The sequence below is a fragment of the Poecilia reticulata genome, chromosome 2, assembly GCF_904066995.2.
Source record: "Poecilia reticulata chromosome 2, P_reticulata-male-v2, whole genome shotgun sequence".
Lineage (NCBI taxonomy): Eukaryota > Metazoa > Chordata > Actinopteri > Cyprinodontiformes > Poeciliidae > Poecilia > Poecilia reticulata.
Window position 1 is genome coordinate 4,114,675 of NC_088831.1, and position 65,788 is coordinate 4,180,462.

The 65,788-nt window shown below is 42.8% G+C and overlaps 5 protein-coding genes across 10 annotated transcripts; 4 read left to right on the forward strand and 1 right to left on the reverse strand.

Moving 5' to 3' along the window:
* The first annotated feature begins 11,162 nt into the window (after nucleotides 1-11,162).
* Nucleotides 11,163-18,357, forward strand: mrps9 (mitochondrial ribosomal protein S9). The gene is made up of 11 exons (XM_008424020.3): nucleotides 11,163-11,316; nucleotides 11,622-11,789; nucleotides 13,926-13,988; nucleotides 14,815-14,845; nucleotides 14,926-15,005; nucleotides 16,163-16,248; nucleotides 16,325-16,400; nucleotides 16,467-16,635; nucleotides 17,430-17,538; nucleotides 17,902-18,071; nucleotides 18,145-18,357. The coding sequence occupies exons 1-11, from the start codon at nucleotides 11,218-11,220 to the stop codon at nucleotides 18,234-18,236; spliced, it is 1,143 nt and encodes a 380-aa protein (XP_008422242.2). The 5' UTR covers nucleotides 11,163-11,217; the 3' UTR covers nucleotides 18,237-18,357.
* Nucleotides 18,358-19,218: 861 nt separating this feature from the next.
* On the forward strand, nucleotides 19,219-31,324 carry LOC103473641 (SLAIN motif-containing protein 1-like). 2 transcript variants are annotated; one of them, XM_008424033.3, is made up of 9 exons: nucleotides 19,224-19,823; nucleotides 21,916-22,052; nucleotides 23,801-23,914; nucleotides 24,378-24,500; nucleotides 25,283-25,426; nucleotides 27,739-28,110; nucleotides 28,676-28,831; nucleotides 28,908-29,190; nucleotides 30,353-31,324. In XM_008424033.3, exons 1-9 carry the CDS (start codon nucleotides 19,459-19,461, stop codon nucleotides 30,426-30,428), a joined length of 1,770 nt encoding a protein of 589 aa, XP_008422255.1. In that variant the 5' UTR covers nucleotides 19,224-19,458; the 3' UTR covers nucleotides 30,429-31,324. The 2 variants fall into 2 exon arrangements, with proteins under 2 accessions (XP_008422263.1, XP_008422255.1); XM_008424041.3 differs by lacking the exons at nucleotides 23,801-23,914; nucleotides 24,378-24,500 and having other exon boundaries at nucleotides 19,219-19,823.
* Nucleotides 31,325-32,489: 1,165 nt separating this feature from the next.
* On the forward strand, nucleotides 32,490-40,225 carry fam171b (family with sequence similarity 171 member B). Of its 3 annotated transcripts, none has more exons than XM_008424069.3 (8): nucleotides 32,490-33,049; nucleotides 33,338-33,571; nucleotides 34,161-34,253; nucleotides 34,336-34,494; nucleotides 34,567-34,737; nucleotides 34,816-34,932; nucleotides 35,413-35,536; nucleotides 35,638-40,225. In XM_008424069.3, the coding sequence occupies exons 1-8, from the start codon at nucleotides 32,866-32,868 to the stop codon at nucleotides 36,944-36,946; spliced, it is 2,391 nt and encodes a 796-aa protein (XP_008422291.1). In that variant the 5' UTR covers nucleotides 32,490-32,865; the 3' UTR covers nucleotides 36,947-40,225. The 3 variants fall into 3 exon arrangements, with proteins under 3 accessions (XP_008422291.1, XP_008422283.1, XP_008422274.1); XM_008424061.3 differs by having other exon boundaries at nucleotides 33,341-33,571; nucleotides 35,635-40,225; XM_008424052.3 differs by having other exon boundaries at nucleotides 32,491-33,049; nucleotides 35,635-40,225.
* A 48-nt stretch (nucleotides 40,226-40,273) lies between these two features.
* zswim2 (zinc finger, SWIM-type containing 2) lies at nucleotides 40,274-44,981 on the reverse strand. 2 transcript variants are annotated; one of them, XM_008424091.3, is made up of 10 exons: nucleotides 44,809-44,981; nucleotides 43,771-43,927; nucleotides 43,615-43,691; nucleotides 43,133-43,173; nucleotides 42,853-43,063; nucleotides 42,508-42,759; nucleotides 41,468-41,552; nucleotides 41,313-41,380; nucleotides 41,190-41,244; nucleotides 40,274-40,735 (listed from the first exon to the last, which is right to left on the reverse strand). In XM_008424091.3, exons 1-10 carry the CDS (start codon nucleotides 44,958-44,960, stop codon nucleotides 40,307-40,309), a joined length of 1,527 nt encoding a protein of 508 aa, XP_008422313.2. In that variant the 5' UTR covers nucleotides 44,961-44,981; the 3' UTR covers nucleotides 40,274-40,306. The 2 variants fall into 2 exon arrangements, with proteins under 2 accessions (XP_008422313.2, XP_008422304.2); XM_008424082.3 differs by having other exon boundaries at nucleotides 41,085-41,244; nucleotides 44,809-44,975.
* Nucleotides 44,982-49,277: 4,296 nt separating this feature from the next.
* On the forward strand, nucleotides 49,278-59,572 carry calcrlb (calcitonin receptor-like b). 2 transcript variants are annotated; one of them, XR_014090767.1, is made up of 14 exons: nucleotides 49,278-49,428; nucleotides 51,821-51,886; nucleotides 52,623-52,761; nucleotides 52,910-53,017; nucleotides 53,763-53,872; nucleotides 53,946-54,040; nucleotides 54,124-54,241; nucleotides 54,336-54,489; nucleotides 54,574-54,634; nucleotides 54,720-54,786; nucleotides 55,602-55,820; nucleotides 55,926-55,967; nucleotides 57,755-58,559; nucleotides 58,986-59,572. XR_014090767.1 is itself a non-coding variant. In XM_008424103.3 (13 exons), exons 2-13 carry the CDS (start codon nucleotides 51,836-51,838, stop codon nucleotides 57,983-57,985), a joined length of 1,395 nt encoding a protein of 464 aa, XP_008422325.1. In that variant the 5' UTR covers nucleotides 49,278-49,428; nucleotides 51,821-51,835; the 3' UTR covers nucleotides 57,986-59,572. The 2 variants fall into 2 exon arrangements, 1 of the variants encoding a protein (XP_008422325.1); XM_008424103.3 differs by having other exon boundaries at nucleotides 57,755-59,572.
* Nucleotides 59,573-65,788: the final 6,216 nt, after the last annotated feature.

Sequence of the window (65,788 nt, forward strand, 5' to 3'; positions counted from 1 at the left end):
CACTTAATCTCTGTAGGGTTCAGTGTAACAGGAAATAATTATAGTGATAAATAGTTCATGCTGGCATCATTCTTTACCATTTCTAGATGTGTCCTTAGTTTGGGATAATTCCGGAGGCTGCTAGCCGACCTTTGACCTTCCCAGTCTGGGTTCTGATTTAAAAAGAGTTTTGGTTTGTGTTTATTACTTGAGACTTAGAAAAACCGAGGACCTTGAAAATGTGACTTTTAAGGGCCAAGATGCGAAATGTCTGGAATAGGACCCTCCAAAATGACTCGAAAATCATCCAGTGTTGGTCTCACCTGGGTTTCAGTTAAACAGGTAAAATATTATTAGCAGCAAGTCTGATAATGATCAAAGATGGCTGAGATTCTTTCGCCTTCACTCGTGTTCAACTGGAATAGAATTGGCTCATCATTCTGGGTAAAAATACAGTAAAAATCCACTTTTAACAAATATTTTTATCTTTGCAGTAACTGCTCTGTAAAAAAACAAAACAAAAAACAACTAATGTGATTATAAATCCACACTGATGTGTTTAAAGAGTAAAGCTGGGTTGTTTTTGTAGCTCTGAGCTCTTCAGGAATAAAAACCGACGAGTTCAGCAAACAAGGAAAGAAGACGGAGAAAGCACGGCCGGGCCATCTCACTCTGTGTCTGATTAACCCAGAAGCAGCGGCCCGGCGTGGGCCCAGTTGGGCTCACAGGAGCTGGTGGGGTAACCATTGCTAGGCTGCGGGTTTAATACGTGACTGATGAACGGCTGCAGGGCTGCTGGGTTACACATTCGTTAGAGGAAAAGTCCTGAGTTTGTTTTGGATCAGGTCGGCGGCTGATCTTATCGTGAGTTCTGGTGGGTCCAACCAGCACCGACCCGAGGGATTCACGGCTCTCCAGGCTAGTCTCAACCAGAGTTGGGAAGTAACTCAATTACATCTACTTGAATGACTTTTTTGGTGGAAAAAAAGGAGTATTTTTACTTCGCTGCTATTTTTACTTTTCTTGAGTAGTTTTATTGTGACGTATCGCTGCTCTTACTGGAGGAACATTTCTGGATTCTCTTCCCACTGAATTCAAACCAAACATGTTTTAACCAAAAGTTCACCAGACAGACACACATGCAGTTTTTGTTAGTTTTATTTAAAAAAATTATTGAAAGAAACTGATTTTGAAAAATTTTCTTTTGCCTGATTTTGTTATATTTTATTACTTGTATTAGTTATTGACATTTTAGTCCATAAAATACCAACATTTCTACTTCACTTTATATTTTAGTCTGTCTGAAGATGTAATTTTTACATATTAAATGATTGATAATTTGATAAATTTTTTGGTACTTGAGTAGACTCTTTACCAAATACTTGTTTTACTCTTACTTGAGTATATTCCTGGATGGATAGTTTTTACTTTGAAGAAAAATATGTTGAAGTAGAGCTACTGTTACTTGAATATAATTTTTAGGATCTTTACCAATCTCTGGTCACAACATGATGCTTTACTGCAGGATGTCTCTTTAGGAACTGACTTCATGTTCTTAAAATTAATTAATTTTATTTTAATCTAGGTTGGCCAATAAGTACATTTTATGCTTTTATAATAGAAAAAGTAAAATAAAAACAGAACTTACAATTTTTTATCTTAACATAATAAATGAATGAAACAGTGCTCAATTTAGGACAACTACGATGGATTTTTACTTAAATATTTCAGTGTGTGGAGCCAGAAATGAGATGATTTTTAGCAGACAGGGAAATATGATACACCTCATATCAGACATGTAATTATCCCAGAGTTTTCACTCACTTTAAAATCGAAAACGCTAATCGCTTTCATTACAGACGTGAAACTAGAAAGCAAGACAGAAAGGTAGACAGGAGACTCCTTTTGTTTTCATCCAGCCTGAGTGAGAACCTTATTGTGTTTTCTGAACCACGCAGTCCCTCCGAATGACCACTGACATCCCCACAACATGACACCGCCACCATCACGTTCCCCAGCATTTCAGGGTTGTCACGGCGAATTCGGATCGGACTTCCTGTTTTTGAAGCTTGCGACCGGAGCGGGAAAACGGCGGCATCAGCTGAACTCGGAGGCAGGCTCTCGCTCTCTGACACGGCTCCAGCCGCTTCCCACTTTAAGAGCTTTGCTTGGTGAAATAAAAGTAATTAATTGGTGTTATACACGAAGGACATAATTATCATTTCCAGCAACTGGCACATATTTAATTACCAGTAATTGTTCCCTGAGCTTTGCTGGGAGACAGTTCTGATATATTATCCCCTAATCCTGCACTTGATCCTCAGTCAGTTAGGGAGATGTGTGTGTGTGTGTGTGTGTGTGTGTGTGTGTGTGTGTGTGTGTGTGTGTGTGTGTGTGTGTGTGTGTGTGTGTGTGTGTGTGTGCGCGTGCGTGCATGTCAAAGAGCAGCCGTGTAAACAGCACACATCGCTCTGCTGGCCTTCCTCGGGATGCAGAGCCCCCCTCCAAAGCCCCCATCCCTTCCTGAGGTGTTAATGCCTGCCAGATTTGGAGGAAAGTAATTTGAGATCATTTCGCAACAAAAAAAAGGGCCGCAGATACTGATTAACTCGGCCGCTAGTCTCAGTCCCACTTAAAAAAAAAGGAGCTAAATTTACTCCCTAGTGCTTTAACAGAGGGTGGGAGATGGGGTGGAGGGGGTGGGGGGGCTTGAACATGAGAACAGGGTTTAATAAGTAAACAGGAGAAGCAGAGAACAGTGCTTGTGATCAGGGCTTATTTGGCCAGCCTAACCCCGGTACGCGCTACTAGCTGATTAGCCCTGCCGATTGTAGCTTGTAATTGCAGTGGCCTGACCCCCTCTAGGCAAATATTAGATTTTAGTGGTTTAACCTTTCCAGTCGTCAGAGCAGACTAAATTGCCCGGCCAGATGTTAAAGAGCCCAGCGGTAGTCCCGCCGCCCTTCTTGATCAGCAGATTGGAGTTTTTTCTTTTTCTAATATTGTCTCCGTTTCCTCTGGCCTTTTTCAAGCTGATTTCGCGCAGCGGTTTCCCGTCCACCGATCCTTATCCCCTCCTTCTGATGATACGGCTTATTTCAGATCGGCCCAGTCACGCTCGTTATGAGGGGGGAGGTGGGGGGTACACACATGATCAATGAGGAGATCAATGGCAGATATTAACATGGCAATCAGCCCTTCGCTTCAATCGCTCCAGCAATTTGTCAGCTGGTGAAGTGCCTCACGTCCACTGGAGGAGACCCTTCAGTCTCGTTGCATGCACAGTCAAGTAGTCGAGTAATCTAGGCATAAATTTAAGTTCTTTTGAAGTTTTTAGAGGTTTTCTTTCTCTTCTTAAACAACCGGATCAAAGTTAAACAGTCCACAACAGAAACCATGGACCTTCAGGAAGCTCAACACTGGAGAAGTCCTGTTGCATCAACTTTTAGAGCCTTTTACCCTGATCTTTTGTTTTCATCCATAACCCGAAGGTGGCATTGCTTTTCCTCTGCAGATTAGCTTACAGGAAGTGACATCATTCATGGATTAGGAAGGGATTTATTACTGCGCAGGTCTGCACCCGTACATCCATGTCATACTTCATGTTATAATTCAGCTTCATGTAAACAGTACATTGAAAAGATGTAGAAAAGAAAAATGTCACCTTCCACCAGGAGCACTGGTGTCCGTTTCTAGGTAACCTTAGCTTCAGCTTCAGTGGAAAGTTGAAGGTCTTTGTAGAGTTTATGCTAACCCCTCCATGTGGACCAGTGAAGACACAGAGGATACCAGCCCAGGTACCTGAATTCAATACCACCAGACCAGGCACTGGGTTGGAAACCTGACTTCAACGTGTTCAATCTGCTGTTTCCCAGGAGCTTATGGGGTTTTAGTGACATTACAACATGTTATAAATAGTAATCCGATCCTGGGATCAGTGATGAGGTATTCAGTGTTCTGCTGGGTCCGGATACTGTCATCACTTACTCACTTCACTATATTGTTTCTTTTTAAGAACCTCCTACTGTCTGGGAATCAGCCAACAACTCACCAGTTGAGTCAGGATGTAGATTATGGCTTTAATTTCTTCTTCTGCTTCCTGATATCTTTGCACGGTGACATCCTTACAATTGTTTTTAGCCTCCTTGTAGTCTAAAATGAGGAAATGTCAAGAAATCCTACTGGAACAGTGGAACTGGTTACATTTAATTATATCCACCAGAACTGATGTTTGATCTTAGGAATGCTGGATTGCGGTGTGAGTATGTAGTCCAGGGTGTGAACACTGAAGCCACAATGTTCTTGCTGCTTTTTTTTTTTTAAGTTTTCTCTCTTTGCAACACCGGCATCCTTATGAAACTTTCTGACGGATCAAATTTCTCCCCAAAGGCTTCAGATCCAACATAGAAAAAAATATATGAAAAAATCCCTCCAGCGTGTAAATGTTCCTCCACCGCAGAGAGCCACCCCACTGGGCCCTGTTCGGGTTCGGCCTCCTCAAACCAGTAGGTGTCCGTGCAGTTAAAATCTGAGACTGCCTCAGACACCGGCGGACAAGCGAGGAAAAACTACAAGCAAGCCAAATTCTGCGGCTTTCTGCGAAGCCCTTTAATTTACGATCTTATTTGTGGGGCCGACCTCAGGCCGTGATTACAGCAGTCTTCCAGCCCAGTTCCCATGGGTGGTTCGTGCTTCACACATAGAGAGCTTTATGGGAAACGCACTGCGACAAAACAGGCCAAGGAGGTGAAGACTTTCTGAAGTTCGCGCGAGGTCATTTCCAGAGACCTGGCCTTTCTCCCCCATCATGTAGTCTGGACGGTCTTCCTCTGCGACGCGCCGGCAGCTGCGTCTCCAGGCTCACCCTCTAATAGTAATAGTTTCCTTCCTTTCAGCCTCTCACCTGAAAAAAAGAGTCGCACGAAGGGAAAAAAAAAGAGAGAATAGTCATCTTTTCATCCCAGAGGTGGACTGAAAAGCCTCCAGTCTGAGCAGAAACTCAATCCTGCCTCCTGCCTCCGTCTGAAGGGACAGAAAGGAAGACGGGAGGAGTGGGGGGGACAGCCAAAGTGGTTCCATGTGAGACGTGTTGGGAGACGTCTGGGAAAGACAGGAATCAACACCAACATCTGACTTTCTTATGCCAGTCTCTACAGTCCAGCACTTTGCTTTGGATGGCCATGAAACTGGACAAAAAGGCCTTTTCCTGACACACTTTTGTGATTTATGCCATCTGACGAAGAGTCAAAAAGCAAGGAAACTCCAGTAAATGTGGAGATTTGAGTAATTCCTCATATGAAAAACAATGATCTGAACTTGTGGCCAACATTCGCCTATCCCTGTTTTTCTTCTTTACCTTCATTCGCCTCGTTGCGACTGTAACAAGGCCTCTCAAATATTAGATTCTCAAAGAACTTTTGGTGCCGGTGGCTCCGTGAGAAGTCCTTAGAGGAGAAGGATGCTAATACCTGCAGACATCTCTGGTCACCGCCCAATCTGTTGCACGCTCCGCTCATTTCACGCCATGCCAGGAGCGCTTTGTAATTATCCTGATATTGATGAAGGCTGATTCCAGCAGGTAATCGCTGGCAGCTCAGCTGTTTTTACGCTCCTCAGCAAAACGTCTCTATTCATTACCACTGGCAAATTAATTTCCACTCAATGGCCATACTTGTTGGTAATCAGCGTGTGTGTGAGTGTGTGTGAATAAGAATGGGATGAAGTTATTCCTGACAGAAAGCAAAGCGTGGCGTTTAAGTTGGTTTGCCTCACACTGAGCAGATGTTGATTTGAAGCAACAGACTGCTGCTGCAGGTTGGAGGATCGGGGAGGCCGCAGTGACCCCCACTGTCCACAGGGGTCAGGGGTCACAGCTAAACTCCGTGAATACTCGAGACGCTCGTTAAAGAAGGACTGTTTGTTTCATCATCAAGTTTATTAGCGTAGAATAGTAGCAAGCCAGGTCAACGTGATTTCACACCATAAAAACATAAAGCAACAAATAAATTACATTACAGCAGCAAAATGAAGGGAAGTAATGAAAACTTGTCCATGTTCAGGTTTGGTTCTGGATGCAGAGCAGACCAGAACCAGAAGACCTGAGAGTTCTGGAAGGTTCTACCAGGGAGCCAGTGGAAGGACTTTAGATTCAAATTCAAAAATACTTTATTGGTCCCAAAGGGAAATTAAATAACAAGAAGGAATTGTTATCCAAACATTGTTGCGATGTGCTCCATCTTCCTGGTTTCAGTGAGAACAGAAACATTCTGGATCTAAGTAGTTCAAACACCAAATATACCATAATACGCATTGAAGCTGCAGCATGTAACTTTTATTAAGAAATATATTTTTCTACATATTTGATGAAACTGCCACCATGTTGTGAGAGCCAGGATGTGGGTCTTGGCACCGTCAATCACAAGCTTGTATGCTGCTGCTCATCCTCCCTTCTACCGACCCTCTTACTCTCTGCTACCACTTTAGCTTTTCCCCAATCAGCAGAACTTGTTGTGAATGCTGGACTAGTTAGCATGGCCACAGATGACGGCGGATAAACTGTTTACCTGTAACGGTAATTTGTTTCTAGCAGCAAAACATGATGTTGACTGACAGCATAAGACCCTCCTCATGGCTCTGGTTGGTTGTTTTTGGTGTCAGAGTGGGGCTTTTCTTCAGATAGCAATAGTAGCTCATGAAGGAGGTGGAGGAGATCGATCTAATGACAAACTGTCATGACATGGTGACAGATTTAATAAATATGTAAAAAAGAAATATTTCTTAGTAAACACAATGGAAATCAGCTAGCCCTACCTCAGAAGCTAACGTCTTCAGTGTTTCTTATCCCAGATTATTCAGCCAATCAGCTACAAGGAAAAATAAATGGTGCTCTTAGATTGGCTGCTTTACAAATACCAGCCAATAGCATGTTGAGTAGCATTAATATGTCAGCTGCCCAAGCATTTTTTTGGAATATTTTAGAAATGAGCTACAAAAAAATTTGTGAATAATTTAACATTTTTTCACAGAAAAAAACCACAAATAAAGACACTTGATTAACTATTAAATAGTGGTGGTGGCATCATGCTGTAGGGGTGATGTGCACACATGTTGAGGTGGGAGGAGGGGGGTGATTTATGGAAGAGATAAAAATGGATTTACAAAAAAAGAGGGGGAAAAAAAGCTAAGAAAGCTAAAATCCTAGCACCACCACTGTTTGTCGATAATGAGTTTTATTATTCTGGAAAATGAAACAAACTAGGGTGAAAAGCAGTGACTTTTGACTTCTACTTGTATCTCTCTATACCTCCCAGAGGTAGAAAACCTCTGAACTATCCTACACACCACGTACTGATCAGTGAGCACCACAGGATGTACGTTCATCATAGGAAGGATGAAGTTAAGCAGGTTAAATGTCTGATTTATGGTTCAAATGACCACTTTAAGTTAAATCCAGTTTTGTTGTGTTGTAGGGTATTGTAGCTCTCCAACAGCACAGCTCTGAGTGTAAATAAATATGTTTAAAAGACTAAATGAGCTTGAGGAAAGTGGCCCTTTGAGTCCCCATGTTTGTGGAGCAGCCATAATGGATTCTTTAGAGCCGTGAACGGTTTATAGGCATGACAGCCATGTTTCGGCACGATGGGCTTATCCCTACGCATGGCGCTAAGGATATTAGGGAATCAGCGTAAAGCAGCATGGAAATGATGACTGGAGCAAAGCCTCGACTCGCTGGTATTAGGAGCTTTCAATTCTCCAGCACTCGGGGAGGAGAGTCGGAGGGGAAGGGAGCAGACCTGGCAAAGCTCCACGCCGTGATATCCTCCATTATTTCTCGCTCCATCGCTGTTTCAGACGTACAAATAAGAGGATGCCTCTCAATCTGGGGATCAGGCATATTGAGGGGAGGTCAATGTCACCTATTGTTGTGTTTCTCTAGTCCTGGAATCTCTGCTGTCCATATGGAAATCTGCTGAGACGGCTGGATGGGAGCCATTGCCGTAGCACTTCATGCAACGCTTCAGTCACACAAGAATGAAAATACACACACAGGGTTCATACCTGTTTACCGCTTCCGGTTAACAGTGCGCTGTTGACATATTTACAAAGTCAAAACAGATAAATGCTGCTGCTGCCGGGTTTACCTGTGTCCACAAAACATCTCCACCCAATTCACCCACGGAGCCTCTCCTGTCAGGGAAGGGCCACAACAGAAGAATGATTAATGTTCCACCTCTCACCCCCCACTGTGAATTAGAGACCACGGGTCGAAACTATTTTTCTTGGCGAGCAGGCTCGCGCTTGTGGCGAAAAAACGGGAGAAACACAGTTTATCATCGGCCCGACGACAGCCCTCCTCGGGGCAAATTAACCACGCGGCCGTATCGACTGGCACGGGCCGGGAGTTGGTGCCCCTTCACTTTGATTAATCTCCCTGTTTTCCCGTTCCAACTCTATCAAAGTAATCTAAGTGAAGACACACAACATTGATCTGTAAGCACAGCATACTACTGTACTCAAAACATACACACACAACATGGAAGAGGAGCCATCCTCTAAAAACAAACTGCTGCTGCTTCTGCTGAGAAAAACCAGTGTCCAAACCTCAGGAACCAGACAGAGGCTACGTGAAGGAATAGAAGGGCTTTAACATTTTGGCTTTGTGAAATAATTTTCTACTTAGATGTCTGGCTAGGCAGCAGTCAGACTGATCATAATTGACAGAATTAGAGAAAAATTCTCACTAGGTAGTCTAGTAAACACTCAACATGCTAGTTATTCAACGTAAAAGCTTCCAAAGCTAGCAGCTAATCAAGCTAACAACTGGTTAAGCTGTAACTGCCTAAACTTAGTTTAGTTAATTACCTATCGACCTGACAAATTAAAGGTAAATGCTAGTCAAGACAGTAGTTACTTAGACCAGCAGCATATAAAGTGAACAATCTGCTAAGCAACAACTGCTTATCCTAAAAGCTAATGGTTAACAGTAGCCAGTAGCCTTAAAAACTGCTAATTACAGTTCTTAAACAGAAGAACTGCTTAAGCTGCTACCTAAATTAACTGTTATTTCTAACAGCTACACACATGTTAGCAACTACATAAACTAATTACTTAATGTGTCGTCTGCCACTGAAGCTATTGGCTACTTAGTCTAACAGCTAATCAAGTTATAAGCTGCATCCTAAGTGCATAAAGGAGCGTTATTGTAAGTCCTTCCTCGCTATTAGACTTTACCTCCCTTCATTTACTTGCAGCGTTCATTCCTCCTGGAGGTGGATGTATGTAGCAACAGTCCTTTCCTTGCAATGTGCGGTCGTGTTCTGCTGAACTCTCTTTATTGATAATGACATTTAATTGTGGTTAGACAAACTTTTTATGTGATTTTAAGCAAAGCAAGGGAACAACAACAACTTGACGGAGTAAGTTTACACAAATTTCAGGCCGTAAAGTTCGGGTGATGTGGCAGTTTGTTTCCTTCTAAGAAATCTGCACAGAATATGTTAATCCATCTCTTCATGGATGGAACCGCATATGCAAAACAAATTATTTTTAGCTGTTCCAATGTGTCTGGCAGACCCCGCCTGAGTCTTTTCTTTGTGTCATTTCTGATCAGTCATACTGATCACTTCCTTTTAAATCCTTCTGTGATGACACTTGCAATACATTCCCTTTTGGGGGGTTTTGAGTCTGTGGCTTTACTTTGAAGACAGATGGTGTTCTCTAGTGGACAGTAATGTTTTTAGCGTCCATATGCTCCAGTTACGGTTTTCCTTTCCTGAAACTTTCTCCCACTAAAGTTGTACATTTAACAGGTGGTTGCAAACAAGGTTACATTTTGATGGGTTTTTTATTATTTACAGCCTTAATGAGGAACACAAAGAAGGCTTTTAGAGTTCTTTGTTTCTTACCATTCAGCTGAACCATGTGTTCCGCATGTTTTTCATTCTGAGATGTGATGCGGAGTGTTGCCTTTCAGATTTAAGAAGTGGCAGCTGTCTTTGGGAACAACTGCACTGACTTTGACTCAACAAATCCCATTTTTATTTGTCTTGTTTTTGTCACTGCAGGCAGATTTCTGGCTCTGTCATGTGGTTTGGATTGTGAAGTTCTTTTCTTTTCTTTTTTTTGCGTGCGTGTGTGTGCATGAAAGTTTTGTCATGATACCCGTTCTTTACTTTAAAGTTGCAGAAACCAACAAAGTAGTTGCATGTGTTGGGCTGCTTGCATCAGAAACAGCTCAGACTTAAACAAATTGGTGTCCCTGTTTTGCAGATCCGAGCCATCTCGGCCAGATTTAGCCCTGGACTAAACCCAGAACCAAGCCCGTCGCAAAAGGTTTTCTGGTGAAGTCATTATGTTGTAGAGTTGGAAGAATGCTTGGGCTTGCTGTGATGTTGAAAATAAAATCTACAACCATCACCATGAGGGACCGAAAGGGTTCAGATCAAAACTGACTGGCAGTCATTGAGAATTAGAATTAGAATTTGAACCATCTTGTTCCAATTAGCAGACTTGCATGCATGATGCTGCCACCACTTGGTTCTGCTCTTCTTTCTATGCCGTGTTACTTTTTTGGTGTTAGAATTTACTGGAACAGCTGGATTTTATTCCAGGTTCATTGGATTTCCTGATTATTGGCTGTTATAAACTAGACTGAATGCTTCAATCAGAAAGTGCTTCATCCAAATATTAGTTTAAGGTGTAGTTAACACCTTAAACTAAGTTTTTATTAATTTAACATCCGTTCCCCATATGGATTTGATTGTTCTCCAGTTATGTCACATCAAATGGCATAAAGGTTTTGAAACAACTGATCATGATTTAAACGTTTTTTGGTATCAAGATATCCTGTTTGACCTTGTGTGTCAACCTAAGTAATGTTACTTTAAATTTAAAAACTCATCAGTGTCATAAATCCTCTTTTTTATATGTAAAAAATGTTTTAAATATTTAAAATATTTTTGTATGTATGATTTTATTTGTGGACTGTATTAATTCATTTACTTGTCCTGGAGTTTTGTGTTTTTAAATGGAATTTTATTATTTGTATTTTAGAATAAAACCGAAATAAATGAATAATTTTGTACAATAATAGTTTAGTTTTATTTAAATTAATCAAATAGTCATAAGAAATAAATAAGTTAATACAACAATATTTAGCTGTATTTAAATTTTAAGAAAATCATATGCAGTGGTGACGTACACCAACTTCCGCCGCTGACGCGTTTGTCGTCACCAAAGATGGCGGCGAACTGTGCTCGTGTTGTCGGTTCGTTATTGGGGAAAAGTGTAAATTTCGCCTCGTCTACAAGGCCAGTGACGCTGCAATTCTGCCGACGGGTAAACAAGCACCAACAGTCCGTTAATTTGTTCTCTTTGCATTAAAAGTCATTTATTTAAATGATAAAAACATGGACGTCCTTGTGTTAGCATGCTGTTGTCATCCGAGACTAGCTTAACGAATCGTTGAAATAGCAAACATGTTGACATCACAGGTTATCTAAGCAAAGTGTGGTGACGAGCTGAGGTTTGTTTGACTTCTGAACCTGTCGGGTCCAGTTCGGCTGCGGTTTTATGCTCAACAGATGTTTAGCCATGCCAGGCTAATGCTAATGAATGACAGTAGCGCTGCTGTTTCCCTGCAGATATGCGGGACTCCCGTCCTCCTCAGGAAGAACCTGAGGCCCACAGTCCCGGAGACGTTCACCGCAGAGTTCATTCAGAAGCAGGTGGAGGAGTTTGAGATCGGGAAGCGGCACCTTGCCAACATGATGGGAGAGGATCCCGAGAACTTCACTCAGGAGGACGTAGACGTGAGTTTGGTCACTATGGAAACAGTCACACCTTTGGAGTTGAGAAGCAGATGAACATCTGACTGTGAAGCAGGCCAACAGATGTCCCTGGAAATGAATGAAAGAAAGAATAGCTCCGACTGTTGTTTATTATTGTCTTCAAGGTCAGAAGTCTACATACAGAATGATTGGTGTGTTAGGGATGCCCCAATTTATTGGCCAGCCGATTTATCAACGCTGATTTTCTTAATTTGGGAGATGTGTGATTGGTCGATAATTACATGTGAAGTCGATCTTATCCCCTTATCTTATCTACCTCAGCAAAACTACTGGTTCCAGCCATATATAATTAGAATTATACTATTTATTTGTAAATAAACCCTGGCAACACTTCCTGCCAAGGTTTATTGTTCTCCTCAACGCTGTGGGAGGTCAGAGGTCATGATTGGTCCAGAAGAGTATCCTGGTTCTTTTAGAACCTGATCATCTGGATTTTATATGTTTATCATTTCTACATGAAGCACTGACTCCCTGGTTCATGTCGAGTGTCTTTATTTTTTTTTTCTGAAAATATTGATTTCTGATCTTAACAGATCTTCCAACACTTTGATCCCAGATGAGCAGACAGTTGGACTTTGTGTTTCTCCTCTTCTTCCCAGCCGTAACGGTGTTTCACGTTTAACTGTCATCCTTGGCAGAAGGCGGGCATGGCTGCCTCCATCTGATGCCCGTACCCTGCTCCTCCATCCCCCCACCCCCCTGTTTGTTTGGCTAAATTTCCACACATTTATCCCAATTTTCCGCGTGTCTGTGGCTCCGTCCCTCGCCAGTAACCAATAGAGCTGTCTGTGGAGGTGTGAAAAGCAAAGCGACAGCCAGCGCTCCGGACCTGGAGTCGGGACGCTTCAGGCGTGACGGAGAGGAAGAGCCGGGGAATTCATCGAGATGTTCCCATGCTGGAGGGACGGCTCCTCGGATCTCTAGTCAGGACGTCTGGTCCCCGAAGGCATCATCGTCACCTGGTGGATGTCTTTCTGAGAACCTGATGTTGATGTGAAGCTAATAAATGAAACCTCCTCACGTTGGTGGAGTTGTTTCATGAAAAACTCTTTAGACAGAACAATTGGGGGAAACCAGCAGCTGAGACGTCATTCTTAAATGCTCAGAAACTGCATTAAAAAAAAAACATTTTTCAGTCAGTTTTTGTTTATGGATGATGTTTGATCAGTAATGCTGAATTAAATGTGTTAATCAGGTGGAACCGGGGGGCTTGACGGGTTCTTCACAGCCTCTCTAGTAGTTTTTCTTGTTGTTTTCCATGTGAGGCAGTGAACGCCCCATGGTTTAGCGACAGTCATTCGAACTGCTCCTCTTCAGTTTGCAGCTTCCCCTTCAGACTCGCATCACAACTAGTCTTCAGGAGAAATCAGAGTTTAGTGATTTTGGAAACATCTACATCATCAATAGCTGTTTGGCGCAGTTTAACAAACCTTTTGTTTTATTCAGAACTCCAAAATCTTTTTTCCCCCCCTTCATTTAAAATGCTGCATTTCTCCCTGCTCCCGCAGTTAGAATTGAATGTCTTGTATCTCTGCTTTTAGTTTTGATTTTCTTCTGAGCCTCTTTTGTCCTTCTGGAGCTGTCTTTCTGTCATCTGTAACCTCCATGTTCCCCATGTGGCTGAGTTTCACTCCGATCTGAACAGCTTCCCCTCTGGCACTCCGTCGCTGCTCCTCCCGGATCTCTCCCGCGTTTTGTCGGATCTCAAGGGAGGCGCAGGTGTGTCCTCATCTGTTCCCCGCCGTTTTTCACAGTTTTCCCCCAACCCCATCTAGCTGCTCTTTGTCGTCGTGACAACCTTAAAGGACCTGCTGCTTCACTAATCGAGCTGACAGGACCGGGGTGGTGATGCTGGCTAACAGCAGGCGTGCGGTGAACTCGCGGTGAACCCATCGGACATTCACCCTGTCCGCCGAGAGCCTTTTCTCCTTCGGCTTCACGCTAACGGATCCGGCTCGCCTCTCCGTGAACCCGCCAGCAGCTCGTGCCTCTTCTTCTGTCACGCTTGGCGACCCGTGTTCTCTGGACGTGCTGCCCGTCAGCGCCCTCACTGTTTAGTTATTCATCTTTGTTCTTTGCTTTCTTTCTCCCCCACAGAGGAGCATCGCCTACCTCTTCCCCTCTGGCCTGTTTGAGAAGAGAGCTCGGCCCCTCATGAAGGTAAGGTTTCACTTTTATCCAACTTTTATCAGTTCACCACTAACTGCAGCGTTTCACCCACAAACCTCAACATGCAGTCGATCATTACACTTATTTCTCTTTACATTTCTCTCCTAACCTGGTTAATCCAGCCTCTTTAGGCCTTCATTCTTGTTGTATTGAGAACACAATCGAATAAAACTTTCATCACTAAGAATGATGTTAGAAGCGTCTCTAATCCCCTTTCTGGAAAATAGTTAACAGCTTTCTGTCAGTTAACCACATAATTCTGTGGTTCTAATTCTAACTCTGTTTGGTTACATTGAGTTTTGTTCCACCTCGTGATACTTATGTATATTTTATTCAGAATTAATAAAGGAAAAACATGAAAACAAAACGGCATTAAAAGTAATTCTGTTCAGACGAAGCAAAGAAAAGAACAGACTACAGTCTTAACAAGGGCCGCCTCTTTTTGGGGGGCGGGGCTTGTGCTGGTGGGCATGAAGAGAATGGGGAGAGTGTTCTCTATTACAAGTGAAATCTATCGAAGAATTAGATCTAGAAATATTGAAGATAAACCCATTTTATCGCCACTACTCTGTTTTTTTTATCATCACAATTTATCCAATAAGCTTTCATATCTGGGTAGTAACTGTGTACATTTACTTTAACAACATTTTGGGAAAAAATACTTTCAAGGAGTAGCTTTATTACTTTTAACTTCACTGGATGAAGAACGAACATATTTTCAGACGATTATAAAAATCATAATGTGGTCATATGAAATTTGTCTTCTGGATGAATGCACACTGCTTCATGTTTTGCTGGGGTTTTTTTCCATCTGCAGCATCCCGTTGAGATCTTTCCAAAGCAGAGAGGTTGGTGACGCCTCCACAGATCTGTTAGTATCTTGACATCATCAAACTGTCAGCTGATCTTTGTTTCCCTGCCTGTGAAGCGGTGCAGTGGGGACCAGATGGACGGCCTTTCCACTTCCTGTTCTACACTGGCAAACAGGCCTACTATTCCCTCATGCATGTAAGTGCAGTGTCTGAGTCAGGCTCTGTCCCATCATGCGTCCATTTTTTATTTCATGTCAAAGCCACACAAAACAACAGACAAAAAATGTCGACTGAGCTTTTTAAAGTCTACAAATCTGAGCAAGGTTGCTAGCATTAGTATTGCTACATGGACTGAATTTATATAGTGCTTTTCCAATCATTTTTGACCACTCAAAGCGCTTTACACTAGAGTCACACTCACCCATGTGCATTAAAAAATGCCCCCCTTTATACACCGATAGGCAGGAGGAAGATGGAATCGAACCTACAACCTTCCGATCGCAAGGCGATCACTTGACCCACACAACCACAGTCACCGCATGCTAGAATGTAGGCTATCATTAAAACCACTAATGTTAGCATCTGTTAGCTAACATTAGTTTAGCAGCTACTTTCATAATATGATACACTTAATAGTACTGAAGTGACACATTGGAAGGTAACGTGGTATTCTTAGTATAACGAAAACAAGTATTTTTCATATTTTTACCATCTAAATCTCACTGAGAAATCTGGCTTAGCCAAACACAAGAGGTAACATAACAGCTTTGTTATACATAATGTTCACTTATAAGCTAAAGCTTACCTGCAAGCTAATTTTAGCTAACATGCAAAGGTTAGTGTATATATTAGCTTTAATTAGTGTTTTGCTAGCTAATCTGACCATGTTAGATGACACACGTTTGTATTAGCAATTGCCAATGCCATTTTAGAAAACTATCTGTTTGTAAATTAGTAAATGCTAGCTTTATTACTAGCTCAATGTATTTAAAAAGCTAGCTTATTAGCTAAATTTATTTTTAAAAAAACATTACTGCAGTAGCTGTTAGCTGATTTTTGCTAAGTTGCTATTTCTAGTATATTACATAACTAATGCTAGACTATGTTACTAATATGCTAAAGCTATGTTGATATAAATTACTATTATCATTGTAGAAAGCATAAATCTGTGCTAGAATGGTTACATAAACAGAGATTATGGGCCTTCAATTCAATTGAAAAATACTTTATTAAAATTAAAGGAAAATGTAATATTTTTAGATACGTCGGGTAAATTGAGTCAACCCGGGTCGGGTCGTGTTCAGGCCCAGCGGAATGAGAGTTAACCGTTGCTCTGGTTGCTCTGCCTTCCAGGATCTGTACTGCAGAGTTCTGAAGGTGGAGAAGCACCAGGACCAGCTGAGAGCCGAAGGACTGTTCCCGACTGAGCCCAAGCAGATGTTGGTTTTGAAACCTGTCCTCTCTTAGATTAGAGCCGTCTCTGTCAAAAACCAACCCACTTCCTGTCTCTTGCAGCGCTCTGGGAACCAGCAGGTGGCTGACCAAGGAGGAGGTGGAGGCGCTGCTGGTGGAGCCCATCTCTGGTCAAGACGTAAGGGCAGCCACAGTGATCTGACCTCGGCCTGACCCTGACTGATCCACTGTTTGTCCTCCTCAGTACGAGCACTTCATCCAGCTGATGGAGCGCCTGCTGGCCATGCCCTGCTGCAGCCTGGAGCAGCAGTTCGTCATGAACCACCGCCAGCAGCTGGAGGCCCAGTCCATGTATCAGGTGGTGCCGCCGCTGCAGAAGGATGACGCCGGGGTGGACTTCAGCACCGCAGAGGGTGGGAAGACTTTAGACTGGCAACGGTTGACAAATACTAACCCCAACATTTCACTCGTTAAATTCATTTTTACCATATGTAGAATGTTTCCAACTTTTATGCGCGTCTTGTGGTGGCAGCATGTTTATCAGCTCAGCTGGTCCTTATTGGTTCTTTTCAATTCAATTCATCAATTCATAGTTGAATTGTAGCTGTTTTTAGAAACCCGAGACAGTTCTGGATGCTGAGTAGCTGGAAGGGTTACTGTTCTTTTGTTATTTAATTTAGGACACTTATCATTCATAACCATGGCAACAAGGTATTTTTTTCCAACTGGGAACAGCTGATTAGCATCTCAGAAGCTCATTTAATACATGAACTTTGACCCCAAAATTCTGGGAGTTGAAAATGAGGTTTCATGGATGCAGAGGCAGAAGGAAAGAGTCTCTTCCATCCTTCACTATGGAGATCATATCCCAACGTCTCTCTGCTCAGCTGTCGCCAAAGACAGAGGGCTAGAAAGGAGCAAAGGAGGTGGATCAGCAGAGCTTATGATGTCATCAGAACATGTTTCTGTAGAATATCATTTTTGTTGCCTGGATACTGAGCTGTTGGCATGTCAGGACGGCCCAGTGCAATTTAAGATCCTTCCTGTCTGCAGCATCACCTTCGTCGACGACTCTCGTGATACGTGGACGATCTGAGTTATGACATTTGATTTCCCTCTCGGGTGAATCAAGTATTAATGAATCAAACTGCGAGGAGCTGTAGCCGTCTAGAGGAGGAGAGTTAAACTGATCCGTGTTTCCTTCCAGGCAGGAGGAAATCGTCCAGGGGATCAGTGGTGGTTCGTGACTGCGGCGCAGGACGCGTCAACGTCAACGGCCAAGACTACCTGCACTACTTCCCTGTGCTGCAGGACAGGTGGGCCTCCTCTCACTGCGTTTCCCTTTAAATGGAGAGCGGGACGTTTTTTTGTCCTCCACAGCCTGAAGGAATGGAAGGCAGCCTTCCTTTATCTGCTGCTAGTCACTTAATTACACAGCTGACTGAGTGTGTGAGAGTGTGTGCTGCTAGCCGTTGTCACGCCGACTGTAATTGGAGTGCGGGGGTGACAACCAACTCTGTCAGCATCTGGGTTCATTCAGGCCGAGACGCCACCCAGAACCGGGTTGTGCTGAGTCAGAACCTGCTCTGATCGGAGCGGGACCAGGCAGTAAATGAGCTCAGCTAACTGTCCCCCCCTTGTTACTCCCACCCCCGTCTCTCCTATCTGCCCCGGCTCAGGGAGCAGCTGATGTTCCCGCTGCAGTTCTGCGGCCTGCTGGGCCGTTTCGACCTGGACTGCTCCGTGAGCGGCGGCGGCAGGTCCAGCCAGGCGGGGGCGCTGCGGCTCGCCATCTCCCGGGCGCTGCTTAGCTTCCTGTCGCAGAGCGAAGGAGAGGCCATGAGGCAAGGTGAGCACAGCCTGCAGCATCATCTGCTGAGGAACAAATTCTCTCGCTTCAGCTTGTTGTTGTCTCCCTGCAGCTGGCCTGCTGACTCCTGACCCCCGGGTTAGAGAGAGGAAGAAGCCCGGACAGGAGGGAGCGCGGCGCAAGTTCACCTGGAAGAAACGCTGAGGATCCTCCTTCCCAGCTGCTGCAGTGACATTATCTGTCCTCTAGATGGAGACAGGCTGTAAAATATGAACATTTCTCCTGTTATGATGAAATAAATTAAAGATTTTCTTATAAAAACAAAGCGTACTTGTCATCTAATGTTGCTTTCATAAATGTATCTTATTTTCTTCTGAGTTTTTTAACTCAAAGCTTGTTACATGGCAAAAGAATAATTGATTTAAATGTAAAACATTTAAATAATTTGAAGATGTTCTCAAACTCTTTTCAGCCATTTGATAGAACTTGGTAAGCCTACATTACCCATAGTGCAACACTGGGAATTAGTTGTTCCAACAAAGGTTTCATTGATTTATAAATGGCCACCAGGTGATTTTAAAAACATGTTCTTTAAACAATTTATTATTTATATTGATTTAAATCACCACAACTGATGAGTCAAAGTGTTTTTGTTTCAGAGGGACATGAGCTCTGCTGGGAGGACAGGACAACTGGTGTTCTCCACTGGTCTGGACAAAGACGACCAGAGACCAGATGCTGGCACGGTGGTGGCAGCATCATTCTGCAGGCCGCTTTGGAGGAGGGGAGGAGGTAAATCCAGGAAAATTCTTGAAGAAAACGCCTGAGACTGGAGTGGAGGTTCCCCCCTTCCAGCAGGGCAATTACCCTGAACTTCCATCCAGAGATCTGAGTGAGGCGCGGTGTCACCACAGCGACACTAGATGGCGCTGGATATCCAGAAATGTCTCAGCGGGGCGCCGGCTAATTATAGCACACGATCCTGATTTAACAATTGGGTCATCAATTAAATAAGTTATTTACTAGTAAATCCGTTAAGCAGTAGATTATCTGGTGTTGGGGAAGTTAAATGAGATGGTTTAGTAGAAAGTTTGGTAGAACTAGTTTAGTTTTAGTTCTTGGAAGCGTTTATAAACGAATAAGTCTGGTTTTAGCCCTGAATTAGGACTGACAGGTGCAGCATCCACCTGTAATCCGCTTCTTTGTTCAGGGAGGTGGAGGCTGGGGTGTGTGGGTGTGTTGGCTGGAGAGGTGGAGTCTCTAAGTCTCCAGACAGGCGCACTAGACAGATTAGTCTCCTCCAGCCGCTAAACCAGGACTCAAATCAGCTGCGGAGCGCAGACGGAGCGCCACGCCGGTTCCTGAGCGGGTTCGCCGGGGGGGGAGGTCTGGAAGGCGGCGCAGGCAGAACCTGGATTCAGGTCCGATGGAGGCAGCCGTGCTGGGCCCCGCCGTCATGACGGACGTGGACTGCGGCAGCCTGAACGCCGAGCTGGAGGTGAAGAAGCTGCAGCAGCTGGTGCGGAAGCTGGAGCGGCAGAACGAGCAGCTGCGGAGCCGGGCCGGGGGCTGCCTGTCCGGGGGCTTCCAGCCCCTCCAAGGCCCGCTGCTTCAGCCGTCCCTAAGCTCGCTTTCTCCTCCGGATGAACCGCTAGATCATTTCCACCCGTACGGAGGGGAGGAGGACGAAGAAGAGGAGGAAGAGGATGCGTCGGAACCGTCGGTTCTGGATGAGTTGGAGCTTCTGGACCTGGAGTCTCTGAGCTGCTCAGAGGGGTCTGATGAAACCTGGTCAGTGTCGGCTCTTTGTTCACTAATATGACCATTTGTTGCTCTTCAGCCCTTCAGCAGAAGAGGCTGCTCCTCTTCCTCCTCGCTGCTCTACAGCTTTGAGGTATTTTTCCAGATTCGCATCCTGGAAGTTGAGTTCTAGCGGACCACCAGAACCAACAGGCTGTATCAGAGTCTCACTGGGCCCATTCAGGCTCTAGGATGATTGCATGTTGGCTCCATGGTTCCTCCAACTGGGGACAGTTGAACCTACGTTTCATTTTAGCTCAATTAAAGGCTTTTATGCACAAATGATTTGTCTAAGGTCACCCACAGGTTCTCAGTGTTAACATAGGTAAGGACTTTGAGTAGGCCACTCAAAGGCCACCTTGTTTTCAGCTTTCACAGTTAAACTGTGTATGGTGCTTTGGTTCTGTTTATGTAATTCAGAACTCTTCAGGTCTGACTGATCACAGCAAGTTCAGCTGCTGACATTGAACTACAAACTGATTAATAATCCTGATTTGTTGCTATTTAAGAACTTGTCACCTACTTCATGTAAGACATAAAATGATTGTTTGATGATTACTGTTTATTGCTAATAAAACCTGAAATTCTCACAAAATTTATAATGCGACCAACATTCTCACAAAGCTGTCCGGGGGGTAAGCCAAATCATAAATGGATAATTGAGTAGAAGGAACAATTGTGACTGGGAGCTACTAGTAGTAGGAATGTAACTGTATGGACAATTTGCATCATGCTCATCGTGTTTGCAACCAAATTATAAATATAAAAATACCTGCCTCATATTCACAGTCAAATATTTTAGTTCACATCATGAAATGACTGAACATTACCAAGAACTTTGGGGATTTTAGTCTGGAAAACTGGCTGTTTTTCTAATGAATTCTGTTTAGAAATCCTGAGACGATCAAAGCTGTGCAATGAACTCTGGGTTATGATTTGCAAGTTTCAGTTTAAGCAGCAGTTCTCCTCTGAAGCTGTGACAAAGTTGGCTTGATTTGTGCCACAGGAAGTACTCAAAATGAGGAAGAAGTAGTTAGAGCAGCAGCTTCTTTATTTATTTTTAAACTTTGGTCTAAAGACCTGGAGGAAACGATCAATGAAAGTTGGTTTTCTACGATTGTGGACTTTCTTGTTCTCTTAAACTCCTTTAGGAAGTTTCCCAGTCAACAGGGAAATCCATTCCTGTTGATTCTCCCGTATGAATGTTTCTAGTCTTTGGTTCAAATGAAATGATTAAATGAAACCAAACGATTGTTCTCATTAGAATTACACCAATGTCTTGAGCCGAGAGGAACAAAAACCAAGTTCCCTATTATAGGTGGAACATCCTTGTGTATCCATCAGAGAACATGTCCCCAATATTCAGTAGACAGATTGACTCAAAACATAGTCCAAAAAAGAACTTGGTGATCAGCCAAGTCCCAGTTTCATCCATGTGATGGACAAAACAAGTTGTAATTTATGTGTTTTTGACCCGACAGTCACCGACTGGAGCCAGTCGAAGGAAGTTCTTCAGTAGTTTTTCCAACTGTTCCCAGTGAAAGCTGGACTGTAGCGACTGATTTTGTTTATTTGGAGGCTATCTTAAGGTGTAGTTGCAAAGAGGAGGCTGTTTGGTTGGACCGCCTCATCTTGGCTTTTTCTATTGGTGTCTTAAGGTCAGAGGAATCAGATGGTTGGTGTTGGACTATTCTGTGTAGAAATGTTGCTGCTCTCGACGTCGGATCACAATCCATTCGGTGAAACGGGATTCTGGATGGTAGCAACTGTTGCTAAACCCTCCTGACCCTCTGCTGTTCAATTCTAACTTGTCTTCACTAGGAGATAAAGTCCAACATCATTGATCAATGACAACAGTTGGCCAACATCGGTCAACATTTAGTGATCATGAAGACCTCTCCATAAAATCTTTTTCAGACTGAGGTGCTAAAGCTAGATTTGCAGTGTTCCACTTCTTCTCTAGCCAAGCGGATGATGGTTCTTCATATCGCACTTAAAGCCACTGTGGGCAACTTTTGTGACCCCAAGTCATAAACATGTCTAAAGACTCACTGTATGTCTTCTTCTTCTTCTCCGTTTCCAGGTTGTACGTAGCAGCGAAAGCAGGAGAGAATTCAACCGAGTCTCTCAGTCCGCTGCAGTGGTGCCGGCAGAACCTGGACAGCCCCAAGTCGGATGTGGAGGTCGCCAGAAGGTCGTTGTCTCTGCGACTGGAACAAGGTACAAACTGAACCTTTATCCTTAAACCTCTGGGTTTACATTAAGAGGTCAAACTTGGCAATAGACGTAATTCCTCTGTGTTGGCTAAGTTCCCCGGTTCGCTAAGACACCAGCAAAGACTCAACTCTTTGGCTCTCTCTGGTTTTTCTTTCATCACGTCAGGAAAGTTCTGGGAATGTTCCAGGTAAAGCTTGGACATTTAGAAGGTTCAACTAGAGATGCAGATGAGTCGAAGGTTCTAATCTGCATCCAACATCCCATAGTTTGTTGTTGGGATGCTCTGAAACATCCCATAGGCTGTTTCAGAGCTGTTTAAATTTATGCTGCCCACTTTGAAGCAGATCAGTTCTGTTGACAAACAAGTAACAACCCATTGAGTTTGTAACTTGCCTCAATGTGAACATGATTTATTGTGTGTGGGGTCCCTCAGGGTTCAATTCCTGCACTTCTGCTATTTGTTTCTTCTGCTCCAAGGCAACATTGATGGAAACCATGAAAGGTTTCATTTCAAACAGAAAACATTTTACGAAAACAAAGTTAAGACGTTAACTTTGAACTACTGATTTAAAAAGGTGTGTTCCTCTGCGCAACTAGTCTTGCACTGCCTTAGTGTAGAGAGCTTTATGTTCTTTTTCTGTTGTTGAAGTAAGACACAGAAACAGGACGTACTCTTTAACCAAGAGTGAAGTCTGTAAACTTATCTGGTTTATCAAAATATCCCTTAATAATAAACAACAGTTGAATTACCATAATGCGTATTTCTGCAAGTTTGTTTATCTGTGAGGACTTTAAGCTACGGCCTCCATTTGACAAGCCGGAGGTCCGATCACCACAGAGAGCAGAGTGCTGCTAATCTGTCCACGCGCTGCACGGATCAGACCTCGGTCACCTGACCCTGCGTCTGCTTACATAACCCTCCGCTGACAGTCGGAGAAGGAAACAGGTTGGAGGAAGTCAAACGGGAACCATAAATCTTGATCTGTGGATCTTGTAGTAGTTAAAGTGTCTCTGGTTTCTGTTGCTTTGGCTCGTCAACAGGCTGAAAAGACTCAGCGACGACACATTCTCAGTTTGATCTTTTCAAATGCAAAGAGTTCAGTAATGACAGATTCTTGGGAAATGTGGACTAAACCGGCCCGTATCACTGATCCCCACCATACAGTACCTGTACTGACTATTAGTTTGACCAAAAAAGCCCAGTGTCAGTCTCCTCTGACCAAAGCCGTGCTGTTTAGAAGGAATACCCATCCTTTTTCCATTACAGTGATGCTTTTTTCTGAATGTTTGCATGCTGGTTCTCAGCAACGCCTCATGGAGGACGCGGTCCACCGTCGGTCAGACTACAGGTCAGCGCGCGCTCTGTCTGGGCCTGTGAAGTTGCAGCAGCTGCACGCTTCGTTGCATCAGAAACTAGCTCTGCCTCTAATCTCTCTCCCCCGCTCGACGTTTCTACGGAAACGGTTGACAGGAGAGGAGTCTCGCTTTGCGGCCGAGTTGAGGCTTTGCGTTCATGTATAGACGTCGTCCCTGCGTCGGTGCGGGTTTCACCAGAGGCAGCCGGCTCCACTGAAAGCAGCTTTGTCCGACCTCTGTTGGGTGCTGAGCTGATGAATAGAGCCGAGGGTGACAGACGCTGCTGGTGAGGTAACGGCAGCATGGTGGGGTGAGGGGAGACACAATAGGAGGCTGTTTTACTATGTTGAACAATAAAATCCACATCTTGATGTTTGTTTACCTTCCTCCCTCAGTCTCCAGGTGGCGTAGCTCCTTGTCGTCCCCTGGAACTCCTCTGACCCGAGCCGCAGCGGCGTCTTCCCCCCCAGCCAAACCCTGCTCCACCCCACCACCGACTGAAAGACACGGTAGTCAAACTGCTAGTGTCTACACAGATGTACCTCCACTAAATAAGCACTTCTGTTGTCTGTGTGGTTGGCCAATAGATGCCAAGCACACAGACACCAAGCCTGAAGACTCTGACATCCATCAGAAAGGCTTCAAGAACGAGTGTCAAACTCCAAAACCCGCCACAGCTTTTTGTGTGGCTCTCAAGAATCCAGACGCTAAAGTTACATCAGTCAGTTCCCCCAGAAATCAGTTTTCTGTGATTGTGGAAATTCACTTGAAATCAATCAACAGATTCCCACATTTTTTCAAAAATGGTCAACAACATTGGGTTTACCTGCCCAATGTTGGCAAAATAAAGGTGGCAACATACTTTTTATTTGACCAAAATGCTTTGGTTCGTCACATAGAATCCCTGTTAGTTACAGTCTGAGGTTGTAGCAGTAATAAGCTCCTCTGTCGTGTGTTTTTCCATCCCTGCAGCCGCCCCTCTCCTCTCCTCCCCGCTGCACCCCGTCCTCCATCGCACCCTGAGCCCCATGGGGAAGGAGCTGTCTCCTGTAGCTGAGCGGACGCCCACCTTCTTCCCTCACCCTCCCAACCGAAGTAAGACTCACCCCGACGGAGCCGAAATGTGCAGGAAACTGGATCACACTCTGCTTTTTGCACCTTGTAGAAGCGTTTTTTTATTTTATTTTTATTTTTATATATCTACACTGTGGTTCAGCTTTATATGAATGCTGCTGGAGAGGAAAGAGAGGTGCATTAGTTCTGGAAAAAGCCGGTGCTGGTGTCAGCAGAGTGAGCCCCACAGGGGCGTCGGGAACCAGCAGCTGCCGGCGCTCCCTAGAGGCAGTTTTCCATGACTGCAACCAGCAGGCCTGCTCTCTCTCTCACTCTGTTGGTTCTGGAGTTGAACACAGTTCGGTTGAGTCTGGTTGGTCATGTCTGGACACTGATGAGGCCTCCATATTGGGTCTACAGCGATTGCCCAGGGCAGCAATCGCCCATATGGCATATATTAACAAACCAGCAGACTTTGGAGCAGAATGAATTCTATAGTCATGTATTGTCGATGCTGCTTTCAATAATAATAGTAGATCAAACCTTCTGGAAACTCTAGAGGTCTGGCCTCTAGAATATTCCGTCCTCTGGATTTTAACAGATTTTCTTTGTCCTACTTCTCTTCAGGAGAATCAGGGGTTTTCTTGTCGGGTTTTTTTCTTCTGATCGGAGTTTTTCTGGTTCAAAGCTGTTTCTAAATGCTGCCGTTTGAGAATTAAAGGTAAACCAAACTGTGCCGCGGTGCAGAGTTGGAGGTGGAGCTTCTTTTTTTCGTCTCACAAAGTCAAAGTCTTTGGAGTTTGACCTGTTGTCTGTGTGTGAAGGCCGCAGCCTCCGGCGCTCCACCCTGAGCCCCGAGTCGTCGGTGGACAGTGACCTGGGGACGTCGGAGGACGACTCCATCAGCCTCGGATACAAACTGCAAGATCTCACAGACGTCCAGGTTATGGCCCGGCTGCAAGAGGAAAGTAAGTAGGCCAATGGTCAGGTGTTGGGTCAATCCAACAAACATTGACCTGTGACCCCCATCAGGTGACTGATCGGGCTCGTTGTTTTTTTTTTAACTGAAGTTATACACTCCAAATTAAAATCTTAAGACCAGTCAAAAAATTGCAAGAATTTGCATTTTGCACTATTGGATCTTAAGAAGGTTCTAAGTAGAGCTTCACAATGTTAAAGGAAAAAATTAGTGCAAGAGACAAGAACTTTTGAAAATTTAATTAATACATTTAATTAATTTAATTTAATTGAAAACTGCATTTACACTCAAACATGATTTTTTCAGCTGATCAAAAGTTTAAGACCGTAGTCTTTAAAAGCCAAAAGCTGTGCAAAAATCTGGATTCCATGTCATTTTCTGTCAAGTCTTTAAACTGTCAAGACCTCCTGATGGCAAAAGCAAAAAAGCTCACTGACTTTGAACGTGGTAGGATTGTTGAGCTGCATAAGCAAGGCCTCTCACAACGTGCCATCGCTGCTGAGGTTGGACGCAGTAAGACAGTCATTTTGCAGTTTTTAAATGATCCTGAGGGTTATGGAACCGAAGTGAAGTGGTAGACCCAAAAAACTTTCACCAGCTCTGAGCCGCAGGATCCGATTGGCTGTCCGTCAAGACACAGGACGATCCTGTACCCAAATGAAGGCCATTCCTGGTGCTGACTGCAGCCCAATAACCATCAGACGGCATCTGCGAGAGAGAGAAGAGCTTCAGAAACAAAACACGTCTTCAAAGGCCACGTCGTCTTCAACGCCACAAAATTGCCCGTTTGGACTTTGCAAGGTGCACCAAACGTGGGACATTGAAAGGTGGAAGAAAGTTGTCTTCTCTGATGAGAAAAAAAATTTACCTTGATGGTCCTCATGGCTTCCAACGTTACTGGCATGACAAGGAGATCCCACCTGAGATGTTTTCTACACGGCACAGTGGTGGGGGGCGCCATGATGATTTGGGGTGCGTTTTCCTTCAATGGAACAATGGAGCTTCAGGTTGTGCAGGGGCGTCAAACAGCAGCTGACTATGTGGAGATGTTGCAGCGGGCATCCCTCATGACTGAGGGCCCTCGTCTGTGTGGTAATGATTGGGTTCTTCAACAGGACAATGCTGCAGTTGACAATGCCCGCCTGACAAAGGAGTTCATCCAAGAGAATGACATCACTCTTTTGGACCATCCTGCATGTTCCCTGGATCTAAACCCAATTGAGAACATTTGGGGATGGACGGCAAGGGAAGTTTAAAAAATGGACATCAGTTCCTGACAGTGGATGCCTTAAGTGAAGCCATCTTCAACACTTGGAGCAACGATCCCACTAGCCTCCTGGAAACACTGGCATCAAACCTAAACGATTGTTTGAAGTCATCAACAAGAACAGTGGAGCTACTCATTACTGACTCATTTTTTTGACACTTTGATTTCTGTTTTGGGGGGTTTGGGTTTTTTTTGAGCTATGGTCTTAAACTTTTGATCAGCTGAAAAAAATCATGTTTGAGTGTAAATGCAGTTTTCAATTAATTCCTCGCTCAAAAGTTTTTGTCTCTTACGCTGATTTCTTCTTTTAACATTGTGAAGCTCTACTTAGAACCTTCTTAAGATCCAATAGTGCAAAATGCAAATTCTTGTAGTTTTTTAACTGGTCTTAAGATTTTGATCAGGAGTGTATATAGGTGTATATTATAACTTATTATATATGCCTTTAATTAAGCACATTTTGAATTTAATTTGCACATTTTGAATTGCTGACGGTGAATATCAATCTTTATTTCTAGTAAATAAATACATTTAGAAATGTCAGTTTTCTGGAAGAAGTGTTTCTTCATGGACAAATTATTACTATTTTTTAATTATCTACAACTTGATAGACATCTATAGGATATAAGTGAGCCCATACTGTGAGCCAGGCCTTCCTGTCCAACATCAGTGTCTGACCTCAGAAATGAATTCTGGAAGGATAATTTTGGGTCCATTTTGAACCCAGAAAGCCAAGTGACTCAAATCTTTCCGTAAACATCTACAGTGTTTTATTTTGGAGACTGAGCTGCTTAAGGAGAACCTTTAGTTTCACTTTTAAGAGAAAGTAGAAATGAATTAAATGTTTGCTCATTTTTCCTGGTTCTGTCCCCCTCTCCTCTCCCGATCTAATAACAATAACATCAGATCTCAGAGCTCATCGCTACTTCAGTTTTATTAACCCCAGGAGGTGATAACTTTGTTTTACGGTTCCTTTTTATTTATTTTTTTTAGCCGTTTTCTTTGCTTGCTGCCCCTCATGTCGCCCCCTGCAGGTCTACGGCAGGACTACGCCAGCATGTCGTCGTCCGCCCTGGCCGGTCGCCGCAGCCAGAGCTTCACCTTCCAGCTCAGCCAGTTCAGCGCCGGCCCCGGCCTGGAGGAGGAAGACGAGGAGGACGACGAAGACTACGGCCTCCTGCCACCGCCGCAGCCCCGCCTCACCCGCCTCTCGCACTCCCACACCTTCTGCAGCGTCCGCGACTGGCGAAGAAGCACCAGCTCCCTGTGCACCCCTCCTTCCACCCCCTCCACGCCGCCACGCCCTTCCGCTGGCTCCGCCTACCTGGCGTCGCCGCCGGCGCTGCTGCTGCTGGGGCCGGGCGACCCGTATGGCATCGAGGCGCCGGGCTTCAACCCAGGATCAGGTGACCTCACTGCTCCGGTTCATTCCTACCCATCATCCTTCAGTCCTTCCATTTCTCCCTCCAGTCTTCCTTGATTTATCCTTTTCTTCCTTTCTTTCTGTCTTCCAGTCTCCTCTTTTATTCAGTCTGTCTTTCCTTCCTCCATTGACTAACCCAGAATCAGTAAATTCATGCAGAACTTCAGTTGTTTTCCCTCATCTGTAGTAAAAGCAGGCCCTCTGATCAGTTTCCTGTTCCGTTCTGCCTCCTCGCCGTTCGGGTCTGACCCGGGCGGCTCGTTAAAACTCGTCTAAGCCTCTTGCGCGGCGGCCCTCTAAGCTCTCGGCACCGTGTGTCTCTGAGGGTTTGGTCGGATTAGCGCTGGGTCTTTACGTCCATCTGAGGGGCAGCGAGTGGGAAGGACACCTCAACGCTTCATCCTCAGAGATACAGATGATCAACAGATCCATGTTTTCTGTTTTCTGTCCTCAAACCGTTTTGTGCTTCAGGCCAACTAGTAGGTTATTTATAGATGAAATCTGCAGCCGGTCACCTTTTAAAGGTTATTTCTGTTTGTCTTTATCAGATAAGCTGCGGAGGAGCATGCCTAACCTGGTCAGAGCTCCCAGCATGCCCAGTGTGCCCATTCCCACCTCTTCCAGTGCTGCTTCTTCTTCTTCTTTGCTTCGTAACAGCCAGAGTTTCGATTCCTCCAGCGGCTTGGCTCGCCTCCAGTCCTCCAGTAAGACTCCACTGCCGCCGATTCTCTGTTGTTCTGTGACAAACGGGTCAGTGTCCTGTTTCCTCCTCCGCCTCAGTCCCCTCTCCAGGTCAGCTTCAGAACAGGGTCCAGAGCCTTGGGAGCTTCTCCTCGTTGTCACGGCAACCACTGAAAGCCACCGCCTACGTCAGCCCGACGGTCAAGGGCCCGACGTCCGTCAGCCTCATGTCTCTGAACGGCAGCGGCATCCCTCTGCTCAGCAAACCAGCAGGCGGAGGCTCCGCCCCCATGGCGCCCCGCAGCGGTCTGCCACGCCCCGCCTCCATCCTGGGCCCCACAAGCTCCAGCCCCCGTGGCAAGGTGGCTTTATCATCACGAAGGTAATGGGACCAGAACGTCGGGATTGCTTAAAACGTGGGCAAAAGCACAGATATGGAAGGCAATTTGAGCATATAATGATAGAAAGTGAATATCATCACTCCATCGGCTAAGTGATTATTGCTGTTTTAAAGGTATTCGACCTCCTGAATAGAATTTTTGCACAAACAAAAACAGAGCAATGCTTCAAGAGACGCAGCTGAAAGCAAATTGCTGCCCCTTTAATACAGTTAAAGGGGCGGCATGTGAGCCACATTTTCATTGTAACTGAACTGAAACCTAATAAGCTGCCAAGCACAGGTAATTGGATGTTAAGGTTGTCAATGTAAAGCTAGCATAACTGACCTACTTCCCACTTTTTCAATATTTTTTAAAATTAAAACTTTTTCCTGACCTGTAAAATGTGAATCCCTTGGATCTTGTTATGTAGCTGTTATAGTGTTCACAATTGATAACAAAACATTGCGTCCCTTTTTCACTCTATCATTTATTATGTGTTGTCATTTTGTCGACCAGCGATGCTCCTGACTCGGTGCGTAGCAGTAGTGCCAGTGTGCCGTCCTATCCTGGACTGTGCATCAATGGAAGCCACAGCTCATTGCTGTTTTTAAAATCCTGCTGTTTTTTTCCTTTTGTTAGCAGCTAGTTGTGCTATCATGTTAGCTTGTTATAGACACAGGGACAGTTGAAGATTCAGTTTTAGGCTCCAAGGTCATAGTTGTTGTTTATTTTTCTTTAAAGTGATGGTGCTGTAGCTAAAACGTATTTGTTAGCTTCTGAGGTGATGCATCTTTTAAAATGCTTCTTTGTAGCTTCCTTTTTCAGCTAGCTTTGCTGTAGTGCTAACGTTAACGCCACAGTTAAAACATTTATTAGCATCTTTGATTCTAATAAATGCTAGTTTAAGTAGCTACTTTTCTAACTTTTGGAAATGGCTAACTGTGCTCCAGTGTTTATGCTAGCTTGTACATAACCAATAAAGACACACGGATATTCCGTTTTATGATTTTTTTTATTTTTTATTACCGTCATCCTCTAATACAGTGCAGATTATTTTTTATTTGCACTGTAATGATTAGAGTTTATTGGAATGATGAGTTTTCCTGCTTGTCAAGAATCTTCATACCCAGCTGGTTTAATACAATCTGTATTTTTCCTTTTCAGTTTACTGACGCCTCCAAAGAGCTTGTCCACCTTCAGTGCCCTTCGCGACAGCGCCTGGAGAGACGGCTGCTACTGACCGCTGACCACCCCGCAGGCTGGGGCTGCTGCATCGTGGGCCACAACGTGGGCAGTGAGGCTTCGGATCTGAGATTCTGCGTCGAACAGTCAGATTCTGTCCTCGTGCGAACGATCTCCTAGATTCTATGCAGAATTTCTTCGGAGGACTCGGGTAATCTTTCTGGATCTGTGTGCGACGTTCACTGGTGAGTTTGGTGGTTTGGTGCCAAAAGTGAGCCGCTCTCTGTTGTGCAATAAGCCGCCGGCCGCTGGGTGACGCTGACGCTAACCAGCAAAGAGGGCTGCCAGTTTTTACTATATGAACCTCTGATGCTGTTTTTATTAAAATATTTATTTTAAATAAAACCGATTTGACTAATATGGTGTAGTTGCCGTGGCAACGGTCGCCAGTAATGCTGCTAAAGTGTAATGAATCCCTGTTGGTTTGGGCACATTTGGTCTAATTTTTAGAGTATGATGTATTTGTGTACACATCTAACTGTGCATTTATCCGTTTATTGACCTATTGCAATATTTAAAGTGTAAATTGTCCAAAATGAAAATATGGGAATGTGTTTGGGGGAATGTCTCACTGTGGTGTCACCAGACTTTGTGCATATTAACTCTGATCTTGTTGCACTTTGCCAGAAATCTCACCAATGTATTTGTTTACTAATGTTTGCACTCTGAGACTCAATCTGGTGGATTTGGATAAAACACACACACACTGATCAAGATGGGTTTTTTTCAAGATCTAACGGTTGTACACTTTTTTTTTCATGTAGCACTTCCAGTTTGTTTAACTCTGTCCTTAATCGACGTTTAAAGGGCACATCTTTCATAATTTACACTGTTTTTGTTACTGTGAACCTCTAGCATTTTACTAAAACGTAATAAACTCAGTATATTTGGCAACAGTTCTGAATGTCTTTTTTTAAAAATCACAAAATATGAATTTGCCAGTGAATTTTAAAAATGAGAACTCATGGTTTTGAAATGGTATCAGACGCCACCTAGTGGTGGCTTTCTAATGTCAGTTCCGTCCTGATCAGTTTTATGATGGAATAATCGGACAGCTTTCTATTCCACCACTTTGAAATACTTCGTGAATATAATGCTTACTGTTTCCATTTAATAACCTTAAGATGCTTTAAAAGAGAATAAATTCATGTAGTTGATTTGGACATTGAAGAATTTTCTAACTCCCTCAATTGAAGCACTTAGGACTTGAGCAAATAAGCTGTATTTGTTATTTTTATTATTATTTTGTATTTATAAACCGGGTCCAGATCCCAGGGACTTGCATCAAACATCTTATGGGTGGAACACTGCCCCCATGTGGAGAAGAAGTCAAAATGCTGCTCATAAAGCTGTTGCAGCATGTTTATGAGATGAAAACTTGTAATATGGTGGTGTACTGGGGACTTTTATTATTAGATATTTTTATGCGAGTTTAGAATTGCAAATAAAAGTTTTTTCTTCAGCTATATTTGGTAAACCACGTGAAGAATCTGGGTCCATTCTGTTGCATAAAACCCCTCAGAATGAGTCAAAGATTCATTGTTTGTCAGCGTTTCTAAATTATACCTGAGCCAATGATTAATCTGTTGACAGAGCAATTATTAGCCATTTAGCTTTATTGTAGTAAATTTCATTTTAAGAGGAGTTTGCCATTGCAAGGGAAAAACACATCAATGATGACGTAAGAGCTTCTATCTTATCAAAGATGTTGTTTAGTCAAAGACGCCTCACCCTAAATGTTTGGGGGGTTTTCACATAACTCTGCATTGCCGATGCACAAGTTTTACCAAAGTATTTTCTGGTAATAATTGACATGATACAAGTTAAAATCTGTCAGCCTTATGAAAAACATGCAGCGTATGGGTAATAAAGTAGGCTGCTTCTGTTGCGTACTTTAGGCCTTCATAATTCTAATTAATCATGTTTTGAAATATACAAACTGTATTATGCAGGCAAAATGAGGGAAGAAAATTCAAATAAGATTGAAAAAAAGAACAAATCAGGAAAAAAACCAAAAACCAAAATAAAAGGAGACGCACATAATCAACTGTGGAGAAAAAATCAAAAAGAATGAGGGAAGAAAATGTAATAAAATGAAAGGAAAATAAAATGTAATGTCATTGTTGCAGGTAGATGTAGGTCTACAAGTTCTACAAAAATTACATGTAAATGAAATATTGCATACGAAACATCCTGTACATTTAGGTTAGCTTTATTTCAGTCAGTTAGTGGGGCATCTGTTCACGTCAGACGATCTTCGAACACACGCCCAGCCTCAGCACCAGCGCATCTTTTTTTTTTTTTTTTTCCACGCGCCTCTCCCCTCCACCCTCGGCCCCGCGTGACGCACACAAACACTGCCGGACCTACCCGATCCTCGCGCTCTCCTCTCGCGCCTGCCTCGTTATGCCTTTGATCCCCGCCGGCCTGCCGCCATGTCCGCTGCCGATCGCTCCCTGCCGCCGCTGCTGATCCTCTTTCTGCCGTCTTCGCTGCTGATCTGCCTGGATGGACCGCTGAGAGCGGCGGCAGAGGGCGGAGGCCTGTCCTCACCCCCATCTCCGCTCGGGGACAATGGCGTCCCAGCCGCCGTGGGAGACACCTCAGCTCTGGCTACAGGTAAACATCAGCAGATGATGTCAGGACAAAACCCAGAGAAGCAGTGTTTTTGTTGGGAGACTGAATGTCCATGAATAACGCTCCAAAACAGTTCCCTCATTATTAACCCAGAGCTGCTGACCTGGAGCCTCGGTGTTAATGAGGACCTGGTGGGTTGGAGGTGAAGCTCCTGGATCTTGTGTTGGTGTAATTTTCCATCATCTCAGCTGCGCTCACCTCATCACTTTTTCATGGACCTTACGCCTCATCACACGTGCAGCTCCGATCTCCTCCTTGCTTTCTCCCCAGAAGCCCAGTTTTCCCTGAAGGTTCTGGTGAGAGACCTGGTGACCCGCCGGCCGCTCGCTGGGGCCTCCGTGGACGTCTACCTGAACCACACCTCGAAGAGTTCAGCCCAGACGGGGGAGGACGGGGAGGTCCTGCTCTGGGTGCCCTACAATCCGGGTGTTAGTTTGACTCTGCTGGGCAGTAAGGAGGGGTATGTTCCCACCCCCCTGCCCTGGAGCACCACTAAGAGACCAAGTGAGTGACGTTAGGAACACCTTCCATGTTATTTACAGTAAAGTCAGCAGAACCCTCAGCCTCCCTCACATCTGCATTATTCATGAGCATTACTGAGGCGCTTGTGACAACACACAAGATGCGCTCTGCTTATTTTATTGACTCCATCGACGTGTCACCGGACCATCTTTGTCCTGCTCAGAAACAGGGAGGCTGGGGGCTCCTGATGGGACAAAGAGCCCCTCTCTATTGTCCTGTGTTCCCCCAGTGGGTATGGGTTTGGCAACAACGCAGCAGGGAGGTGGCGGTCTAGATGGAGGATGGAGCAGGTGTTTTATGGCTCTTGTTTTTCAGAGACACCTCCCCTTTGTGCTTGTGATCCAGACTGGGGAGTCCTAGGAAGACGCATGACAATGAGGACTCCATCTAGTGCTCAATGTACACAATTGCATCTTTGTTTCTCATTTTTTTCCCAGTCCTATCCAGCGCCCTGCTAATGTAGTGGTTTTGTTCCTATTACACCAGATGCGATGGGAAGTACATACACCTTAAAGTTCCATTTTTGTCTCAAACGTGTTGTTGATCATAAACATTTTTGGTTTTATTACAGTTTTCTCCGCTGTGACGTTGCTGCTGCTCCCTCACAGTCAGGGAAACATCTGGCTGTTTGAAGACTCGGTACTCATCACCAGGAACTTACCTGGTAGGTCCACCTTCATCTCAGTGAGAAAATTTACATAAAAACACATATTCAAAAATATTTATTACGCTTCACCTTTTCACAGACAGCTCATCCCAACCTAAGGCCAAGTTCCCCAAGAACCTCCTCACGGTTTCTGATAAAAGCAACATCTCTTCACTGATGGCATACCTGACTGTGCCACAGCACCACCTGGCAAAGGACTGCACCAACTGCACCCCAGGGACCATCAGCAGTAAATCCGGTTAGTATTTTATTTGACTTACTAAGGCTCGTCTGAACCTGGAGATTTGAAATTCCTGTGAAATCTTTCCAGTGCTCAGAAGCATCGAGCTGAAGGCAGTAGCAGCCGTCAGCATTCAGTTGTATTCCGGCAGCGAGGAGCTTCAGGTCAGAGGACCCATCCAAATCAGCCTGCCGCTGGAACACAACACTCATTTGAGGTCCTCACACACAGTACCCGCCTGGGCCTTCAACATGAAAACAGGTAGGAGTAAAACTCTTTGAGAATATCAGAATGCACGAGTGACATAAGCTTGACTACATGAACCGATGCTCTGCGAAGGCGCCTGGGAGAACCACGGTCTGGGAATAGTTAAAGCAGTTGGTGACGAACTGGTTTGGACATACACTGCATCCCATCTGGGCTACTGGATCGCTGCCCCCCACCCTTCGGCAAAAGGTACCTCAGCTGTGTTTTCTACGTCACATAACATTGCTGCGAAAACATGTTTTACGCCTTAGGGATTTGATTTTTGGCCTTAATAATCACGTTGATAGCTGATCTCTTTTGTTGTAGTAGAACCATCAACCTTTACCAAGGCAAGTTAGAACTTTAGATGTTTTTCTGAGTTCTGTGACCTCCTGGATGAGTTGGGGATGCAAATTTAGATTCATTTTTATAGGTTGGACACCCCTTCACCAGTGTTTCATATTTTATCCATTTTCTAGATAATGTTATCTCTGGTTTCTTGTCTCTTTAGATTGAGAGAGGTTGCGTAACATTTTGAATCTTATCTCAGTTCCATTGATTGCTTTATTGTACAGGTTGCTCACGAATCTGAATTTAAAAAATGTGATTAAATAAGGTGGTAAACACCTTTTCACATCACTGTATATACGGTATCTGATACCAGGACAAAACTGTCATTTTTCTTTGTAGATTATTTTGGACACGTAAGTTCTATGGATTTCATCTCTTACCACACCTATCTTTTGGTGGGAATACTGGGAGGAACTCTTGCCATAGTGATTGGATTCCTATCCTTGCTTCTCTGTCACTGCGGGTAAGAAAAACACTCATATCAATTATAGTAGATATAAATAAAGGTTGCTGAGGGTCCAGATAACCAACCCAATTGAGTTTTGCTGTTTCCACATCCAGCAGTTCCCGTCAAGAAGCCACAAGGAGGAGAAGGGCCCGTTTTTCCAAACTCACTGTAGTAAAAAAAGACCAGACAACCTCCACCCACACTGAGGAGGGTTTGCTTCTCCGATCTGGTGACAACAGCCTTGCCTCCTGCAGCGTCCAGTGTGAACCTTCATCCACACCCAGACACAAAGCCAACTACAACATCTACGTGGAGGATCCGGGGAGTCTGACCGCAGCTCCACCTTACGACAATATCACTTCAGATCGGATGAAGGGGACTCAGCCTCCGCTGCACTACATCAACAACCAGGACGTTGCTCGGATATGTGAGAAAGCAGAGCAAAATCGGGCCAACATGAACTCTGACAACTTTTTTCAAGACAAACTGGTTCACATCTACAACCAGCCGTTGGCGATTATTCAAGCTCCAGAGCTGTTTGGTGTTCAGGAGCAGCAGCTACCAGGGTGCAAGGCTGCCACTTTCCCCAGGAACGGAGCTGAATACGACACTCATTCTGAGCCTGCGAGCAAAGACAACTACACCCAGACACTACCCAAAGTCCACTCTCAAGGCGGGAGCAGTCCACAGCAGGGCAATCCGGATGAGCCTCAGCCTCTAGAGACACCTCCACCAGGACAAGGTCCTACTGCTGGTGTCTGGGGACGATATAGTAACCTCCTGGAGTCCTCTGTATCTGTGCCAGGGACTCTCAATGAAGCAGCCGGTATGGAGGCCTTCAGCAGCGGCCACAGCAGCGAGCTCCAGGGGATTTCTGAACGCACCTTACTGGAACTGACTCGCGGCAAGTCCTCATCGGCTCACCCCAGGGCTTGGTTCGTGTCTCTGGACGGAAAACCAGCCGCCCAGGTTCGCCATTCCATCATTGAGCTCCAGAGTCGCCACCGGCCACCAAGCAGCAACGACACCAGCCTGGACTCCGGCGTGGACATGAACGAGCCCCTGCAGAACATCCGCGACGTGGAGCGTGACAGGCCATCGATGAGGGGCTCCTCCCTGCCGCATCACGGCAGAGGCGGCCGTTACGTTGAGGAGCAAGACCTGAGCAGCAGCGAGAGCGGCACCACTGCCACTTGTACGCCAGAGGACCCTTCCCTAAGGAACATTCTAGATGGGAGCAGTGGAGCTATTCCCAATATTCCCGAAGAACGGGACGGGATGGATACATCCAGCGCACAAGAGGACAGCGAGTCGAAAGGTACACCGCCACCTCGACGACTTCGGAAGGTGAGAGAAAGAGGGAAGGCAGAGAAGAGAAACGCCAAGCACGTCCGGGAGGGAAGACCTTTGACCAAGAGAAGTTAGAGCTGCTTTAGACGTACACTTGAGTGACTGGAATCACGTTCTCAAATTTGTGTTTACTTAGGCAATGTTGTTGTCGAGTCCCGTGATTGTACAACTTTGCCAAAGAAAGCATAAGCTGACTGAAGATGTGCGGCACATCTACAGTTTCACACTGAATCCTGACACAGGTGCCGTTTAACCCTCCCGTTATATTGCGGGTCAAATTGACCCATTTTAAAGTTCAAAAATCTAAAGAAAACTGTTAAAAGTAGTTTTTTTCTGTTTGGAATTTCTTCTATTTGACTTAATAAGCATAAAGAGCATATAAAATAAAAATTGGTTATTTTATATAGTTTTAACTCCCTTCACATCTACATAGAGCAGTCAAATGTAGGTGTAAAAAGGATCGAAAGTGAGACTGTTTGTTTGCAACTGTGAGACTAATTTCACCTGATACACAGACACACAAACACACACCCTTTCCCTTTTCTCTTTACCTCACTAGTAAACTGTGAGAAGTCTTTTCTGTCCTCATGAGCAAATTTGATCCATGTTGAGTGGACACAGAGGAGGGGGCAAACCTATGAATATACAAAAACATTAACATTGCACGATGTAGTCGTTTTCAAATTTTCAGCATTCTTAAAAAGGGGGTGAGGGACTAAAATAACCCCCGTGACAGCCCTAAAAAGTAAGAACATTTTGTGCTCATGAACAATTTGCACAAAAGTATTGAAAGTATGACCCTTTACTACTATGCTACCAAAGGAGGAGTAGACATCTTGGACAAGATTACTAGGTCATACAGCACACATGCAGTAAAAAAAGAAAAAATATATCATTTTCATGTATAACCACAGATTTTTCTTTGTAGGTTTTCCTCGTGGATGTTAAAAAAATAATGAAGAAAATATTGTTATTGCCGTAAATATTGATTGAAATTGTCAGCAATAATCAGATGTAAAATTGTTTCGGGGAGAATATTTGGATTCTGACACTACTGCACCGGAGGATCATTGCTACGCCACAGAATTGAACATAACGGGAGGGTTAAAAGGTTTCTGTACCTCATTCTGTCATTTCTTCAAATCTGAACATCACCAGCGAGATTCTTCAAAGCTAATACAATGCGTAACCATTCCCAGTGTTTGCATTACAGAGGGTGCCTTTCTTACTGCCTGTAATCACAAAATGTAATTAGTTTCCTTGTATTTATTGAAAATCTGAATCTGCAGGATGGACAGTTGCACCTATCCTCACCACAAATGCCTGCTTTAAATTCAACAAGCTTTCCTAATTCTCAGTACTCTCACTTGATTTTTGAACATACTGCCTCAAAAGGACTGCAACACTGAACTGGAGAAAGACTCACACACAAGTACAGAGCTGCCACATTACTTTCACACGTGATATACAATATTTTAGGTCTGCAGCTGCTTTTATTTGCATGAAAATGAATGTTTCCTTTAGGGAGTGAACACATAGAGCCACAGAGTAAATAGGAGGTCAGAATAGCTTTTAGACAAATCGGAGACCGAATGTTTTTACTGTCAGGTCTTGTCATACGACTCAGTGTTGCGCTGCCAATTGTAACTATTCCAGCTCTGGGATTTTTACTCAACAGTTAGAGAGGAGTGAAGGAGCCGATATTTGTTTATTTCCAAGTTTAGAAATGTATTCAGGGGATCTACCTTAATGGGTTTATATGCTTTAACGTCAAACAGGTTTTACTTTCATCGTCCACTGATGCAGTCAGGATACTTTTAGGCCAGGATCTTGATACGTTTTCCACGTCGTGGTGCATGATTTGAATGATTGACTATCAAATGGAGGGTTGAAGTCGACTAAATGTTTTGATGCTTTTGAACTGCCATGGGAGTTGGTCACAAACCTGAGTTTGCGAGTCATAAAAAGCGAAAGCCGACATCTTTCCTGTCAGTAGCTGCCGCGCAAATTCATGCAAACGCACATCTTTGCGGTAGTTGTGATAAACGGGGGGAGTCATAGCAGGTGGGTTAGGTTTCCTGAAAAGACCCAGTCTGATCTGACTTATGAGCCAGGTGGTCAAAAACAGCAAAGGGAAAAGGCTTAAAGTTTCTGCTTAGGGATAAATACTGGCTCTGATGTTGGTACCAGAGTTTAAATACAAGGTTTCAGACATGTCATTTATGGACTGGTACATAAAGAGGGTTGAAGAGTACCCACTGCTACTACGCCTTTGGTAAAAATACTGAACAAAACTAAAGTTCCAGGAATCACTGCAACAAGACAATATTGCTCATCCTTTATAGGATCAGTTCTTTTCATGTAAGCTTATAGGTCAGGCCAAAAGTTTGGAAGCACAAAGCAGCATATTGGTATACTTTGCAACAAGATAACATAAAGAGACTTTTATTAGAATGTATTTTGCTATATTTATTAGGTGTTTCGATTGAGCTGCTATTTTCTTGAAAATCATTTTTGAAGAAAAGCATTAGACAGTTTCCAAACTTTTGGTGTGTCTGTATATTCTGAAAAATACATAGAGGACCAATAGCATCAATTTAAGATAGAATCCTTAAAAGGATTAAGATGACAAACATGTAGCTACCGTCACACTGTCATCAGTCCTGGGAACAACCAGCATCGGTACGTAAAGTTACGAAGCCTTCAGAGACATTTGAAATTGATCGGGACGAAACAGAATAATTCTCACCACAAATGAATATTTCTTGCAATTCAACTTCACCTTTATAGTCTTCCATTATAGCTCTACTGCTACATACTTTTAATCACGATTGATGCTCGATTCTGTATATTCAAGTGTTATCTTTTATATGTAAATACCATTTTCTGTGAGCAGTAGTTTGATGACGTCCATCTTATTTATTTATTTTTTGGGTTTCTATTTGAAAGAAGGTGGAACAATCTACTCGTGTTGACCTGACTTATTTTAAGGTCATCTCAGTGGACGGAGCCTTCTAAGACATGTAGCTTGATCACGAATACACTTTCACTCACTGGTCATCAGCTCGAAAACGCAACGTCTCCCTGCTTCTTCGGTGAGATGAGAAGTAGTGTTCAACACTTTGTGCAGATATTCTTGTCGAGTACAATAAACCTGTTGTCGCTCTGGTTTTCGTAGCGATCCAGATGAATGTAAACTGTACTAAATTTGCCGTGGATCCATCCACCGTCACGCCCCTTCGGTTTCTTCCAAACGGGCCACCGCTTGTGTTTTTACCTTTGTAGTGATGTTAGTGTTCTTGTAGTTATTGCATCTTTTGAGAACTTGCTTAATAAACTTACTTCATACCAAAATGCCCTAAATGAGTCGGTTTACTGATCTAATAATTAGACTAAAGTGGATTGAGTGAAACGTGCAGACATCCTCGTCTGCTTTTATTGTTTGTTTATTGAAAATCCGGTCATTCTCAGCTCCAATCCGCCTCCCGTTGCGTCTCTAACAGTCTCCTTGTCCACGTCTTTCAGATGCACTTTGGCTTTCCCGGAGGCCAAAGTGCCGAGAAAGCCTTGAGTCTTTTTGAGGGGATTCATGCTGGAATTCTGTGCTGGCCGACTAAAAGACAAGGCATCTATCGATACCTCTGAGTTAGGAGCTCCATGCGCAGGAGAAGGTTTGGAACTTTGAGCGAGCAACGCTGTCCCAGGGACAAACAGGTGTTTCAGGTCGTCTTCCTGGTGCTGGACAGAGGTGACCTCAGGAGAGCTCTTCTTCCTGTCTGTCGGTCTCTGACAGTAGATGACGTATCCATCTAGAGGACAGGAGCGTGACCTCAGGAGGATCTGGTCCACACAGTCCATGTGAAACTGAGGGAACAGACAAACATCATGGCGCCTTCAAAAAGTATTAGAACATCTTAAACTTCTTCATATTTTGACATATTATGGCACAAATGTCAATTTATTTCACTGGGATTCTCTGTTCATATTGTGAAGTGCCAGGAAGATCATTTCCTCTACAGACAAGTTTAGTCTGTAGAGTTGAAGCTTCTCAACTGGATATGTCATTCTAAAACATTACACCTACACTGTTTTTGTTTCATCTGACTTGTGTTCAACTATAGATGGTGGAGTCTAGAAAGGGACGCCAGGGAATGCATATCCCAGTTTTAAAGTTTGAAAACACCGGCAGGGTTAGCAGGAAGACTGTGGGTACCTTGTGTTGACAGGGCAGAGTTCGGAGCTGCTGACCCTGACTAAATCCCCACAGGCAGATCCGACACTGCATCCCCTCATCCAGCAGCCGAGAGCCTCGCCTCACCTTGGCCGCGGGGACACGCTCCAACACGATGTCCGCAGGAGGCTCCGCCGGAGCGCTGAGGAGAAGACGGCAACACTTAGCAACGCGTGAGCACGGCAGGAAGTAAATCCTCCCGGAACGCACCCTCCATCCCGTGGCTCTGGATCCAGGGTGGAGTCCACAGTCACAGGAGTCCACTCTTCTTTTCTTGTCTGTTTCAGGTGAAAAAGGTTGTTTCATTCAGAAGCCGTTTAGGTCGCAGTGGTGTGACTGGTTGAGGTTAAATCACAGAGCCTTACTGTTCTTGAAGCAAGAGGATGCTGCGAGTGGCTGCCTTTCTTCACGCAGGTCTCACAGAGATACAAAGAGCTGCAGAGGCTGCATCTGCAAAAGACACAACAGATTTCTTTGATCTGCTTCGTCTCATAAGATAAATGCTATTCTGTTTCAGAGCATCCAGGTGAGAGAACTGGTCTGACTTCCTTCTACTTTATCTTCACTCAGAGGAACCAAAATTTGTGCTGGTACCAGTTTAGGATTGGATGGAGAATTTGAGAGGAACCAACCAGGACTCAGAACTATAAAAGAGGCTGACCAGTAGAGTCTGGCCTCTTCTCCTGCTGACTGACTCATCTGTCCATCTGCTGCTGCTCTGGAGTTTGTTTTGGTGAGTAAAAGGTTGAGGTGGGAGTCAGAGGACCAGGTACGTTTGGGGTTCCCTGTACATTTTTCTGCTTTACCAGGTAGGTAGGTCAGTGAGCCTTTTTGTTAACTAAGGATAGCAGAATTTTTTTCTTTGTTTGTGCTTTGAGCTGACGGTCAGATAATGTTTAGTTTCTCTGCTTTGCTTCAACCTAACTGTCCCTTTCTCTCTGACAGTTGAATTTTATTGGCAAAGCAGTCTTCTTTCCCAGAGGCTGTTTTATTCTGGTTGTCGTGTTTCAGAGGTGTTCACACAACTAACACACCATTGTGGATCCATGTCCGACGAAAACCTGACTAATTTACTGACGATGGTGAGTTCGGATCAGTTAAGATGGTAAAACACGTTCAGTCGGCACTAAGGGGACCACCTGATTTAACTGCTGGTTTCTAGCACAATGACTCCAGATTTTGACCTGATGCTGCAGCTAACATGGAGTCAACTCAAAACCTGCGGTTCTTCAGTGACCCATCTGCATGACCCATAACATCAGGTTCCTATTAGCTGATTTACTGTGTTAATAAACCATAGCAGCTAGGTGCTGTTTGCTTCCCCATCCTGTGCTGAGTTAAATTGGATTTGTCTCTTCTAAGGTGGGCAGCCTGGCTGCAGGAGTGTTGCTCTGGTCCAACCCACCTGTAGCAGGTCCCAGTGACCGGGCCGGCTCTGCAGCTGCAGCAGACCACTCCCAGGTGTCTGTCTGCTCGCTCCCTCTCAGCAGCCGTGAAAAGCCTGGCTGCGTTCTTCGCCTGCTCCTGGAGCAGCTGCAGGGAGCTGAAACTCTCCCTGCACAGGGGGCACCGCAGCATCTCCTGGCCGTCTGACAGACCCTGGTGGTGAGCCCACACCTTCATGCAGGAGATGTGGACGCTGTTACCGCAGCCGTACCTTACAGGGACAGACGGAGGGCATCAGGAGATCTGACCCCAGAAACTGAGGTAAACGTTCCGGTCGACAGAAACCGCCGCGACCCAAACCCACCTGCAGTAACACACGGGATGTTTTTTCTGCAGCAGCCCCTCCAGACAGATCGGACACACGTCCTGGTTCTGAATCCTTTTCCGGCAGATGACTCCGGTCTCTTGTCCTGGAAGGCTCTGGTGGGGAGTCCCAGCAGCAGAGGCTTTAGCCTGGTGTGAACCCTGGAGAACCTCCAGCAGCTGGCGCTCTGATAGCCCCGACTGAAATGCATCTGAAGTGGAAAAACACGACCTGTCAACGGATCAAAACTACAGAAGGTATTCAAAGCAGCAATGCTTACACTGGTGCTCTCTGGGTAGCCGGAATTTCCTCAGCAAAAGCCTGGAATCACACATTATTGGTTAGTGGGCAAAATCAATATAAGGTTTAAAATATTCTTTTGTTTCAAGCAAATATACTTTATAGTGTTAATTACAGACTGCCAACTTCTGCTAACTAGTGGGTCTGCATGAAAATATGTCTTTACCTGGTGTGAAACAATAGAACATGTAATGCAAAGTTGGATTAAAGCCCATTAAAAGTGTCATTATTTACCAAATGACACTTCGTGACGACAGTCATAAACACTCATGAAGTCTCCCTTCATGTTCCTGACCGGTGTTTTGTCATGGTTACAACAGTGTCATGTCACTCTTAAGCACACCCCTTCAAAGTAAAGCGTTACCAAAATATTAAATGCTAGCTTGAAATTCGTTGGCTCAATATGAAGAACCTGGACAACATCTGAATCAAACTGAGAAGGAAACTGTGTGTTAGTGATACCAGCAGATGTGTTTGCACGGCTGCTGCTCCCTGGCGAACGTTGGACAGGTGCACGTATGCCGCTCGCCCAGGCACACCTGGACAACAAGAGGACATTCTGGATCTTTTTGCTCCCTGATCTCTTGAGTGGACCCCGACTGTCCCAACGCGACCGACCTTAAAGTTTGCCGTCTCTCCATCCTCCCTGAGCAGGAAGGCAGTCGGGCCGAAGGACCGCAGCAGGAACACGGTGGAGCCGAGGGCCTGGTCCTGGTGGGAGCTCACTGTGTCGCTGGGAACGTTCCTCCAGCCGGTTCGCCTGGACATCATGTCGCTGATGGGAGGGGAGCGAGGTATGGATGTACACCAGAACATTATGGGAAACGGTTATAACAAAAGGACATGACATCCCATAAACTGTTTACAAGGAGTGATAATTTGTTGCAACAACATAGAGGCCATCTATGAAACATTATGGAATGGACTTCAGTTCAAAACATGATTGTCTGGCTGGCAACAGTGTCTCTGTTTATCATAGATAGACTAAAGAATCCATCTGTTAGGTTCTTTTGTTCAGATTTCTCAGATCTTTATGAAAGGCAAAAATGACAGAGAGATGTAAATAGGTCAACCTGTAAAACTACCACAAAAAAAAAAGAGAATACTTTTGAATTACAAATTTATTAATTTTATTGTAGAGACTCCGGTCACTTTAAGAAATATGTATTACCTGTTTATGTTTTAATATTTGGTTTTATTAACTATTTCTGCAGATAATACGTATTTCTATTGTAGCTGATAGTATGACCTTTGTAGCTTGCATCAAATGACCTACTTTGATCTCTATTTGCTTTTTAATGTGGTTATAAAAACTCTAAAACAGCGCCCCCTCATGGTGGCAGCACCTTACAGCAGCTCGGTTCTGATTGGTTCTTTTTCTAGACTTTAGTTCATTTTCTGTCTGAATCGTATCTGTTTGGACAATTCCTCACCCTGACTCCGGACACTTAACAGCTGGAATGATTCATGCTCTTACTTTGTAACTTTCAGACAGTTGTTACGCTATCGAAATGCCCGAAGCGACGTGGTTAATTTACAAACACCTCGGTTCTAAGACCGAGAGTTCAAGGCAACAGACAACACGAACTGTTTGTATATTAATTGCTTAAATGAATACATAAATAAACTACTTCAAGTTAAAGTGGATAATCTAACCTGTTTCGGCACGAACGTCTTAGAAAGTGACCTGAAATTTCCTGGTTTGCGCCACAACGATGAGACGACAGAACTTTATACTCGAACCGACTCTGAGATCCTGTAGGCATGGTAACGGTAGACTTCTGCGTTTGACCGGCAGAGGGCGACATTGTCGAGAAATGTAAGATGCCCGTCCAGTTTGATCCATTTCCTGCTGCTTGTAGACGAAACAGAAATAAATAAAAAACTTGTGTCGTTATTTGAATATCAGAAAGAAAATTTTAAATATAAAAACAAACCAGGTCATTCAGTTTAAATAAAATTAAAAACTGCTTTATTGACCCCAAAGGGAATTGAATTGATATTCTTTGCATGTACCATGCATGTTATTTGTTCAAAGTGGTTGACAAAATGATTGACTGAGGAAACGGCAAGCTAGAAGAGCAGAGCTGCGATCTGGTTTGTGTGAATCGACTTATTTTATTTGGACTGCCATCATAAAGCTTTGGTTCACAACAATAAATAATTAAAACAAGCCAAGCAAACAGAACAACAAAAGGTAAGATTGATGACGGACACAGATGATGGAGATGGAGACGGCGAGTCTCTGCCCAGAGCAGAACTGGACAATGGCTTATTTTGCTCTCCAGTGATGGTAACAGAACAAACCACCGGACGGAAAAAGAACTGAACGTAAAAACACATTTTGACTTGACCTGACTAAAAAGACAATGTGAACACTGGGCTCAATGGAACTGGTGTTTAAATTTTGATATGCTGCCTTGTAATTGTTATTATTGTTCTCTCTATGATTGTTAAACTGTTTTATTCATTTCTACCAAATAACTATTTTTGCTCATTTACTGCCTCCGGCCAATTCTTTTTCCTTTCATCTTAGTTCCTGTTGTGATCCCGTTGAACCTAGCAACTGGTCTGTAACTTCTGAGTTATTTCACTTGACCACTCGAGCAGATTGAGAACAATAGCGGAACAAGAATGTTTAATTGCCACTGCCAATGGACACGGTCAAAAACAACAACAACAACAACAAGACATTGCAACAAAGTATATTGACTCCAGGTTTTCCTGCTACCTCAGATAGAGTACACTGCGTTATGGCTTTGAACTTTGATCGGAAGGCAAAAATATGCTACAGACTGAGAACTCATTAGGAGCTGAACTATAAATCCAGAATGTTTGTTGTTTCACCAACATATTTGATTTTGCGTGTAATTAAATATATGAAATTTTAAATTTTGGGGTTTCCTGATTGTTCAAATTGATAAATTGTGCTATTGAATTTATTGTGCACCAAGTGCAGGTGTTTAAAGAAGCCACCCTGACCTTTGACTTTTGGTTTTGTTGATGGTTTTATCTCAACATGGACCAGGAAATCCTTCAAATTTGTATTTCTTCTGTCGGTTTTTTAAGCTGGAGTGTCGGATTCATTGTGAATTTTTTTTTCTTATTTTCTCAGTATTCCATTGAGTTTCAAATCCACCTGCAAGATTTGAACCCGAATGCAGAACTGTGCGTCCGCAACTGTTTAGTTGGATTTGACCGCACCCGTGCAGTGGGAAATGAGGATCTGAAACTGTACGGCAGGGGTGTTGATTTTGCCTGTTGGTGGTTCTATAAGGACTGCCCAAGAGAGCCTGAATCAGACAGAGATGTGAGAAAGGAAACTGATGATTGTGTTTTGGCTCCATAGTATCTGAACTCAGGTGCTGGTGGTATCAGCGGTACGTTCATTCACAAAAAACATAAAGAAACCATCAAACCGGTTTAAGTAGCACAACCAGTTTTAAAAGTCATATAGGTAACATTCTAGAAGTGGATTTTTGTTTTAAACATGACCAAAGTTTAAACTACAAACACAATTTTACCCCATTGGCCTGACTGAAAGTGACCGGACTACCTTCGGCTGCAGTGGGTCTGTGCCCTTTTTTCTCGCAGGGTTGTGGAGACGGGCCTTGTGCACGTGTTGCGTTTAGCCCCGATTGGTGCTCTGCTGCTCGTACCGCATGCAGCACACGGTAGGCTTTTTCCCCTCTCCCTCCTCAGAGGGAGGAGGGGGTTGGTTTTTTTCATTTCTGGCATTCTTTAAATGTTGAGCTTGGTGGACATAATGGTACAGAAGGCAGAGAAAACCAAGAATCTAAAGTGGCGCTACAGTCGTCGCATTCATAAGGTGTATAAAGTGTGGCCCAGCGCTGGACACAACGTTGTATATTTTCCGTCATTCAAGCCTGTTCTTGTGTGTAACCAAATGTCATTAGTCAGGGTAATTGACACAGAGACAAATGTGAATGAAGTGCAACGCTGCATTTGGAGCTCAGGGTGAGTGTTTTCAGTCAGAGCAGCAAGTAAGTTTGTTTTCAAAATGTGTTGATCTGTTTTCTTCTCAGCTGACTGGTCAGAAGGTTTAGGGTAGTCTTGCAAAGTTCCTTCCTCCCTTTTGTGTTCTTAGCTGTGTATGGTTGACATTAGTGAATGGCCAATGAAGCAAAGAAACCTTCCGGTCATTTGACAGTTAATGAAATGTTTCACTTGTGTCGGCTAATTTGAAAAGCAATGTTGTAGCAAGGTAGTTTTAGTAAAGGGTCTGCAAGAGGCAATTTGAAAGTGTTTCCATGTCAGCAATGAAGTGGGGTTTGATATGTCCCATCAAGTTTTCTTTTCTTGTAATGTTCAGTTACATAAAAGCTGCGCTGTTTTTGTTTCAGGTCTCTGTATCACAAAGACAAATGCCTTTATCTGCGTCACAGGTGCAGAGATCAGGTAAGTGTTTGAAAGTTACAATGTGCATTCGATAAGACTGAGAAATCCACAATATTTCATTTGTGTGTGTACTTTGTTTTTGATGCTGTACAGAATGCAATCACAAGATATGTTGGTAGAGTGTTAAGTTTAATTTGTACGAGGAATGAAACTGACCAATGACTTGAAACTCCAGCTCCAGAATAAAAAGTTGTTGACGTGTTTCCTGCTTTATTTTTCCCTCCCTCTGCAAAGTGCACCACACTTTGCAGAGTGTCAACATACTTGACATCTATTTAATGTCATGTTCAATACTTGACATTGAATAGATGTCAAGTATTCCCCAAAAAACTTTTTTTGATTTGGAATACTTACTGCACCTGCACCAAACTCTGTTGAGTGTTGAGAGTTGGACACATCTAACCAGGTGTCAAACTCATTTCTACACCATTATCAAAACGAATCTGACCATCAAGCGTTTTATTAAGCCTAGATAATTGGGATTTCAGGATGCAGGTCTCCAGTTCCACCTCCCAGATAATCAACCGTTGGAGAAACGCCATCATTGGCGCCTCGCTTGAAATCCTGACGAGAAAAACATTTACAACAGAAAGAAACTGTGATTAAAATACAGCCTTTCATCAATGACCCTTTTTACTAAATTCCATAAACAGTAGAACCATAACAGAATGGTACTGTTAGGTATGTCACAGAGATATTGCAAAAAGTGCATAAACATTTTTGGTTCTGAAAATGATAGATAATTACCAATACAGAAATCAAGCACTGACTTACAAATTCACTACATTTCCTTGTACTTGTATTACTAAAATAATTTAAGCTGAACCCCATTCAACTCGTATGTTTGACTCTGGGACTAACATCATGTGATGTCTGCTCTGTTGGCACATTAATAACTTTGCTTCATGTAGTTTGTGCAGGTGGAGCATCCTGAAGGAGGTGCCCTTCTCCTCCTATGAAATCTACCGGTTTTAAGTTGAACATTTTGTGCCACTGAATCAACTTTAAAACCCTTTCAACAGTCTAATGCCCAACTGTATATCAGACTGAAGGAGCGACTACACATTCACATACTGAATGTGTAGTCAGGTCTTTTCTTTAACTTCACAACTCCACTTACTTGATTTCAATACACTGGATCAAGTTATGCGACAGCATAACATGTGTTGCTTTGTTCACATGATTTGAAATGCTAAAGCTACGATGTTTTATTTTAATTGGGAAAAATGAAACTGAGAAACCTGATATGAACTGGATCTTTGCTAAATTCTCTACATCCAATTTAGTCTTGCGCAATTCTGATGAGTACAATCAACACATAAAATAATGACCATGGGAGAGTACAATACTAGATAAAGTTCACTTCACTGAATGAAACGGTACTAGTAACTACATTAACAAAAGATTTTTTAAATAATTGTTTAGGACATTAAATTGTTTAAAACATAATGTTGCTGACTCGATAACAAACATTTAGCGAATTTAAGTTCAACCCTATTATAAACCTTTGTAGTGTAGATAATTACTGCTTTTCCTAATTCCTTTGATAAAGTGTTTATTCCAACTGCTGTCTGTCTTTACTGGGCTGTTTGTTCTGTGGTCTGAAATGTAAACATGTTGAACTGTAGCATACAAAACCTACCAAAAAAACCCTAAACTGTAGAAGGTGGTGACTATGAATGCTCTGCCTCCTGGGACGGCCCTCTGATGTCACACACGGCTTCGGTAGGTTGTGAGCAGATCAGCTCAGTGAACCTCCGCTGCTCAACACACACTGGACAACGACCGCTTGCAAATACATCAAATTAAGGATTACTCTTTGCTCTGGGAAGACTTTTTCATTTCAATTCTGCAAAGGTAAGAAGATCGTTGAAATAATTAACTTCATGATGTTTTCTATGCTGCAGTCTAATACATGTGAAAAGGAGGGAGATGACGGTTTTACTGCTCCAGCTGTTTTCTGGCAACCCGTGCATTTTAGTCACACTTAACAAATCAGAGATGGGTTATTGTTGAACATGTTGCAGATGGTGATTCTACACAACATTTTGTGTCTACTACCAATTGTTTCCATAGAATAGAATGAAATAAAATGGAGCACGCAACAAGCAGAGTGGATTTGGACAATGACTTACTGAGTTTCATGGAGTGAAATCATAATATAGGAAGGATCAATAGCAGTTAAGTTCATTATTTTTCACATAGTTTTCCTGTTCAACAAATTGTAAAGTTTTGTTAGGGTTCAAAAATAATATAATTGTAATGTGACTAAACAGAATTTGTGTCCTTTTTTGTTGATGGACATCAAGTGTGTTATGAAAAACACGGTCGACGCTCTGGAAAAAAGCGTTTTCATAAGGTTCCCACCTCATGCATTAATCATTAGTGAGTTGATGACATTAATCAACTTCACATTAACCGATTGCATCCGTACCCCAAATTCAATGTCTGAGGTCTAAATGGGGAAAATCGACTTGTAGATGCAGATCAATTCCACCTGCACAGAAACACCTACAGAACATTTCACTCTTAAGTTGGAAATCCTAAATTATTGCTCTCTACAACTTTTTGTCCCACATTACATATTAACTAAATAAAAAAAACATTATTTTCTCAAGTTTATTTTGGATTCATTCACTTTGCACCATTATGTATCTTTTAACAAAAAATTTATATTTGACTACATCCTCACTTCCTTTAACATACAAACTTATTATCAGATATTTAAATTGTTCCACCTCAATGAGAGCTCATTAAGGAATGCGCCATTTTAGGGCCACATCACTATTATGCAAATAAAAATAAACTCTGTGTTTACATCAACTCCTCAAATCTGGTTGTCTGCAAATTTGGAACAAACTAGGAGCAGAACCTTCCTTCAGTCCAAGTACTTCAGTAATTGCTTTGTTGGCAGTTTTCAGAGGAATCCTTCCTAAACTGATCTGTGCAAACTAAAACTTTCTTTGGCGACGTCACAGGGACGATGCAAAAAGATAAAAGATCAAATGAAGCCATGCACGTCCGTTCTCTCTGACTGGATGTGTTGCTGTTTATTCACGTTTTGAATGAAGTGAGAAAAGCTCCGCTTGCGTTGCCAGGTTTAGGGCCTTTGCTATTCTTGGTCTTGCTGGTAAAATAAATTGCGACAACAATTTACTGTAGTTTTTAAAGCAGGCAGTTTTGCAGACACCGGCAGAACGGCCGGCTGTTTAGATGATTCTACAAGCAGGAGATACTCTTATCTCCACAAACATGACAAAAATGTATTCGGTGTAATAGTGGACCTCTAACTAACTAACTATGCTCAGACCAGTCGACCAATTTACACTATATTCTTTTTAGCCTAAATAACTACTCATTAATTATATCTAATTCCCATGAACATTTCCTATAGTATTCTAAAAACGATGAAAAGCATAATTTTTTTCAGACAACTGTGTAAAACGTAACATATGGATGTGATAAAGTTGATCTCTACCAGGATTTTATGGAGAAAGACCATAGCAATGACCTCACAGAAGGAATAGTCGCCATTCACTCATCAGCAGCGCATCCTTCTTTAATTACAGCTGACCTGGTGTTGAACACATGTAGACAAGTTTCTATCAGCTGCACTACAGCGTGAAACCCTGCCGATGTGAAAGAATAAAAAAGGAATTTTGTTAACCTGTGTGTCTGTGTGGCTTTATGACCACAAGGTTTTCTGACGTCTACCGCAGTCGATGCTGCTCCCGTTACATTTTACATGCTCAATGTTTTGACTAAACCTCCGGTTAAACTTGCTCACCAGGCATAACGCTCCACGCGGGAAGGAAGCCGAGGGGAACGGAGGAAGCAAAGGTTAAATCCGTGACCCTGACATCCAGAACAAAAAAAGCCCAGAGCTCCTTTTACGTTTAAAGCTCCACTTGCTATGTTTATGTGATTTCTGATGAATATAAATGTTATCTATTGTGATTTTTACACCTGGAGAAAACAGAGGCAGAGAATATTGCAGGAAAGAATAAAACAAATTGGGCCTGAAGAAGCTTGTGCCAACACACTGGATCGACGCAGCAGCTGCTCAGGAAGAACTTTTATTTGCAAACTCCAGGGACAAACTATTTGCAAAAGTGTGAACATTTTTATCTGTTCCTCTGGATCGACTAAAAATAACCCCAAAAGAAGCTGTTAGTGGGGGAAACCCTCATTTCATTATAGCTGTATCGGTTTTTAGTGGTAAAGAACGTTTGTTTTTCTCTTTCCTCAGAGAATCGGAGCTCAGATGGATCTGAGACACATCGTGTTGCTGCTGGCGCTGCTCTCCTTCCACAAGGTAGTTACATTTTATCGTTTCAGTAGAAACAAATAAACATAATGTATAATATCAATTCTAGAACAATAAGAAAATAATAAAAAATGTTTATTCTTTTTCTAAATAGTATGCGTTATTTATATAAAATCTTTTCATCTAAAGAACTAAACGCTTCATTTACTGTAGTCGAGTCCTGTGGAAACGGAAAATTTGAAACACCTCACATTTCTTCAAACGCAAAGACAACTTAAATGTTTCAGGTTTAGTCAGAGGCTTCACCAAATTTGCTGGAATACAGACTGCTACGGGAAACCTTTCCTGCCTGCAGCCATCAGCATCTACATCAACTTTGACAAATTCTTAAATTAATATTATGCAAGCTTGGAGGACAAACACTGCGACGATCATGTCTGAACATTTTAGCTTTTTTGGTGAGACGATACTGATTTACGTCAGTCGTGTCTGACGTGTTTTCACAAACACCGCTTTACGTCTGTACCTCGTATCGCTAGTGTTTTACATTCTTCTGATATTTGCTTTCAATTTTACAAACAGTAAATTTATGTACCGAAAATTAGGTTATTATGGCTCCTAAATATATATATATATATATATATATATATATCTTTTCTGAATACATTTTATAAAAATGTTTTAGGTTCTCAGAACTGCCCAGTTCAAAGGGAAAATATGCTACTTAGGTTGTACGGTATTATCCAGACATTTTGTTTTAACATGTCCGTTTCCTTAATCGTAGCTGTTGGTCCAGGCGACGACCGACGATGACAAAGGCAACGAGACTCACCTGGAACACATGATCCAGCGGATCGCCATGTCCCAGTTCCGCTGCTTCCAAAGGATTGCAAGAGAATCTAATCGCAAAATTAGCAGCAATGGTGAGCGATGGAAACGCTGCTTTTGGGAAGGCGTCGGGTTTAAAAAGCCTCTTCGATAAAGGACGACTTTCTAAAGGAAAGCATTTGTACATTTATGTGAAAAATGGATATTTAAAACTATGCTTTTTTTCCTTTTCCGGGAGTGCAGTAAATTACTGCAATGCAACATGGGATGGATGGTTGTGCTGGGAAGACACTGAACCTGGAACGACAGAGCAGAACTGTCCAGACTACTTCAAGGATTTTGACACACGAGGTGAATTTCTCTGGTCCTGTAGGAAACGCACATTTTCAGATTGAGGGAAAAGTTATGAAAAATTAAGACTGATCGAATAATCAATAATAATCGATAGTAAACGGCTCGCCTGGTTTTTGTGTTGTGAAATGTCAAAAGTTGACAGGAAATTCAATAATATGAAATTCAGTAGTATGACATATACTTGACAACAAACACAACTATGCTAAGGAGTCTTAAAAAACATAATCGAAACTATTAACTTGTTGCATCCTAATTAAGTAATCAACTGTTGGCTTGGATTTAATACATGATCCTGTATACAGGAAATATTTCTTGAGGCTCCTATATTTACAAAACAGACCCCCCAAAAATTACTAACAATAATAGAATCTAAACCCTCCTAAAATCAACACTGTACAGAGGTTTCCCCCCGGTGTATTTTAAGCCTGGCGGGCCACCAGGCTTTACTTGTGCCTCCACCGGGCTAAGCATTACTTATTTATTTAAGTCTTTTTAAAATCTTTGCATTTTTTCATACTTTAGGTATTCATCTTCCAATCTTTCAATTACATATAATTATCAAGTGGTATTTTAAAATTCCTGCCAACTTTAACTTTAAACATTTTTCCTTTTACTCAAAAACACGGCGGCTGCTGGATGAATGACTGCTCCGGCGCTAAACTACCGGGCTTGGGACGTTTTCAGGGGAAACTTTTCGTACACTGTCAACAAGTGAAAAAGTTGTGTCACATTTCTTGCACAGCAATAGCAATAAAAGTCTGCACAGAGACCGGCGAGTGGGCGCGACACCCGGATAGCAACAGAACGTGGACAGACTTCACCAGCTGCAAACCCAATGAAACTAACTGGACGGTAAGAAACACACACACTCTCAAAAAGAGTGAGCTGAGTGTCGCTATGTTAATCTCATCCCACCTTCTTTCAGTCTACAGCAATGACCCACTTCTACTTGATCATGATTGGTCATGGACTGTCGCTCATATCGCTCCTCGTTTCCTTAGGAATCTTCTTCTATTTCAAGTAAGTTGCCTTCAATCGGGAATAAACTCACTATTGACGCTTGGGACAAAATGTGCCTAAAATCTCCTTTCTGGTTTCCTCAGAACTTTGAGCTGCGAGAGGATAACTCTTCACAAAAACCTTTTCCTTTCCTTTGTCTTAAACTCAGTGATTACTGTGACATGGTTCTGCATAAATAAGGAGGATTCACTCAGCAGCCAGGTCGGACGGATTTCTGACTTATGATCGAACAAAAACGTGTTTTGTTTGTCAAATCGCGGAACTGTAATCGAGTCTCTGGTCTTTTCCTGTACAGGGCAGCTGCAAGATTCTCGCGTTCGTTCAAATGTACATCATGAGCTGCAACTACTTCTGGATGCTGTGTGAGGGCATTTACCTACACACTCTGATTGTCGTGGCGGTGTTCGCCGAGAAACAACATCTCATGTGGTATTATCTTCTCGGATGGGGTTAGTAAAGAAGACCTTTACTTCAAACAAATATATACAATTAAAACTGCATGTCAGAGTTGCTAAAGTTCAAATGTCCCACAGGTTTTCCCCTTGTGCCGGCTGTTATATATTCAATCGCACGCACCTGCTACTACAACGACAAGTGAGTGTTTCTGATTTGTGCTTACCAATCAAGTGTTATATGTCGAGTGTTTTGTTAACTGGCCGTCTGTTTGGTGCGTTTGCAGATGCTGGGTCAGTTCGGCTACGTCCCTGCTGTACATTATCCATGCTCCCATCTGCGCCGCGTTAGTGGTGAGAGTTTTTATTGGATAAGCCAAATGTTTCGGTAAAAAGACTTTTTTTTGTTCCTTAAGGCTGATTAAGATTTTTTTCTGATGTGTAAAAAGCTTTAAAGATGCAATATGTAACGTTTATAAAGCATATGTGTTTTACATATTTCTTAAAAGTGTCACTATGTCATGACAGTACAGTAAAGTTTCCCCCAGAAAACTTCCTAAGCCCGGTAGTTAGCGCTCGGGCAGTCATTCATCCAGCGGCCTGCCGTGTCTTTGAATTGAAATTTGAAAATATCACTTCATAATTATGAACGCCTGGTGAGGGATCAAGTAAAGTCTGGTGGCCCGCCATGCTTATACTGGGGGAAACCCTGTACAGTAAGAGGCAGATAATCTCATAGTACCTCAAAAAAAGTACTGCAGCACTTTTTGTGTGGTACTAAAAAGTGCTACAGTAACTTAGTTCAACAGTTTTCTGTACAAACAAGAGTGTGCCTTTGTTTTGTTTTGTGTTTTTTTTATATATAAATCCCTCAAAACCACAATATTGGGATCGGGGTTGGGATCAATTGCCCTGGCCCTTGTAGGTTCAGATGTTTTTTAAGCTTCTTCATTTCAAAAGTGTATTTTGTGTTTACTTGACTAATATTTAAAGTAGTTTGATATTCTGAAACAAACATGTGTGACTAACATAAAAAAGCAGGAAATCATGAAACACACCACTCTACTCTCGTGATAGTCTAACCTGGCAGGTATTTGAAGCTAAAATCCGTCTCCGTGTTACGCTCTTGATCCATTGCTGATGTCGTATGTGAATTTCCTCGTTGACAGGTGAATTTCTTCTTCCTTCTGAACATCATTCGGGTCATCATCACCAAACTGCGCGTCACGCATCAGGCTGAATCCAGCCTGTACATGAGGGCGGTGAGGGCCACCCTCATCCTCATCCCCCTGCTGGGCATCCAGTACGTCCTGCTGGCGTACAAGCCCCACGACCACTGGATCTCGGAGATTTACTTATACATCATGAACATCCTCATGCATTACCAGGTCAGCGCCAAAAGAATGCACTAGATTGTTTTACACCTTATTTCATGAAGTATGACTTGATATCATCTAGTCTTATTTTAATCTAATCTTTCGATTGACATTTAGGGTCTCTTGGTTTCTACGATATTCTGCTTCTTCAACGGGGAAGTGAGTAGTGACCTTAACTCCAAAACAAACTCTCTATTTACTATTTTTTTGCTTTTCCAGTTTATGCGCTACAATTAATTCAGTTCTAATTAAACCTAACCAAATCCACTCTGCAAAACTTTAAATCTTAAATAGCCTACTGTAAATATGCAGGTTTTAAGTTCGGCTGAAAAAAGTAAAGCTTCATAATAATTTCTGATGCTTTTTCCTACGCTTGGAGAAGATGGTTCTTCAGTTATTTCAACTGTATTCATTTTTCCAACTGCTTGTCTGTTTTTCTTTCTTTGCTCTTTTTTTCTGACATTTTCAATTTCAAGTCACTGTCAATTCAATGTCATTCCATTGACTGCATGCTAGTTGTCACTCTCTGACACCGGTCATACAAGGACCGGACAGCCCGTATCAAAGGGCCCGGTACCCCATACTCCTGTAGAACCCCACACGACCTCAATGTGACACGATGGGGACAACAGTATGGTGGCTCTGTCAAAACCGGTGGGAAACTAGATAACATTACAAGGCATGTTTTTATGCTTCAACCACAGTAATATGAAATTTCACATGGATACAGTAAACACATACTATATTTTAGAAATTACCTTCAGTTGTAAACAGAACAAGATGACAATTCAGGGAACCGATATCAATTATGAGCTAACGAGGCTAGCTAGCGAGGTAGCGCCAACAGTGCTCTGTAAAGTCGGCAGAAAACTCAAACTCCGGTGTGTTTACTCACTTCAACTAGTTGCAGCTCATACGTGGGCTGATAAACAGCAAAACTATCGACACAACGATTTGTTACAAATTTATATCCAGTACTCTTTCCGTCTTAAACTGCAAAGATTCTCATGCTAAACAGTTTAGCAGCTTCTTCTTCTTGATTTTCATTGGTAATTGGAAAAAAAGGTAGTTTTGCACTGCCGCTAACAAACGCTAAGGATTGTAGATAGCATGACAAAAAGAAAAGAAAAAGAAAAAAAAACAACTTGCACTGTTTTAAAAAAAAATCATATTTAGCCCAATGTCATCTGCTTTCTGAATATTTCTGAAATAAATCAGCAATTTCATTTTCAAAATACTTAGATTCTTAAAAAAAAATTTTCCTGAATCTGCTGATTCCTGTAATGTTTTATTATCTCATCTTCCACACAATAACAATTCCCTGACTGATGTTTCCCTATGAAAAGTGATGTACTATTCAATCCAGTGTGTTCAATATCAAGTAGTGAAATAATTATCTATTTTCTCCTGCTCATTTCTGTTCTTATTTCTCCAATTTTCAAAATTTAACAAAACCACCGTCCTTTCCTTTCTTCTACCCATAATGTTTTTCCACTTTGCTTTCATTTTTTTTACTTTATAATATCCTTTATTTCTGTTATACTAAACCAATACCCAATGCCATTAACTTAGCATATTTGTCTACAATCACTAATCCCAAATTCAAAATAATTTCAAATTTGTTTAGTTTACTTTATTGCTGGCTAGAGTGAGTTATACTAATAATAAAAGTAGCCGGTAAAATCTGAAGAAGTAATAATTCGGCAGATCAAAGCATAAATGATCACTTCTGTAAAAAGGAATCTCTGCTTTGAAATAGGAAAATGAAAAATCTGTTTTTAACTGGTTAGAAATGTGTTGAACATAATGTGCCATAGAGTAAATCTGTTTCCATGAAAACTTGCTTTGCCATGTTTCCATCATGTGTTAGTTTCAGTTATCTTGTTTCGTACTGAGTCAAACGAGACAAACTGTGAACGCCGTGGTTTCTCCTCCCCTCTCTCCAGGTCCAGACTGTTCTCAGGAGACAGTGGAATCTTCTGCGGATGCAGTCCGCCGGCACGTTTGCCAACCCCGAGTTCTTCCGTTCGGCATATTACGTGGCGTCGTCGCTCACCGAAGTCCATCGCTGCTACAGCATCGAGAGCCACACTGAGCACATGAATGGCAAGAGCTACTCTGACATATTCAGATCGGAAAGCCCTTATTTGAAGAAACAAGAGCCGACATTCAAGTGATTTTTTTATTTATTTATAAACGGACATGCAGAAAAAAGCAAAGTTAAGAGAGCAGGTTGGATTGTCTTCTTTACGTATTTCACCAGACTTGACTTTTGGAGTATCAGCTCTTAGTGTTGAAAACACTGAAGCAGAAAGGAGTCAAATCAGTGCCAAGAAACAGTGATTATTTTCACTACACTGTCTACTATTTCTGTGGGAGAATAGTGAAAAGTTGAGATAAATGTCGAAACGAAGAAAATGGCAACCGAGTGGATTTTCTCATGTCAATCTATGTGGGATTTATATATGACTAATTGCATAAAGCTAAACTTAAGATGTTGCTGAATTTTTTTTTTATGTTTCACTCCTTTGGCTTCTGCTCACCGTTTGCATTTCATGCATTTGATTTGGCTTAACTGTATTTTCATTTATGTACACAATTCTAAATGCTGGAGAAACGAGAGAGGTGTGTTTGATTATCAACACAGCACGTCGAGGCACGTGATGTGATATTTGTAAAGTTTATTGATGGGAAGCTACGAACACAATGTCTTGCAGTGAAAAGTATAACGTCTGATTTAAACTGTTTGAGGCACAATCTGCCACATCAACTGTTTTTCTGCATTTAACCCAAGATGCTCATATTCCATATTTTGGAGTAACCTCGGTAGTCGAAACTGGGAAAGCTAAAGCTTGGTTTTGGTTCTGACTCCAAATCCCTTGAGGGTTTGCCGATTGTTGTACTGTGACAAGAATTACTACTGTTGGCAACACAGTGAATTTCTCTTCAGCCATTAGAAGTCTAAGCAATATTTTTTTAAATATGGGGACAGTTTTGTTGTAAAATGGTTTAATGACGCCAATGAAGAGGTTATTCTGGCGCATTTCAGAATGTTTGTGTGCAGCAGCCATGATGAATTTGAAGTCAGCTGAGTTTAAATTAAGCTTTCAAAGTCCAAATTTTACATTCCAGAATTTGACACTACAGTCTGTGACTTCAACTCAAGTCACCTGGCAGCTGTTTGGAGAGTCCGGCTGTGGTAAACATTGGTTTGGTTTTTTCCCCTTTGTCGTGAAGCCACAATGAAAAAGTGTGATTTTCTAGTACGAAAATGAACCACGTGTGACAATTTCAAGTAGTGAAATAAATCTTTCGTGATTTTTGCCCTTTACAACACCAACTTTTTTCTTGACCGGTTTCCGTTAAAGGGAGCACCTGCTTCCTTTAGCAAGTGCCAGTTTAAAATTCTCCAAAGAAGCGTAGACCCTAAAACAATTCATTGATATGTGCTTAGCGGAACATAAACCCATTAGGTTACATTAAGTAACCTAATGCTAATATTAGGTTACTTACTGTTAGCATGTCTTTGATTCGTGTTTTACTTTCTTACTGGCAGTGTTGACTTTTTCTCAATGTCTTCCTGTGAAAATATACAATATAAAATTGTTATATTTCCGTATTTAATCAAGCTCACCTTGTTTAGTCAGGTCATGTTCTTAAAGCAACCATTTTTGTTGTTTTTATAACAGTATTTAAACTACCAAGAGATTTTGTTCCTACTGAAGTAATAATACTGTAAATAAAGACGTGTTGATTTGAAAACATTTTGACTTTCTTTTGCAGCCCCCCTTTTTTTTCTTCTTTTACCCCCATTTTCTTTCCTAAAGAACAAATTACGTTGTTGCCTTTCCCACATATCTAATTGAGGGAGGAATTTCCTCGTCTGACCTCAGACAAATATTTCTCGCTCTAATGAATATTGTTTCCAGACAAAGCAGGGCGGGTTACTGTCTGTTCCGCGTCCAGAAGGCAAACGAGTACAATTAGGAAGTCCCACAGGAAAAGTTCTATATCTATACTTTCGTGCCGTCGTTTGTCGAGTTCGATCCGTAGACAGGCTGGAACGGCTGTGGATATGCGACCTGATCAAAAGCACGTGTGCAGCTGTGTGTGACCGTAAGGCTTTCTATATTCAGACAGCTCGATTCCAGATAGGACTCTGGTTTCTGTGATTCTTGGAAACAACAACTATGAAACCGTCATGCTCTTTTTTTTTCTTTTTTGTGCAGAACAGTTATATGCTTTGTACCTCTACGTTTTTGCTTGTTTCTCCTTGCAGCTGCATGACAGATGGTTTAGTATCCCATAAAGTTTGATGGCACATATTTCCTGTTTTATTGCGGGGAGGAAGCAGAAAAGTGCCGATTTAAGAATTTGGAGGATTCGGGCTGTACTTTGCATTTTGTTGTTTCTCAATCACAACACCATCTGATGATGGAAATCGGAGCTGTGGATGCATTGCAGGCTTCCTGTTTCTAAGAATACCATCGCCATTGAACTCTTGATCCATCCATTCTTGTGTGCTGGTAGCAAACACTTCCTCAGCTCTGTGACTAAAGCTTGTTTACTGCCTTCACTTCCCTCACTTCCACCGAGACCTGAATCATTTCGCTGGAGTTCTCGTTCCCCCCCGGTGGCTTTCCAGAAGCCCGGTTGGTAGAAATTCTGTGAATTTGTCAAGGACGTTTCCACAGGACGCGAGAGAATAGAACCAGAGCAGAGAATTGTCGCATGTTTCGTGACAATTCTGCAGATGGAGCAAAACAGACGCCAAAATAAGCTCCATTTGTAGCAGCTGCGCTACAGCTGATAGATTCATCTCAAACAATTGAGTTAGATTTAAAGTGAACTTCAGTTGTTATAAAAATGCTGCACATCTCAAATATGACTTCAAAGAAATTTGACGCCTTGAAATTGGGTATCTGTCTCTTTAAAAACTCCTGCTCTTTCTTAAGCTCCGCCTTCAGGAAGTCATCTCAACGTGGCTCCTCTATTAACCCTTTAAGAAAGTTTTTTTTACCAGCGTTGCACTGAGAAGTAGCTCCTACACTGACCACAGCAGATGTTCCATGTGTTTGCTAATTGATGCTGGCTAGTCTGAAGGAGCTGAGTGGGGGTGGAGTGTTCAAATGCAGCTCGAAGGTGGCTCTGCATCGTGCAAATGCCCAGACCACGGGAATGAAACATGAATGTGAAAGAATCGAGGAAACACTCCAGGTTTCTTCTGATGAGGGGATAACATGAAAACATGATGTAAAGCTCAAAAAGGTCGATTTTAAAAAATTTGGTGTATGAATATCTTTACTCTTGTTCGCAAAATTTTTAAATTGCAGATTGCGAAGATGTCTCCTGTTCACAACTTTCTTCAAATATTTGGGCTTCAAACTGTAACTTTCTTCTGGTGACGATCTTGTTTTATTGATTTTCTCTAAAGCCCATTTCCCAGCTGAATAAAGACAGTAAGCAGTCTAAAAAACAAACCAAAAACTCCACACATCTGTCTTAAGTCATTTATGAATTAAATAACTTATGGGTTTTCCTGTCAGGGTTTAAGACAGTCATCCGGTTACATTTGCAAGTTGTTTTCAGTTTATTATTGAGTATCCCACTGCCTCTAATTTGCCTCACATAACACTGTAATATAATACACTAAAAACTCTTGAGTGGCTCTATAAACTTAATATAAAACAAATGCCAAAAAACGTAATTTGTTTGCTCTACACTTCTTTTCTGCTGATATCAATTTCAATTCCAAAGTGGACCTCAGACAAAAAAGTCATTCCCATCTGTTCAGTCCTAAAGAAGGAAACTCCCACTTTCCGATTGGGCATCATTGGAAAAAAGAATATCAGATGCACAAGATGAAATGAACCTCATCTTCTTTTGGTGGCTGAGATGCTATGCTAGGAATGCATATTCTTTGAAGGAAGCAATGTAATATAACTTTTATATTACAAATGTCAGACTTTTGAAAAAACAGACGATTTAATGATTTTCATTTTCAGGGAAAATGTGACTCAAGTTGGAGACAATTGTTTTCAGTAATTCCAGTTCATTAGAACCTTTCTGGTAAAAACAATAGGAACACATATTTTATCCACACATCTGGCTCAGAGCACACTCAGGGCTTCTTGTGTATGTGGGATCTCTCACTCTTGAGAACAATGGAATGAGCTCTTGCCTGTGCTTGAGGGTGTGGAGGTTCGGGCTTAGCAATGTGGCCTGGCTGCATGGATGATGTGACCCGGCCTGGGTGGGTCTGAGGGAAGTCTGCTGCTCACTACACGGCCCTTTCGGACCACTAAGAGGTCATAATTTATGTGAGCAGCTGGTGATGTCAACACTCGGTTGTCAGCTGTGGCTGTTTCTTAAAGAACATCCCGATCCAACGTGGGAATTTGGAGGGGTCACATTTAGAGGGGTAGAAGGAAGGGCTTTAATATAAAACAATCACAAACATGTTAAAATATGTTAACAACAATCATTTCTGAGGACCATGTTTTCCTTTGTACATCTATTGCGTTTTCACTATGTTTTGGTCCAGTCGCTTAGCATTTTCAGAGGAGCCAACCAAAAAACTATTACTGAATTGGATTTTTGACACTTTGACAGCCTATTAGGAAGACAATTTGTTAACAGCTCTTTTGCAGAGTACAAAAGTTCCATCCATCCATCTTCCTTGTGCTTATTCGGGGACGGGTCGCAGGGTGACAGCCTAAGTAGGGAGATCCAGACTTCTTTCTCCCCAGCTACTTGGGCCAGCTCCTCTGGGGGAATCCCAAGGCATTCCCAGACCAGCCAAAAAACATAGTCCCTCCAGTGTGTTCTGGATTTTCCTCTGGTTTTCCTGGTGGGAGTTCCCACCAGGAGGGAGGCATCCAGGAAGCATACTAACTAGATGCTCTAGCCTGCTCCTCTCAACATGGAGAAGGAGTAGCTGTACTCTGAGTCCCTTTCAGATGACCGAAAGGACTCAGGGAAAGTCCAGACATTGGAACGTAATTTCCAACATCTAATTTCTCCCTACAGTTTTCTCTGTAAGCTCTGTAGTGCAGATACCCTACAGAGAAGGCCAATTTCGGTCACTTGTAGCCTCAATCTGGTTCTTTTGGTCATGACCCAAAGTTCAGTATGGCCATATGAGAAGAGTAGGAGCGTAAATCAAGACATTCGCCTTTTGACCTAGCTCTCTTTTCACCACGACAGACTGGTACAGTCCCCGGCTTCACTGAAGATGCTGCACAAATCTGCTTATCAATCTGCCGCTCCATTTTTCCCATTCATGAACAAGATCCCGAGAAAAGAAAAACATTACCGCTATCATTCAAGACATTCAGGTCTTGGTAATTCAACATTACCAAGACCTTGGATTTGGAGGCACGGATCCTCTTCCCACCCCATACTCCCCGGAGTACGCCCCAGAGGGTTCCCCAAGGAGTCCACGACGGACACAGTCGAACAGTCTTCTTCAAGTCCACAAAGCACATGTACACTAGTTGAGCAAACTCCCACGCAATCTCCAGGACCCTGCTGAGGATGTAGAGCTGGTCCACTGTTCCACCACCAGGACGAAAATCACCCTGCTCTTCTTGAATCCGAGGTTTGACTAGCCATCGAACTTTCAAACCCCTGGATTGACCTTACCAAGGATGCTTGAGAGTGTCCCACCCCAGTCTGCCAGTCCAGGGAAACTGCCCCCGATGTCCACACAACATTGCAGAGTCGTGTCAGCCATCACTATGCAGAGCCATAAGGAACTCCAGGTAAAACACGAGTGCTAAAGAATAATGAGGTTTAACCTTCAGAAACAATGAGCCGAGAAATTGTTATTTTAGCACCAATGGCGTAATTGTCAAAGATTAACTTGCCTTATATTTACTGATCAACTGATAAAAGGTTTTCTTAGGTTTTTCTCATCAGATATTTTCTGTTTTTACTATGTAGACATATTGAGAAATCTCCAATGTTTAATGGTTGACTGAATTAAAGAGGAGATTTATCTGACCTGACAACAGAACACAACTTAACTTCAACCTTTCCACCCTCTACTCAACCCGTCCTTTAAGGTGCTGTTGCTGAGAACAAAGCTGGTATATACCACTCATCAAAACCATTACAAGTTTTGATGAGTGGTTTATCAACTAGTGTGGACTGGTTGCTTTACAAGCTATTTTATTAAGGCTTATTTGTCTCAAAAAGCAGAGGGATATTCAACTCACCCCTCTCTTGTTTGAGATGTTTTTAGGAGGATTATTCCAAGAGTCTGACGTTTGACAGACTCTTGGAATAATCCCCCTAAAACATCTTAAACAATGAGCTCTTGTTCCAATCTTAAAGAGCCAAGTTCCTTCTGAACAGGGTGGTGGGCCCGAGTCCACTTGTATGAAGCATGTCTCTGCTCTTGTCTTCTGCGTGGTCCTGCCAACAGGAACTCCCTTGCTCCTCTCTGAGTTTCCTGCAATTGTTCTCCTCGCTGCCACCCGGCACAGACTCCTCCCAGGATCTGGGAAAAGGTGGGATGTTAAGCAGCCCATTTCCCCTTTGATCAGCTTCTTCTTTAGCCGACACAGGAGGAGTATGTGTGAAAGGGAGAGGGGTAAAATGGTGTACATGTGTTGAAAGGCTGGGAAAATGTTTTTCTTACATCATCTCAATTGAAAAAAAAAAGGACACCCTACATTATATTGACCTTTCTTGCCTTTACCTCATCAGAGAAAATCGTTCCTATGAACTGAGCAGAAAGAATACACCCTTACCTTTAGCTTGGTTATTTTTATGTAGTAAAAGTTAAACACCTGCCAGAGTTTTTTAACAAAAAAAGGCAATATAACAAGGTCTGGTGTTACAGAGGTTCGTTCATCGCCTAGCATCAGCATGGGATTCACGTTTAAGTTTTGGCCTTATTCTTAGCACAAAAAAAGACAAGCAAAACCCTTCTCATCTTCTAAATGCATCCCCACCAAACTGCGACACAAACGTACACCCTTGCGTTTCATTGAACAAGAATTAGAATGTAGGTTGTAGATGTATGATGTGTTTAGACTTGCAGAGAAGCCCTTGCAGTCCCTGACTGCCCACCGTCAGGGACTGTACGACCTGAACGACCTTTCAGGAGAAGAAGATGATGATCAAGACAAACTGTTACACTGTCCAATCCGATCATCTGGGCTCAAGGCAGGAGACAAACATAAACAGGAAAACTTGCGAGAATGAGCCGATTTACGGATAAGAAATCTAAACACTGTTTATCCCATTATTGGAAGAGGAAACAACCTCTGTTCACTGAGTGTGAGAATCTTATAGTCAGCGTTGCTTCTCATGCCAGCAAGAGTAACTCAGAGTTTGATGTTTTCTCATGGTAGCTCTTTGTGTTCTTTAAGTGTTTTCAGAGGGGCAGCTGTGAGGTGAGGTTGCTGGGGGCAGAGGAAGGAAAAGGCGTAGCTGGGAAATCTCATCAAGGCTCCTCGGGGAACGAGAGACACCCCAGTCAGGATCTGGGCGTTGCTGCTAAATCATCTCACCATCTCCTGGATAAAACACACAGAGGGAGGCCCGTTCTCTCTCAGAGACCCACACTTTTAAGTAAACGCGTCCAAGACGCAGGCCTTGAAAGTAACGCTTGACACTTTTTGCTGTGTCAAGCTGCAAGTTACACCACTTCTTCCTTTCCAGGAGTTCCACAAGCAAGTTAAAGACGAGCACCCCCACGTGTCCATTTCTGGTAATAACAATAACAACATGTGTTAGCTTAATTTAGCTCAAATGTGCATGGAGTTCAGAGACACACATGGTTGACTTCTAATGTGCATCTGAATTTGCTAATAGGAATGATCCCTTGTTTTTACTAAAAAACTGTTTAATTTTAGCACATTTTCCAGCTTGTTAGCATGCTAACATTTAGTTTGCTAAGTGTCAACCATTTTAAAAGGCTGGCAAGAAGCAGGTAGGTTGGCATATCTACTGTGGTGTGGAAGACAAAG

Excerpts from the sequence above, each read along its gene's own strand:
- mrps9 (XM_008424020.3), top strand. The coding sequence starts at position 11,218 with ATGGCGGCGAACTGTGCTCGTGTTGTCGGTTCGTTATTGGGGAAAAGT. Across the intron at positions 14,846-14,925 it reads GATCTTTCCAAAGCAGAGAG|CGGTGCAGTGGGGACCAGAT; the intron begins GTTGGTGACGCC and ends CTGCCTGTGAAG. Across the intron at positions 16,249-16,324 it reads CCGACTGAGCCCAAGCAGAT|CGCTCTGGGAACCAGCAGGT; the intron begins GTTGGTTTTGAA and ends TGTCTCTTGCAG.
- LOC103473641 (XM_008424033.3), top strand. The coding sequence starts at position 19,459 with ATGGAGGCAGCCGTGCTGGGCCCCGCCGTCATGACGGACGTGGACTGC. Across the intron at positions 23,915-24,377 it reads ACCACCGACTGAAAGACACG|CCGCCCCTCTCCTCTCCTCC; the intron begins GTAGTCAAACTG and ends CCATCCCTGCAG. Across the intron at positions 29,191-30,352 it reads GTGGCTTTATCATCACGAAG|TTTACTGACGCCTCCAAAGA; the intron begins GTAATGGGACCA and ends TTTCCTTTTCAG.
- fam171b (XM_008424052.3), top strand. The coding sequence starts at position 32,866 with ATGTCCGCTGCCGATCGCTCCCTGCCGCCGCTGCTGATCCTCTTTCTG. Across the intron at positions 34,254-34,335 it reads CATCACCAGGAACTTACCTG|ACAGCTCATCCCAACCTAAG; the intron begins GTAGGTCCACCT and ends ACCTTTTCACAG. Across the intron at positions 34,495-34,566 it reads GACCATCAGCAGTAAATCCG|TGCTCAGAAGCATCGAGCTG; the intron begins GTTAGTATTTTA and ends AAATCTTTCCAG.
- zswim2 (XM_008424082.3), bottom strand. The coding sequence starts at position 44,960 with ATGTCGCCCTCTGCCGGTCAAACGCAGAAGTCTACCGTTACCATGCCT. Across the intron at positions 43,928-44,808 it reads AGACGTTCGTGCCGAAACAG|CGACATGATGTCCAGGCGAA; the intron begins GTTAGATTATCC and ends CCCTCCCATCAG. Across the intron at positions 40,736-41,084 it reads CTCTGCCCTGTCAACACAAG|TTTCACATGGACTGTGTGGA; the intron begins GTACCCACAGTC and ends CTGTTCCCTCAG.
- calcrlb (XM_008424103.3), top strand. The coding sequence starts at position 51,836 with ATGGATCTGAGACACATCGTGTTGCTGCTGGCGCTGCTCTCCTTCCAC. Across the intron at positions 51,887-52,622 it reads CGCTGCTCTCCTTCCACAAG|CTGTTGGTCCAGGCGACGAC; the intron begins GTAGTTACATTT and ends CCTTAATCGTAG. Across the intron at positions 54,242-54,335 it reads AGGATTCACTCAGCAGCCAG|GGCAGCTGCAAGATTCTCGC; the intron begins GTCGGACGGATT and ends TTTCCTGTACAG.